Source organism: Ischnura elegans, chromosome 1 (genome assembly GCF_921293095.1).
Source record: "Ischnura elegans chromosome 1, ioIscEleg1.1, whole genome shotgun sequence".
Lineage (NCBI taxonomy): Eukaryota > Metazoa > Arthropoda > Insecta > Odonata > Coenagrionidae > Ischnura > Ischnura elegans.
Window position 1 is genome coordinate 107,520,004 of NC_060246.1, and position 72,089 is coordinate 107,592,092.

The 72,089-nt window shown below is 38.4% G+C and overlaps 3 protein-coding genes, 1 long non-coding RNA gene and 1 pseudogene across 11 annotated transcripts; 1 reads left to right on the forward strand and 4 right to left on the reverse strand.

Annotated features, from left to right (window-relative positions):
- Positions 1-6,705: 6,705 nt before the first annotated feature.
- On the reverse strand, positions 6,706-30,885 carry LOC124167781 (probable low-specificity L-threonine aldolase 2). Of its 5 annotated transcripts, none has more exons than XM_046545808.1 (9): positions 30,552-30,885; positions 30,046-30,163; positions 29,880-29,963; positions 21,042-21,130; positions 16,395-16,574; positions 16,051-16,244; positions 12,098-12,234; positions 9,224-9,348; positions 6,706-7,367 (listed from the first exon to the last, which is right to left on the reverse strand). In XM_046545808.1, exons 1-9 carry the CDS (start codon positions 30,576-30,578, stop codon positions 7,206-7,208), a joined length of 1,116 nt encoding a protein of 371 aa, XP_046401764.1. In that variant the 5' UTR covers positions 30,579-30,885; the 3' UTR covers positions 6,706-7,205. The 5 variants fall into 5 exon arrangements, with proteins under 5 accessions (XP_046401764.1, XP_046401773.1, XP_046401756.1 ...); XM_046545817.1 differs by having other exon boundaries at positions 30,735-30,884; XM_046545800.1 differs by having other exon boundaries at positions 30,240-30,884.
- Positions 30,886-31,224: 339 nt separating this feature from the next.
- On the forward strand, positions 31,225-45,615 carry LOC124167818. 3 transcript variants are annotated; one of them, XR_006866765.1, is made up of 4 exons: positions 31,225-31,486; positions 31,572-31,729; positions 31,810-31,929; positions 45,140-45,615. It is a non-coding gene; the product is annotated as an uncharacterized LOC124167818 (long non-coding RNA). The 3 variants fall into 3 exon arrangements; XR_006866766.1 differs by lacking the exon at positions 45,140-45,615 and adding an exon at positions 42,055-42,242; XR_006866764.1 differs by lacking the exon at positions 45,140-45,615 and adding an exon at positions 32,394-32,755.
- Positions 33,296-38,197, reverse strand: LOC124167808. Its single transcript, XM_046545846.1, has 8 exons — positions 37,590-38,197; positions 34,929-35,145; positions 34,636-34,854; positions 34,375-34,518; positions 34,214-34,294; positions 33,892-34,121; positions 33,624-33,789; positions 33,296-33,455 (listed from the first exon to the last, which is right to left on the reverse strand). Exons 1-8 carry the CDS (start codon positions 37,593-37,595, stop codon positions 33,343-33,345), a joined length of 1,176 nt encoding a protein of 391 aa, XP_046401802.1. The 5' UTR covers positions 37,596-38,197; the 3' UTR covers positions 33,296-33,342.
- LOC124167769 (methyl farnesoate epoxidase-like) lies at positions 39,385-58,214 on the reverse strand. Of its 2 annotated transcripts, XM_046545788.1 has the most exons (10): positions 58,051-58,214; positions 56,768-56,912; positions 52,370-52,609; positions 52,083-52,261; positions 51,207-51,455; positions 49,048-49,162; positions 48,777-48,957; positions 47,623-47,749; positions 45,587-45,728; positions 39,385-41,026 (listed from the first exon to the last, which is right to left on the reverse strand). In XM_046545788.1, the coding sequence occupies exons 2-10, from the start codon at positions 56,856-56,858 to the stop codon at positions 40,845-40,847; spliced, it is 1,506 nt and encodes a 501-aa protein (XP_046401744.1). In that variant the 5' UTR covers positions 56,859-56,912; positions 58,051-58,214; the 3' UTR covers positions 39,385-40,844. The 2 variants fall into 2 exon arrangements, with proteins under 2 accessions (XP_046401744.1, XP_046401746.1); XM_046545790.1 differs by lacking the exons at positions 56,768-56,912; positions 58,051-58,214 and adding an exon at positions 52,827-53,067.
- LOC124173801 lies at positions 53,191-53,288 on the reverse strand (annotated as a pseudogene).
- Positions 58,215-72,089: the final 13,875 nt, after the last annotated feature.

Consider the following 72,089-nt stretch of genomic DNA (forward strand, 5'->3'; position numbering starts at 1 on the left):
ACGCAATTCTTTTCATGTTTTTATAATGTTATCCATTTCTGTTCATTCTATTGATCCAATATCTATTACTTTCTCAACTATGCCCTTCGATGGTGATGATGTGGTATAGCAATTCGATATATTTTAAGGAAACGCAGATTCGATATTTATCGTATGTGAGACTTCATAGACAACATATTTACCGTGTGCATTATGAGGAATACCAATATGTACCCATTTACCAAATTTCATTCACCTACCTCAAACACTTATCAAGTTATGTCAATATTCGTATTTGTTATAATAATCGAATTGAACTTTCGATTATACTGACATCTGTACAGTAAAATGCTCATAGCTATTGATTAGAGTTTCATTCTATGGTCAGCCACTATCTATTACCTTATCAGGTATGCCCATGGATTTTAAATTCTATGTGCTATAGCAATTCGATATATTTTAAGGAAACGCAGATTCGATATATATCGAATGTGAAACAACATATAAACATATTTTCCCTGTGCACTATGAGAAATGACAATATGTACTTATTTACCAAATTTCATTCATCTACCTCAAATACTTATCAAGTTATGTCAACATTCGTATTTGTTATAATAATCGAATCGAACATTCGATTATTCTGACAGCTGTACAGTAAAATGCTTATAACTATTGATTAGAATTTCATTTTATGGTCGTACACTATCTATTACCGTATTAACTATGCCGGTTGTTGCTAAATGCTATGTGGTATTGCAATTCGATATATTTTACGGAAACGCATAAACGATATATATCGAATGTGAGACTTCATAAGAAGCATATTTCCCCCCGTGCGTTATGGGGACTACCAACATATACCCATTAACCAAATTTAATTCATTTACCTCAAATGCTTATCAAGTTATGTCAATATTCGTATTTCTTATAATAATCGAATCGGAATTTCGATTATGCGGACGCTTGTAAGATAAAATTCGCAATTGAAATCATTCAGAATTAATTCTATTGTCAACCACAACAAAATTCAGCCTCAACTTTGCCCGTAGGTATTAAATCCTATGTGTTATAGCAATTCGATATATTTTAAGAAAACGCAGATTCGATATATATCGAATGTGAAACTACATACAGTAACTATTCTCAATGTACGTCGAGAGGATTACCAAGATGTACTCATTTACCGAATTTCGTTGGTGTAACGAAAAAACTTATCAAGTTATGCCAATTTACTTATTTGGTATAATAATCGAACCGAACTTTCGATTAAATTGACACCTGTAAAGTGAAATGCGCAATGCTATTCATTCAAATTTGATTCTCTAGTCATCCACCTCATATTTCCTACTCAACTTTCCCCGTGGATGATAAATCCTATGTGGTATATCAATTCGATATATATTTAGAAAACGCAGATTCGATATATATCGAATGTGAGACTACATACCTTACGTATTCCCACTGTACATCATGAGGAATACCAAGATGTACTCATTTACCAAATTTCGTTGGTGTAACAAAAATACTTATCAAGTTATGCCAATATACTTATTTGGTATAATAATCGAATCGAACTTTCGATTAAACTTACACCTGTAAAGTGAAATGTGCATTGCTAGTGTTAAAAATTCAATTCTTTGCTCATCCACTACATATTTCCTACTCAACTCTCCCCGTGAGTGTTAAATCCTATGTGATTTAGCAATTCGATGTATTTTAAGAAAACGAAGATTCGATATATATCGAATTTTAGACTACATACAGTACCTATTCTCAAAGTTCATCATGAGGATTATACAAAAATGTACTTATTTACCAAATTTGGTTGGTTTACGATAAATACATGTCAAGAATTGCCAATTTACTTATTTGGTATAATAATCGAATCGAAATTTCGATAATACCGACACCTGTACAGTAAAATGCGCAATGCTACTGATTCAAATAACCTTCTGTGGTCTTACACTATAATAATCTCCCTAAACTTTGACCGTGGATGTTAAATCCCTCGTATTATAGCAATTCGATATATTTTAAGAAAACGCAGATTCGATATATATCGAATATGAGACAACATAGTAAACATATTTACACAATGCATTATGTGTAATACCAATATGTATCAATTCACTAAATTTCATTGGTATAACTGTAATACTTATTAAGTTATACCAATATTGGTATTTGCTATAATAATCGAATCGAATTTTCGATTATACTGACACGTGTACAGTAAAATGCGCAATCCTACTGATTTAATTAACCTTCTGTGGTTTTACGCTATAATATTCCTCCTCATCTTTGCCCGTAGATGTTAAATCCTATGTATTATAGCAATTCGATATATTTTAAGAAAACGCAGATTCGATATATATCGAATATAAGACTACATAGTAAACATATTTACACAATGCATTATGTGTATTACCAAGATGTATCAATTCACTAAATTTCATTGGTCTAACAGTATTACTTATTAAGTTATACAAATATTCGTATTTGCTATAATAATCGAATCGAACTCTCGATTATAATGACACCTGTTGAGTAAAATGCGCAAAGGTACTTATTCAAATTACCTTCTGTGGTCTTACACTATAATATTCCTTCTCAACTTTGCCCGTAGATGTTAAATCCTATGTATTATAGCAATTCGATATATTTTAAGAAAACGCAGATTCGATATATATCGATTGTGTGACTACATAGCAAACATATTTACACAACAGGTTGTGAGTAATACCAAGATGCATCAGTTTACCAAATTTCGTTGGCCTTACAAATATACTTACCAAGTTATGCCAATTTACGTATTTGGTAAAATAATCGAATCGAACATTCGATTAAACTGACACCGGTACTCTGAAATACGCATTTCTATTGGGTTATATTCCATTAGTATGTCATTCTTCATGTTATGCTGGCACAACCATCTCAAGCGATGGATATTCCAAAAAGTTATTAGCCCTCGATAATATTCATGAAAACGTAGATTCGATATATATCGGACGTTAACTCACCAACAGTAGTCATTTAAACATTGCTGTATGGAGAATACCAAGATGTACCCGTTTGCCAAATTTCATTGGTCTATCCTAAACACCAACAGAGTTATGTTCATTTGCTTTTTTCAATGGCGGCATAGGGGACCCTAAGAGCCAATGGTCCTACCCATCCTGTATTCATATGCATATCCATATTCATGAGATAGCAGATATTAATTTGGAAACAATAGAAAAACGCATTTCGAAAAATGGACCGCGGTCTTTGGTTAAGAATCTCCGTATACATACCCAATGCAAGTTCCCAATGTCTACTGCCATGCTCCCTCCTATAAGGCGATGCGAGTTTTTCTTACCGAGTCCGACCACTTGCCGTTTGGCGGGGAGGAATGGCGGCGATCGCCGGGAAGCCAAAAAAATAATTTGGGAAAATTTCAAAATGAAATAATTCATTAACTATTACGATACCTAATTAAAAAAGAAAACCCAAAGTCTAACGAATAGTTAGGCTTGTGCCAACATCTTCGCGAGCTACATAGCTTAAGTTTCGTTCGCCAGCTGTCAAATCGAAATCACATAAGAACGCGTGTAAATCGATATCTCGAAATCGGCTCGACTTGGAAGCTTCTAACCCATGCCAAAAAAATCGGCCAAAAAACTAATGTTTCCCATTTGGATGTCGTCCGCGTGCGGCGATTTAAAGTGGGTCATATCGCGAATTTATTTTTTTTCCATAAGAGCCCATGTTAAAGTAGATCGATATATCTCGAAAAGTATCGCACTTTTTGGCATTTTCAGATTTTTTCTCCCGATGAATATTTTTTTAGTTTTTCCACAAAAAATCTCAGCTCGATAGGCCCGGTAGTTTGGGCTGCTAATTATGGTCAATCACCCAATCAGTGAATCAGATTTCAGCTATTATTGTGTAATGGAATAGACAGAAACTCTATATGTCGTGGGATGTTGTGTTATAGCCCTCGGGCGTTTCTTACGCCGAGGAACTCCCCAACGAATTTATAAAAAGTTTACTTAATTTTATAACTACTGAAGTCTGCAGATGGCGCATACGCCATCCGTAGACTTTAGTAGAGAGAACTTGGAGAGCGACAGGGGTAAGAATAATAAAGGGATATCTCTTCCCCCGCTGACGGTAGGGAAAATGGCCCTGTTAAGAAATTTGAAGCTTTCAAGTGGTGCGAGTAAAAAGCTCGTGGCTCGGTGGAGTGGGCCATATCAAGTGATGAAGGTGAGAAGTCCAGTCAATTACAATATTCAGAGCACCCAACATGTTGGAACCCTCATTGCCCACTGCCGTAGCCTTTTACCCCTACCACCCGATTCCTGCACCAGTGCAACCCACCTTCCGACTGCAGTGACCTCTCATCCCCATCCCCTCCTGTGAGCCTCGCCACACTCCCAATCCGAGACCTCTCGAAGAAGAAGGTGCTAAGCTGCATACTCCCACAAAGTTATCCACATAATCTCCGACCCTTACCAGGTTGTGAACTTCCTCCTTAGATTTCACTCCATTCAGCATGCCACACCATCGGAGACGCAATGCACTCAGACTCACCTCCCTCTTCGTGGGCATATTCTGGAGTACGCTCTGCGATTTGGAGGAAGATCCACTGTGTCTACACACACCCCCGAGGATACCAGGACAATTTTTACCCAAACCTCCCCTAGTGCCTTGTGCCAAGAACGTGTGTGTGCGCGTGTGTAAAAGGACAGTAGACTTGGTTATTATGTCAAATATATTGGTTGATTGGTTATAACGTCATGTCCAGGCACTTTTGCTGTTGCGGCTCATTCAGCAAAGGTACTTCTGAGAATGTCGTGTGGTTGTGTTGCCATGGAAAATACTCCCATGACTTTTTCTCCTAAAAAAGGGAAATCGAACAGGAACTTCTGTAAACCACAGTGCCCCTCCAAGGCCTGTAGGGACACAGTGGATCAATTCCATGAATTCTCAAAGCCAGGCAATTTTTACTGTTGCATAAATGATTGGGTTGTGATTGAAAAGATCAATCGGCAGAATTAGTGGATCCACCGATTGAAAGTTGGGAAAAAGGGGACAAACAACATGCTGGTGTGTTTGTTGCACTTGGTGAAGAACGATTATATATTACCTATTTCACTTTCTTCTCTATTTCATTTCTAACTGTATTTCTTAATTTGTTTCAATGTGGTTGACACTACGTTGTGAAGTCGATGCAAATGTAATCCTCCATCAAGTCATCTATGTTTTAATCTGTTCCTTCTCAAAAGATTCGCCTGCAAGACATTGATTTTTTAAGAGGAATGCTATCCCGTCAATGAATTTGCCAATCTCTTCAATAGAAAAATCTCCAGTTGGAGTAAACACAGAATAGATGACGAGAAGAGCTACCTGTGTTAACTAGATCATAAATATCAATAGTTGTAAAAAAATAATTATATTGGTTAAGGTTATTTGTTGTTAGGCTATTTGTTTTTTTATAATTCCACCTGAAGGAAGTGCCCATGGGGATTTGAAATACATATAAGTTATTAGTGTGAATTGTTCTCATGTGTACGTATGGGCTACGTCCACATCTGGTATCATAATATAGTTGACTTAAAAAGAAATCAGTTCCATAGATGAACTAGTAATTTTTCTTTCTATGTTTATTTACCACTCTATTTTACCATGTCTATTTATTTACCATGTCTACATGTAGACCCAAGGCCAAGAAAGTTTTAATTTACTTCTTTCATTGAAGTAAGGTTCTCAAATGCAATAGAATATCATGGAAAACTCACTAATGAAGTCTTGTCACTGACCAGAATCTAGCCTCCACCTAATTCTTTTTAATGGACATCATTTCCTGTCACATGGTGCAACTAAGAAAAACTTTCAGAGGTTTCAAGAGCACTCTTTTAGTCGCCTCTTACGACAAGCAGAGATACTGCAGGAGAATTCTAAAAACCCCTCACTGCAGGGTCACCTTACAAACACTATCCTAAAATGCACAGTTTTGCATTGCATAAAAGGGCACAAGTTTTTGCACATTGCAGGCGTAACTAGTTCCCAATGCTGACCAAATTGAGATAAATATTGAATACAAAAACTTTTAGCCTTAAGTAATGTTATTATATTGTGAATAAAATCTTGATGGGCCACCTGAATTTTTTTATCAAGTTTTCTTCAGTTCAATAGACTGAAGTCACACAAAATATGCCCTACGAACACTATAAAACAATACTATTCACAAACCAATCATTCATAGAACATAAGATAAGCCTATCTTCCACAAATGAGCAAAAAGAACTAACCCTTAAAAACAAATTAGACCAGAGAGCAATTCCTCACAAATTCAATAACATCTAATATTAGTACAATTTGTGGCTGAATTGAATGACATTGCCACTATCCACAACAAAAGGACTATTTGAAGCATCCATTCTCATGCCTTACTGATATCCCTGAGTACAATTCCATTAGACAGGAATACTTGCTACAGCTGCTGTGAGAAGAAAATCATTTTAAAATAACCTGCAGAGAATATTTCTTCAATCTCATCTACCAAATATACACTCTTTAGAATTATGCTCCCTTATAATCTTAAAGTGATTATATAAAATCTAAGGACATAACAAAAGACTATTGCAAGTAACTACCTATCTTAAAATTGATGTTCAAGCTTATCGATGCTAAATTTCTTTTTAGGATGAGGGCCATAACATTAAATTAAATGCTCAATAAGAAATTAACACTCTTTATTCCCTGTGCAACATGAGGAATAGATGACTTATTCTCCAATGCTGAAACGATAATTATTAATAACAAACAATGCAATTTGCATCTTTTAAAATATGTAATCATTGAATGACACACAGTCATCATTGTGGTATAAAAATTAAAAACAGGTCTAAAAATCTGATAACAAATTAACATTTCAATAAACAAACACTTACAGAGACCATTATAATATATCAACTGGAAATTTAAACCTATGACCAATGAGAAGCACAGGTTCGTGTGGCTCTTCAAGGGAGATATTTCCTGCCCCAGAGAGAGATGGTTAGCACACCCAAGTGATTTTCACCCTGAATTTATGCCATCCTGAATTTATAACACCCTGCAATATGTACCTCACTTCTCGCCAGCATCCAAAGTCCTCCCAACTTCAAATGGAAAAATGATCTAATACAATGGTCTCAGTCAATCTGTCTCAGTCTCTGGCAATCTTTACAAAACACTCATTCATACTTTTTCATTACATACAGAAGTTTATCAATAGCATCTTGAACATCTTCATCAGTGATTTCATGATACAGAACGAGTCGCATGTAGTTCTTCCTTAATGGTACCATCTTGACAGCAACTTCCTTGCCAAGCACCTTCTTCTCATCCTCATGAACCTTCAGTTACATTTACAAAAGTAAAAGAAAACATTAAATTTAGCATTTCGTAACAACAGACTTTATCAGAATTAAATGATAGAAAAACATACAATTTTGAAAATGAAAATGAGGGACTTGATATTTATACAGATGAGTCAGATTCGTTCTTCAGCTCTTTCTTACAACCGTTAAAATCATGAACAAAACACATGAAAAAAGAACCGATACTGAGATATATAGAGGACAGTCAAAACCAGGTCTTTTGCAGGAAGTACAGGTTTTGCATAAAAATTGTGAAATAACAGGGTTCAAGATCATTAATTAAGTTATCTTAAGGTTTTCTAAAATATTGCTAACTTGACTTTTTATTTTTGCATGACAAAATAGGAGCCAATAAAAGGCCTACTCTTTGCATGCACTTTCCATTCAATTTTAATTTTAATCTTCTGCTTCACCTAATGAGTTTTTTTCTGATCACGGCTACGGATACGGCTAACATCCCATGACTATTTGCGAAGGGTGAACGTTCCGGCCGGCGTGAATACGTACGCAACGAATAAGCCTTGCAGCAAACGTCTGAAATAGGTCTATTAGTTTGACTCAGTTCTTACAAAAAATTTTTTGGCATGATAAACAGCATTGCGCCAAAATATAACCAGCGAAAAATGTATACCATCATCTATTTATTAAAGATTCAATGTGCTATTCGCACTACTCTTTCCAAACTTGAAGTTGACACGTAAATGAATATTAATATATTACGCAATGATGAAGTCATGAACTCAAAAGAGAAGCAGCCACATATATATTCTGAAGATATTTTATGAAAGAAAAAAATGGATTTCCTCAAATTCAGTGATTTTTTTCATGCAGGAATAGTGGTAGAACCAATGGTTTAGAAGCAGCCTTCTGCTACAGCCTTGTGACATCACGGCCAATATTGAACCGATTGAGAACTAGAGTTTGGGCGGCTTGATGTTCCACCTTTGCTCAGCTCTGCAGAACTACTGAGGAATTTTCCCTTGAAATGAGGGAGGAGTAGTAGGCCGTGAGGCATCGCACGTACAGCTAATGTTAGGGACCTTGAAGCTGGGTTGGACGACGTGGAAATGGTAGTCAAAATTCACTCCACAGTCAACTGCCCAAATGGCTATGCAATATGGTAGTTGAATCTCAACAAATAAATACGCGCGTAAGAATTCAATAGCCATGCAACATCCTATGGACCTATTGATAGCTATTGCAAAGTTTTAAGATCAGAAAAATGTATACAGTGAGTGTGTGTGCAGCATCAAGTCATCCGTCACTGGGACTTGATCCGTGGAACCTCTGATTCGAAGCATGATACTTGACCCACTACACCACTGGAACGATTGGATTCTAAGGAAGTCTCAATGCCCAATATGTTGGCTGTGTCCACTATGTCCCGATGAGAGTAGATTCCATTCTAGGTGAATCGAGGGCGAAGCATACTTCGGAGTATATAATATGGCGAAGAATTCGTAGCTGGATCTTTTGCGCCTTGTCATAATGCGACGGGTATGATTATTTCCCCGGTATAAGGGATATATTGCTTTTAAAACTCACGGTTGTATGAGAGCATTACGAGGGCAAAATTTTGGAAGACGAGTAGTTCCTGAACAGGCTGCTCTCAGATGCCAACGAGCTTTGCATTAATTTTTTCCACCACTGTACCATTGTATCCTCGTAACTTCTCTGACTGGTATGAGCCCAACTACTGTACCCCTTTAATCCCAATTAGAGTTATAAGAAGAGTTTCAAAAACAAGAAAATAGAACAAGAAAGTAGTAACATGTAGCACTTTTCCACAGAATATATAAAAACTTAACAGAATGAATTCAGGAAGCACTCACCTTTTCCAAACGTTCACAAAACTCAACTGAGTTAATTCTCGTAGCATCATACCACACAAAAAGGATGTTTGTGTGTAAATTCTCCAAATCCACTTTTATGTATTTACTGTTTGCATCTTGGATAGCTAAAAATAAGTAAATGCCAATAAGCAAATGAAAATATTGCTCCCATGACAAATTTAAGTCACAAAATATGACTGAGGTTTTCAACAATTTACAATTTGAAACAACCCATTCTCTAACAAGGAGAATAATCAGCACATGCAGAAAAATGATTCCTCCGACTCATTTCATTTTACCAGAAAAAAATGGCACGATACACAAGGACTAAAATATTGAGCAAAGGTATATTTCTAATTACCAAGAAACAAACTACAGCCACCATTACAAATGAACAACCAACCAAATACCAGGTAACCAGAGATATATAAAATAATGCAAAATTAGGCTAATATTTCACCAAAAAAGGGAGGAAATTACGCCAATTAAGCACCATATAGTTGAAGCTCAATAGAGCAACAGCTCAAGGGAACTGAGAAATCACTGTTGATAGTGGATTGTTGTAATTACCAAAGCCAGTTATAAATCTATTTTTTTTAATATTTCATACACATTACATTGTTTTTGCTGAGAGGTAAATTTGTTATTGCGATATCAATTTAAAAGATATAGTTGAACATCTTATATACTAATCATTGTATACACTTTCAATTTAACATGAATATTCCACATATGTAACCTATGTTCTCGGATGTCATATGCTGGTGCATTTGGAGGTCCAATTTTAACAGTCTCAGCTTCAGAGAAACGTTCTGAACTGCACATTTATGTGCTCTTAATACCCTGACTTTTTGGATGCTGCACATATCACGACGGCAAATAATGACAATGCTATTTATCTTTATCTTTATTCATCCACGGCGAGGATTGGCCCTCGCGGATGCTGTATATTAAAAGCTATAACTTCCGAAACTGTCCAAAAATCTCACCTATCTCTTTAAATAGTAGTTAAAATGGTGATTAGAGGCTGCAATGGTTAATAGAATGAACGGGATGAAACTTTATGGGAGAATGGGAAGTAAATTCCATGTTAGGCACATTTACAGCAAAATACATGAAGAAGATTGCCCCTATAAATAGTCTACTACTATCTTTCAAAAGAGCTAACTTCAAAGTAGCTGGAATCATTAAACCTAATAACACCAGCATTGAGGCATGAAAAAGAATACTACATACTAACATCAACAACTCTTGGTGGCAATGCATGAGACAGTTTTGAATTTATAGAAAGAAAACTACTAGATTAAGTCCACCCCCGGTTATCTGCTACCTCAGCATATATGTTTCATCAAGGTTCACTCAATCTGGTGCACCCATTTGGTGTAGTGACAACTGGCAAAAGCAGCATGCACTTCTTGGTATGAATACTGACTAACAATGAAAACTACATGATCAGGATAAACATGATTTATAGTTCATAACTATCATGCAAAAGAGATTATTTAATGTCTCTAGTGGACATCGATATGAATGATCATTGATGTCAACTCTATTATTATACTCAGAAATAATAACAGTATATTCATACAACACTAAACACATTTACAGTAGACACTCGCTATTATGAAGTTCACGGGACCGAAAAACCTGAGGTTCACAATAACGAAGTTTGTATGAATGCTTCTTTTAGGAATCGTTGAAAAAAAACAGTATACAGTAAACATGTTTACATTACGTGGAAATATATGTATAAAAAGGAAAACACGTTTCAGTTTCTTAACAGAAGAATGCAGCATGATGCAATCAAGGGTTGATATCTTCCCGAATACAGTAAGTCCGATATACGAACTAGATACGTCCCAAGACTTTGTGTTCCTAAGTTGATAAACCTACAGTCCGGCCACCGAGAGTTGTCCGGGCAGAATGGTCTAGGTTGGGGTAGAGGGCAAGGTTGCCAGGTAAGAAAGGGAAATGCCTACAAAGGGTTCTGTGAAGAAAAGACCCGGAAGGGATGACGAGCGTGAAGGATGCAGAGGATCACTTGGATTGGTGATTTGAAGAAAGGACTTGTTTTGGTGGAGCAGGCTTATTTTGGTGCCCCTTATGCATTTGACAATGTTCTATGACTAGGAGAGGGTGTGAGGTGCGTTTGGGGGACAGCGATTGGCTGTAAACCGTGCTGGCCCAGGGTGATCCACCCCTCCCATTGTCCCGTCATCAGACAACTCTCGCCAGCTGGACTGTATGCAAGGAATCGAGGAGTATGGTTATCCTGCAGAATGCAAAATTCACGCCAGATTCAATCATACTTAGTTCAGATTGTGCCCACAGTGAGAGTTCCTCTAAGCCACACCGCGTAGCATCGGCCAAATCAAAAAGCGCGAAATTCGAAAATTTTGAATGCTCATATCTGTGAAAATTCGTAAATCGAATGTGCGTAGGAAGAGGACTAACTGTATGTCCAATTTATGAGGGGTTATGAGTGGGTCACCATGACTCCTCAGGAATGAAGCTTAGTATATTATGTAGCGTGTAAAATGAATAAAAAACCATAATTGACACTCTTGGGCACAGTACACAAGAAGAACTTAAACGTGGCGCGATTGTTAAAACTTAGCGTAGTGAATAGACACCTAAATGCCATTGCTTGTGCGTGGAACTTTGTAATTAAGTTCATTTTGTAACCGCCACGACCGAGGTTCGTAATTTTGTAAAAACGAAAATTTCGTAATAACGATTCTTTTACTGTAGCTTGGATAGGCCTTTTTGTCAGGACCAACTATTAGCTTCGTAATAATGAGAACTTCGTAATACTGTTGTTCGTATTAATGAGAGTCTACTGTAGCCCTTAAATCCATAAAATGTTTAACTTACCTTTAGCAATTTGGTAAGTATGCTTGTGATCAACTGATAACCGGTCAATCATTGTGTCTAAGGCCACAATTCCTGCAGCAGCCAAGAAACCAGACTGCCGCATTCCTCCACCTAGAGCTTTTCTAGCTCGCCTTGCTCTGGTAAAGAAAAGAAGTGATTTATTTCAAACCTTGAGTAAAAAATGCAAAAGTCAATGGCTGCATTGATGAAATATCAAGAGGCTTAAATGAATTCGAAATTGTAGAATGACTTGATACTCTACCATAGTTTAATAAGGTTAAAAACAAATACCAATATATAAAATTAATCAGAAATCCATCCACCATCGGCAGTACTTCCATTTAAGAAAATTGGAAAAGGGAATGATCTTTTTCAACAAAGTGAGGGGAGATTGAGAATAACTTAGAAAATATCGAAACAGGGATGATTTTTAACCTCTTACTTGGCTATTGGCAATGACTTAAACCCCACATTTTCAATACTTAAAGCTGGAACTCATTCCCAAAGAAGTAGCAAGAAGGCTAAAATTACAATACCAGGAACTAGACATAGGAAAAATGTATAAACTTAATAAAAAGACAGATGCTAGAGAAGAGCTTGTGCAATAGATGGAACAGACCTGATGATTTGCAGAATGCGTTCGGGATAGCAACGGGAATACAGGAATTCGAATGGGAAAATAACAGCAAAACATTACTATTCAAGTCTTGATGTAGCCTTGCTATAAAATGGCCTAACTTTCTTAGGTACCATGAAAAAAACCTTAAATCCGCAGAGAGTTTCTACCCTGCAAAATTCAATCGGCTGAAACTTCATTTCTTGGTTTCCAGGATACCTGCTCTCTTGTTTCGTACTTAAATAAACCAAACAAATGTGAAATTCTGCTTTCTATGTTGCACTGCAATGTGGACATCGATCTAGAAACTGCGAAACCTGAAATGATCCTGAACTACAACCAAGGGAGGTGTCGATTCCGTGGACCAGAAGTGTGTAAATTACTCCCCTTCAAGATGAACACGAAGGTGGACTCTGTAACAATTTCTCCGGTTTTTTATACGGCTACTCTAAGCGACCACGTGATTTTTGCAGCTAATAATATTTTTTTTAATCCATCGAAGACCAAGAATGGAGTTCATGGAAGGTCTCGTGTTAAGCTTTGTAGATGAACATCTGAAGTCCAGGGTGAAAAAAGTAATCTTCCAGGAGACACAAATTCCTGAAGTATCTGCTTCTACATGTAAAGCTAAATGTAGGGCGGGTGATTGTTTTTAACGTGGAAAATATAAAACTTATTATATGGCAAATACACGAATGTTTTCGATTTATATGCAATATTCATTCCACCTGCGTCAAAAAATGTCACGAATGTCATTACAGAGACAGTGATGGTCAATAAGGTTGAAAAATTTACTTTTATTTATAGTCTGTTATTTTTATAATTTTAATGATTGCATTAACGATTTGGCAATATCCATTTCCTTTTTTGTGTATGTTTTTTGACTTGATAGTGTCTAGATTACCGTCTGCAATTCCTTTAGAAAAATTAGTCTCGAGTACTTATCAAGAAATTTACATATAATTATGCGATATTTTGGTTTATAAATGAATGGAAAAAATATTTAGTGCTTTTATTCACTAAAAGTTACCCAAATACGTTAAAACGCCCTCAAATTTGAATGTATATTTGGGAAAGTCAAAAATGTAAAAGTGCGGCAAAAAAGTCGCAAGCGTGCACTGGCACTATACTTGCAGGTAAGTGCACCTAAGGGTTAAAGAGGCAGTAGAAAAGAAAATAGGGGAGGATACGGATATTTAGGACCATAAGCCTTACTACACATGCGTCGAAGATACTGACAAGGATAATCTATAGAAGAACGGAACGAAAAGCAGAAAAGTACTTGGATGAGGACCAATTTGGATTCCGAAAAACAAAGGCACAAGGGAAGCAATATTGGCCCTTAGACTGCTCATAGAGAAGAGAATGGAAAAGAACAAGCCAACGTTCATTGCATTCGTGGACTTAGAAAAGGCTTTTGACAATGTGGATTGGAGCACAATGCTTGGAATCCTAAAGGAAATTGGGGTGCTTTACAATGACAGAAGAATCATCCACACTTTATACAAAAACCAAGTAGCGGTGATAAAATCAGGGCCCAGCTGTGAAGAAGCAAGAATTAGGAAAGGAGTGCGGCAAGGCTGTAAATTGTCACCCCTAATTTTCAACGTTTACGTTGAGAAAGCCCTTTATGAAATCAAAGAAAAGGCATTGGGAGTGAATATCCATGGAGACAAAATTAGCATGCTAAGATTTGCTGATGACATAGCCGTTATAATAGAAACAGACAGATTTGTAAAATATTATGATTAGTATGGGTAGGGTAATGGGTAAATATCAACTGAAAATGAGCACGAAGAAAACCAAGATCTTAGTATGCAGCAGAAGAGAAGAAGTCAGCACTAACATTAAAATAGGGAAGCAAAAACTGATAGAGGTGGATGAATTCAGTTATTTGCGAAGCAAGATAACTAGTGACGGGAGAAGTAAGAAAGAAATTATCAGCAGAATGGCCCAGGCAAAGAGAGCATTCCAACAAAAGAGAGACCTGCTTACATTTATAAGAACCTATATTTGGAGTATGCTCCTATACGGAAGTGAGGCATGGACAATGACCGCAGCGGAGAAAGCAAGGATAGAGGCCTTTGAAATGTGGTGCTACAGAAGAATGATGAAAATCAAATGGATCGACCGAGTTAGTAACGAGGAAGTCCTAAGAAGGGTAGGAGAGAAGAGAAGCCTCATGAAAACTTTAACAAGAAGACGGAATAACCTTATAGGCCACATCTTGAGACATGATGGCCTGATGAAGACAATCGTTGAGGGACAAGTGGAAGGCAAGAAAGGAAAAGGAAGACCTCGAACAAAATACAGTGCAACCTCGATATAACGACACCCCACGGTACACTAATAAACACTCGCTATAGCGAATTGTCGCTTTACCGGAGGTGGAGCAAATAATAGCCAATATACCTGTTGCGAACAGATATACAGGAGCAGGAGTGGTGCGGCAATAGATAAACATCTATCCGATAAACGTAAGCATAAATCCAGACGAAAGGCGATGTGTTTTTGCATCACTAAATTTCCTTACTCAAATAACGACTAACTGTTCAAACAATTTATAAGCGCCGCATTGAATAAAAATCGTGCAAAGCATTGTTTCGTCAATCGTTATATTTATCGAACGACAGTTTACCACATAAATTTGAGACTGAGCACTCCATTAACTTCATTTCTAACAGATCGCTAGCAATTACAGAGGTTAAGGAGTCTTGATGAAAGTCTTCCGGCGGTGAAACCCTCGCTATGGCGAGAGCCAACACCGAAAGGGTCTCTTAAAAACGAATTTTTTAACACACTTATTATAGGGTCAATTGACGGTGCATCGGCTATCTCTCGTTATATCGGGGGTGTCGCTATAGCCCGTACTCGCTTTAACGAGGTTCCACTGTATATGGAACAAGTAAAGAAGGATGTGAAAGAGAAGAAATACGTAGGTGTGAAAAGATTAGCTGATAGGAGAACTGAGTGGAGAGCTGCGTCAAGCCAATCCTAGGATTGTTGACCATTGATGATGATGAATGAAAGTAAATTTGATTTTGAACAAGAAAGTTAAACAGAGAAAAATTAATCATAGGAATCCAAGAATATCACAGTGTATATCAAGTCCATGGGCTGGAAATCAGCGGGAGGGGACTGACAACTTACTTTATCACAACCTTACTTTGTCATGGGTTTTTGGTGACTTTGAATCAGAAGCTCTCAGTATTTATATCACCAGAAAGGAATAGGGTCATGAAGCATTTGAAGGAATGGCATTCAATAGAAAATCATAACAGTAGGCCTTCCAGTCTTAACCATTACACATGCTAAGGGCAATGAAGAGTAAACTCACTCATAGATAAATGTCTTAGATCCTACCAGAACAGATCCCACAGGTGCTCCAAGGCTCTTACTGAGACAAAATGTTACAGATGAAAAGTTTTTCACGATTGTAGAGGCTGGGACACCCAGATAAACTGCAGCATTGAATAGCCGAGCTCCATCCATGTGGAGTGGAATTTTCAACGAAGCGGCCACCTCTGCCAACTAAAATGAAAACGAGACAAAGCTACAGGATAAACATATAACTTTTGCCAACTCAGCTAAGCATTCAAAAAACCTTTGGACTTCTCTGTCATGATTAATATGCATGGGTTACATTCATGATATTCTCATGGCTTTTTCAAGCAAACGTACCTCATCCAGCCACTTTAGTGGTATGACTTTTCCACCACAAATGTTATGAGTGTTTTCCACTATGATAAGAGATGACGTTGGTTCATGAATATCCCTAGTCCTCACTTTGGACTTCATAACCTCAATGTCAAAGGTACCATCAGGATGATTGGGCAAAGTACACAAGGAAACCCCAGCAATCTGAAATTATAATATGATTTATTACTAATTACCGCCCATAAGTAAACAGACAGAGTTCTTGTTTTAAATGAGATAATTACTGCAGGCATCTTATACCAAGTGCACTAAGTCTTCAACTTGCTAACTATGCGTCAAAAATACAAACATACATGTACCATTGAGAAGTCCAAAAAAGGAATTTCAATGCTCCCAAAGTTCTCAATGGTGACTCCAAATATGATATTGGGCATTTGCATCTCCATATGAAAGAACGTAAAAATAAGGACAACCAACTACTTTTAACCATATACTTCAGGGACACGCATTTTAAAATATTACAAAGGCTGAGTGTGCCATCATCTTCACTTTCTACCCTGGAAGACAATGGCACACTGAGCCTAAGAAACTTTGGGACCAGTAACCCAAAAACCACATGTTCGGAAACCCAAGAATTATTCCTCCAAAGTTATTACAGGTTTAATGCTCCATTCTAGATGCTGCATAGAAACTGTTAAGAAAGTTGTACTTCCAAATGATAGAATTTCTACAGTGAGACATTAAAACACAATGCTCTTGCCAATCCTACCCAAGACCCAAGCCTTGATGAGACATTAGGCTGGAGTCTCACATCCCAGCAACATAAGCAAGAGTCCATACGGAAAAGGCTGAATCAATGTAAATCTAAACGTCTGTTATTTGGAAAAATTTCTTATAGAAAATCAGTGTCCTCACCATAAAATTCTTATCCTTTTAGTCTTTTGAACTCCAATGTCAAATTTCATCTCCATTGGATCCTGTTAACCCATGCAGATTTGGAAACCATAATTGAATGGGCATTTGAATGGAAAATTGGGATTTAATGGTTCATTTTAGTTTAGATAAAGATAAATTATAAAAACCAAGTAGCTGTGATTAAATGTGGACCAAACGGTGCAGAAGCAAGAATAAGAAAAGGGGTGAGACAAGGTTGTGCGCTTTCCCCCTTAATTTTTAATGCTTACATAGAGAAAGCCATCAATGAAATCAAGGAGAAAGCTTCGGGTGTCAATATATACGGAGAAAAAATTAGCATGCTGCGATTTGCTGACAACATAGCAGTCATAGCCGAGACAGAGAAGGATTTAAAGAAGACGTTGACAAAGCTGGAAAGGACAATGGCCAGATATCAGCTGAAAATCAACAAAAAGAAGACTAAGATATTAGTGTGCAGCAAAAGAGAGGAGGCTAAAACAAACATCAACCTAGGAAAGCATAAACTTGAAGAGGTGAACGAGTTTTCTTGCCTGGGAAGCCGAATTACCAGCGATGGACAGAGCAATAAAGAAATACAGTGGAACCCCGATTTATCGTTCCCGCATTCATCGTTTTCCCGCATTCATCGTTCGCCGCTCCTGGTCCCAAATTAAGTTTCATAAAGACAATGTAATTTTTTCCCGCATCTATCGTTCCCCGAAGTATCGTTTTCCCGCATTTATCGTTTGAAGATCGCGGTCCCGTCGAATAATTTTCCCGCATTCATCGTTTGATAAAAATGAGACGAAGTGTTTACTACGTGTTATTTATGGCTAATTACGACAGACACATAGTTTGAATCTTCCCCAGGACATTGAAATGCGATAGGGAGAAGCAGAGTGCCGTGGGATAGTTACATAAGCGCATTTCCCAAGATTCGGTATCCCCCCTCCCCGGTTGAAGCTTTCTTCTTCTCCGAAAAAAAAAGGTCCCAGCTCGAGCAGGGATCGTATTACGACGACCTTAGCTTCGAAAGAAAATATCAAGTTACTCGAGAACAAAAGAAACCTTTTTCACGCCTCCCCCTCTCTCGACCGCTAACTTTTTTTTAGCCGACTCGCTTCAAAGGTGGAGGTCAACTGCTGCATGAATCACCTATTAGCCCAAAAGGTATCTAAAAATGAATTTCGGCAATTGGTATTATACTTTTATTATATTGAGATATTAGTGATGTGCACGTAATTTAGTAAAGATTGATACCAAACACGACGTATTTCTAACGTTATTTAAGCATTTTAAGCAAGGAAATAGTTGGAATAATACGATGGTGATTTCTGGCGAATATGTACCGATATCCTCGCAGCTGATAGTGAGCTTCACGGAAGTTGATGCGATTTTTTTCGAAAACAATTACGAGTCTGGTTACAATTTACGAGTTATGCTACAAGTTTTACTTGTCTGAGTTGCTAACGAAGCGATGTCTTCTCAGGATATTTTGTTTCTCTCGACTAGCAATCTGAATTCATCTGCTCATCTAGAGCTACGCTACTTATTGTTAGAAATGAGTGGGTAAGTTGCCTTCTCTATAGGATAAAAAATTTAATTGCACAGTCATATGGTCATGCTTCACCCTCTGCAGTAAGCTCTGCCTACGCCGTACGCGATAGCATTAGTGCCGAACTTCACCTCGTACGAGTGGTTCCGTACTTTCCGGGGTGGGTTGACTTAAAACTAGCGAGTGTTTTCCGTGTGGGTTCAATGGAGTCCGGTTTCATTTTTATTAGTTTTATTCTTATTCGTTTTCGGACCATGGCCCTTCCGAAGATACAAGTGAGAACTTTAAAAGATGGACTCAAAATAATTGATGATGAAGAAAAAAATCCGGGCTAGAATGCGTGAATATTGCAGAACGCCTCGGTTTGTCCGGTAGCACATCACGGCAGGGGTGGGGGTAGAGCGAGATCCCAGGTGAAAACAAGAAGTGGGATGAAGCCGAGGATCAGGTGGGCGTGCCGCTGACGATTAACGCCACATTGCCTCAATCATATTAAAAATTTCATTGCTAGAAAGGAACATTTCCAATAATAAACTATTTTTGGCCTTCTTGATCCATCTCATAACCAATCACTGCGACGGCGAAATCAGTTGTTTGAGGCATAACACGCACATTTCTCGCGTAAATACGTGTACTTGAAATGGCATTTGATGGATAAGAATGTTTACAGTGAAATAGCAGTGAAAATTCCGAGTTGAGTTCTAAAATTTTTTAGCAAGGCGGCTTGTTCCCTTAGGATATTAGAAAGAGAGATAAGTCGAATCAACAATATGACCTAAGTTTTTCGATAAAGTAATAATATTCCTGAAATCAGCTGAAATCTCGTTTGAATCCATTAATGAATGTCATAATTCGCAAAAATCCAGCGGATCCTGGGACATAGGCAACCCGGACAACCATTCCCGCATTTATCGTTTTCCCGCATTCATCGTTCTTTTCATCCATCCCCCTGAAAAACGACAGATCGAGGTTCCACTGTACAAAGTAGAATAGCGCAGGCGAAGAGGGCTTTATACAAAAAGAAGAATCTTCTTACAGCTGAAAATACCAGCATAGAAGTAAGGAAACAATTCATCAGATGCTACATATGGAGTATGTTTCTCTATGGAAGCGAGGCTTGGACGTTGACAGCAGCAGTGAAGTCAAGAGTGGAAGCATTCGAAATGTGGTGCTACCGAAGAATGATGAAGATAAAATGGATCAACCGTGTGAGTAACGAGGAAGTGCTAATAAGAGTGGGAGAAAAGAGAAACCTCCTAAAAACCTTATGCAGAAGAAGGGACAACTTAGTTGGTTACATTTTGAGGCACGATGGTCTGATGAAGACAATCGTTGAAGGACTAGTGGAAGGGAAGAAGGGCAAGGGACGGCCCCGAATGAGTTATATAGGACAGGTTATATAGGATGTAATAGAGAAGAAATATGTAGCTATGAAAAGATTAGAGGATAGGAGAGAGAAATGGAGAGCTGCGTCAAACCAATCTTAGGATTGTTGACTAATGATGATGATGAATTGTAACTATGTCCAATAAAATAGGATGTCCTGATAATCTACAAGGTAAATAGATAATACCACCTCATTGCCACAATCTCCTTTTATTACAAACCCTTTCAGCACAGTTTTTATTTTAGCTTACGTCAGATTAAGGAGATAAGGAATATGATTTTGAATAAGCACAGGTACAAACACACTGAATTTGAAGCAATTCAGCACAGGGTACAACACACACCTCAATATATTTTTTCTCTCAGTTTTCTGGATTCCTAGGTAAATATTTTGTTTTTCCATAGTCTTATTAACATGAATTCCAAACCTCTTGATTGAAATTCATTCCAAACCAATAACCTACAATAGCTTAAGTACTCCAGATTTTAACCACAATGCGCACCATGCGCATTGAAAAAAACTGAGGAACAAAAATGTGCAGAAAATATGTGAAAACTAGGGCCACTATTTGCCCAAGTCAAGCATAAGGATGACAAAGGCACCATCTGTTCTATAGGTGAACTTTTAAAATTTTCAAGGTTTTTCAGAAAAATAAAAAATCGTATAATTGCCACCAATTAAGATTGCCCCAATACTCCAGATTTCTGCAGGAATCTATGTTACCAAACACCCTTTTAATTATACCCTAAGGGATGAAGGGTATAATTCTGACACTAATCTTTCATCATTCACCCAATTTAAAAATAAAACTAACCTGAGCAGCACCACCTTGTTCATACAAAACCGTATGAGTGAGATCACCTAAGATCACCTCTGAGCCACGCCTTGTACAGTGAACCATGACTGACATAGAAGAGTCAAAAATTTCAGCCATTAGTAACAATCTATTAAAATAAAAAAAACAAAACCATCATTAATAAAGAAAAAAGAGCAAGCATTAGTAACAAGTCCAGCTTCAAATTTCTTATATTCACCATTGGATTAGTAAGCTTTTTTTTATACAATGTATAGCACATTACCATTTCTGTTTCCCAATATGTATAAGGTGAAGGGGAGGCAAAAATAGTTCGCATCGAATCTATACTGGTGTGAAAAAGCAGTGCTCAGGTGGTTATGACAGAGAGAAGGAAGAAAGAGGAATTGTTGACTGCCAATTTCCAGCTTACTCAAGACTTCTGAGAGTGACTGGAGTGATGCAAATGGCTAATTGAATGATAAATTGAAGGGTAAACAACACCTACAGAGGAAGCTTTGAGAAACATGCTTGAATATTTTATTTTCAACTCGCTAATTATGAAATCACCAGGCTGAAGAAACTAATTTAATTTATGTCTTATAAAACGGCACCCCATAAAAAAATTATGGAGACAAAAAATTTCACACACAAAAATTACCTCGTAGCAGGTAAATACATAACAGCCCAAAATCAGATTATTTAAACTATTCTGCAGCAATTAGTGCTAAGACAAAAAAATTTCATCCAAACACAAAACTTCAATACCAAAAATACAGTTATTAAAATTGTTCAAGTTCTGGAAGGCTACTGAATTCAGGGCATTCCTGCTCTATTACAGACGTTGAGTTTTGGAAAATGTATTACCAACAGAAGTTTACTCCCACTTCTTGTCACTTAGTAGTGCAATATACATTTTATGTAGCGACAGAAGTTCAGAGCCAACTTGGTTTAAAGTTTGCCAGAGAAATGCTTCATCAGTTTGTTGAAGATATTCCTATTTTGTATGGGCCTGAGGCCATGGTGTACAATGAACAGTGGAACAGCGTTAAAGCGAGTACGGGCTATTGCGAGACCCCTGCCATTACGAGTGATAGCTGGAGCACCGTCAATTGACCCTATGATTAGCATGTTAAAATAATTGTTTTTACGAGGCTCTTTTAGTGTTGGCACTCGCCATAGTGAAAGTTTCCATTGCCAGAAAACCTACTCCAAGAGTCCCTAACCTCTGTAACTGCTGGTAATCTTTTAGAAATGAAGCTGTTAGAAATGAAGTTAACATGGAGTGCTCAGTCTCAAATTCATGTGGTAAAACGTCGTTTGATAAATAAGTAATTCATTTAGGTAAAAATACTGTGGTATTGACATTCGCAAGTTTTTGATCCTATTTCGTTCCTCAGGCAGTAGAAAGCAGTCGACAGCATACCCACACGTCCGTGATTTGCGTGAATACAGCATTTGAGGGTAGACACCACGGCCAAAAAACGCCGAACATGTCTAAGCGAGAAAATGAAAATAATGGAGCAGTACAAGAGTGGCATCATTATTTTATCTTCCTATTTTCTCTTCACATTTAAAAAAACAACAAAAGCGCCCGAGGAATGAAGAACATGAAGAGTTATAAGGAGCTTTGTTCAGGTGGTTTTGCCCACTTCAATCTGTCGGAACTACTGAGAAAGGGCTATGCTTAAGGCAAAAGTGGAGTATTCCAGCGATAGATTGAGAATCGAGAACTACAAGTGTTCCGAAGGTTGGTTATACTAATTTAAAGCTTGAAAGCACTATCCTCCTTCATAATTGCTGGTGATGCCAACGGTGTAAACAAGAAGCAGTGGAAGAAAGGACTCGGATCCTAGCGAAATATCTTAGAAAGTATTCCTCCCGTGGTATAATGCAAATGAAATATGGAACTCTTTTACAACCTACTCCCTAGCAGCACGGGTGTTTCTCGCAATGATACTTCTAGTTGCAGGTACAGCGCTGTTAGCGATGACATATGTGAAATGTTGATGCTGTGCTTTTATTTTATTTAAAAAATTCTACATTCCCTTTTCATGTTTTGCAGTCATTATTCAGAATGTCAAATCACTAAATTCATACTTGTGAAGTTTTGTTGGCCTTCGAGTCCTTAAGATGCATATACTTTTTCATTTCTATATTGCATATCTTATCCATGCATATTATGTATATTAGTCGCAATTTCTTGCAGCTTGCTTTCGTTTTACTTAAGTGACATCAGCATAATATCTGCATCATATTTATTGCAAAATAATTTCAAGTTAATATCTTTCCTTATGTTACCAATTTTAATTCAAATCGTTTTTATTGGAGTGCCATGGATACACCCAATGTATTCTTTCAATAATGTGACGTGTATGTTATAGAAAACCCTCAATAACTCCACTCACAAGTTGTCATGGAAAAATGACCAACAATGGGTGGTTGCTGATGTTTTGGGAGGAAAGCGAGAACACGGAAGTTCATAGAATCTTTTGTACTTAAGAAGAATAAAGAAGTGAAAAAAAAACAGTAAGTAGTGATAAAATACTTAATTCTATCGCTACAATACGATAAATGTCACAGGCATAACACTCAAAATGGAACTTTGCCAATATTAATTCAAATGGTTTTTGTTGGAGTTCCATGGATACACTCAATATTGTGACCAATCCGGTGTTCGCTCCGGCACTGCTAGCGCCAGCGGTCGGAATAGGAACAAGGAGCAGTTCACGAAACCTGGGGAAGACGAACGGCGGACAGAGAGGCAGACGGAGAAGGTGCACGCGGACGGACGGAGGAGAGGTTATTCACGGAAGAGTTGGGCACCTGAACGCCTCCCGGGATTTTGTTCTTTCCTTCTGTTGTTCAGGCTTATAAGAGTCTGGTTGCTTGTATTTAGTGTGGAATTTAATATAACCAAATTGAAAAGTGGAGTCTCTTTCATTCCACAATTTTTCTCACCAACGACCGCAGGCAACCCACGAACCCAACCCGAGAGAGAGAGAGAGGAGTCTGGTTACATTTGGCGCCCAACTCGCGGCCGAAACCGGTACGTTTCTAAATCTTTATTTTGTGAAATCTTCTTTAATTTACTGTGAAAACGGCACGAAATTTTGGCTCATCGGTGGTGTAGGCACCAATTAGCATAGGATTTGAATGTCCCATCCAAATGCTACCTTTTTCCACGGCCCAAACCCATAACCTGTAGTGAAGTCTCCCTGACGGGCCTCTGGGAGTGAAGTAATTGTTTTACCTATCCTTTTTTATTTTGGTGGGGTAAATTAGATTAGGCTGAGATTCGTGCGTAGTCGTGCCGTTCCGTTAGTGTTATTCAGTGCTGGCAATGGCCACGTATCGGGGAAGAAGGGAGGAATCATCGGACGATGATACTTTTAGTTCACCGCACCAAATCAGTACGGCGTTAAAAAAGATGTCACTTGAAGACCACGTGTCTACCCCCGTGGTCACGGGCACGCGCGTCGAGGACGGGCAACAGGCCATCCACGCACAAGGCGTAGACCGCGAACTAAAAGATTTACTCGTAAGTGTATTGAATAATCAGACCACATTAATCCGGGGTATCAGGGATGAAGTGATAAGAAGTTCTGATAGAGTCACGTCCGAAATGGTCTCACAAAGTGAGAGGTTGCACGGTATTAGCATGCGATTGAATGAGACGGACCGTGGGAATGTAGTAGAGGGAGAGAATAGGAACGAGATAGGATGGAATTTGAATCAGCCCTTATTTGTGCCTCCACCGAACTGTCTCTCTAGACCCACGTTTCGAGCCCGGCATTTTGAGCATCCCGTAAGTTTTATTCGCTAAGTTGAGGAATATATATGTTTTTATTCCATTCCTACGCGGCAAAGTGTGATTCTGGCAACAAATATGCTTGAGGGAGCCGCGAAAGACTGGGTAGATACGCTATATCCTCCGCTAGAAGATTTTCATGATTTCAAAACGAGGTTTTTGGAACGATTTTGGAATCGGGAAGCTCAATTTCAGCATAAATTAAAGCTGTTAACTGGATCATTCGACATACATCGACATGGCCGAATGTCTGATTATTTTATGGAACAGGTTAGAGCTGCTAAACTTTGTGAACCGCCGATGGAGGACGACGAAATCATTTATTCTGTCGCAAGGCATTTCCACCCCACAATTCAAAATTTGATATACACGGCAGGAGAGTTGACCATTAATAAAATGAGGGATCTCTTAAGCTATTATGATACCACAAGTGCAATGCATCCCGAGGGGCCACGTGGGTCGGACGGCCATCAGCCATATCGTGGATCACTTCAAACGAGCGAATCTCATTCAAATCCATCCCGCAATTGGTATAATACGCGAATGGGCGAGGGTGCGAGGGGAAACAACCGTTTCACCGCTCGCAAGGACGACCCAAACCGCCCGCGCAGTGAAACTGGGTGTATTCCTCGGCAGAATGACATTTCAACACGGGGTAGGGGCGTGAGGGACCCTGTAGATTTAAACTAAACCCGTTTGGATTGCCCAGATCCCCAATGCCAAACGATGACTTAAAGGCGGATCTACCAACCATGCTATCTTTTCAGCTGGAGGGAGACCCCTACGATGATTTAATATGGGAGAGAGAACGCGAACCTGAAGTGCTTAAATGTCCTACGATGGAAGTTGAATGCTATGGAACGAACGTAGAAGCTTTGTTAGACACGGGTAGTTCGATCTCCGCAATATCAGAGGAGTTATGGGTGGAACTCTCGTCAAAAAGAAACGACATTCCTCTCTTTCCCATGTGTAAGTCGCACATAATTTGCGCGAACGGTAAAAAATCGATGCCGATTCGAAAACAGGTGTTACTCCCATTGCGGATTGAAAACCGAGAAATCGAAGTTGTTTGTTTAGTAATCAATCACTTGATACGACCTTTAATTTTGGGAGTAGATTTTTTGTCCAAGTTTCGCGTTGGAATTGATTTCCAGGATAATGGGGTAGACATTAAAATCCCCTCTGACGAGTTCGCAGAAGCATGCGCCGTAAAAACTGTCGAATCATTTAAGGAAAAGCTCAACGTCATCCAAGACGAAGGGATGCCGTTGAATATAAAAAATCCGAAGCCTAGCGGGGACGGCCGTGTTGAAGGAACGCTCAATGAACTCCTCGAGGAGTTCGAAAATCTATTTTCAGAAAAACCGGGGTTGGTTCCCAATTTCTTCCACAGGATCCGAGTGCGGGACCAAACTCCCTTTCGTTGCAAGGGGTATCCGATCCCTTATCGCTATCGCGAAGCTGTGGATGAACAGATCAGAAATATGCTTAAGGGAGGGATAATAGAAAGAGCTCAGAGCCCGTATTCAAATCCCCTAATGATCGTGAAAAAGAAGGACGGTGGCGTGCGGCTCTGCCTCGACGCTCGATTACTAAACAGCAAGACAATTCCAGATCGGGACGAACCTCCTAACATTGAAGAGTTATTGTTAAAATTTAATGGCATTAAATATTTTTCATGTATTGATTTTACCTCAGCATATTGGCAGCTCCAGCTTCACCCCGATGATCGTAAATACACCGCGTTTCTATACAACTCGTGCACTTACGTGTTTTGTCGCGTGCCGTTTGGACTAAAAAATAGTGGCGCGGCATTGATAAGGTGCATAAATGAAATTTTGCATCCAGACTTGTCGGGGTTTGTAACACCTTATATAGACGATTTGTTGATTGCCTCGCCGGATTTAGAATCTCATGTCGATCACGTACGGCGAGTTTTTGAGCGTCTTCAGAGCTTTAATATGACATTGAATCAAAATAAATCTAGATTTTTTTGTGACGAGATTCCTTTCTTGGGGTTTATATTATCCTCAAAAGGGGTTAGACCCGACCCGTGTAAGATTCAAGCCATTCAGATGTACGAGGCACCGAGAAACGTTAAGCAGTTGAAAGGATTTCTAGGATTATGCAATTGGTACAACAGGTTTTGCGACCATTATGCCTTTCTGGTACAACCCTTGTTGGAACTATTAAAAAGGGACAGTAAGTGGCGATGGGACGCGAAAATGCAAGCTAATTTTGATCAAGTGAAGAAGAGATTTCTTGAATATGTGATTTTAAAATATCCTGATTTAAATAAGCCAATGTTTTTAAGAACAGACAGTAGTGGGTACGGAGTTGGAGCAGTTCTTTCGCAAATAGACGAAGTCGGAGAGGAAAAAGTAATCTCGTTTATCAGTCGCACATTGAAGGGGGCAGAGTTAGTCTACTCAACTACTGAAAAGGAGGCTTTGGCAGTCGTTTGGTCTCTCAGAAAGTTGCGATTTATTGTCGCGGGGGCCCAACTGACAATCATTACTGACCACCGAGCTTTAATTTTCCTCCTGAAATGCCATTTGGGCAACAATAGACTAGCTCGGTGGGCTTTGGCGATCCAAGAGTTTGACCTACAGATAGAATATCAGGCGGGTAAGCAGAACTTTGTTGCCGACTGGTTAAGTAGGCAGCCCATATGTAAGAATTCGGTGGTGGAACACGAGACGAATCGGTATTTTGTGGCGGTATTAGAAATGAAAATTTCTGAATCACCCGAGAGGGATTTGAAAAATGTTGCAGAAAATCAGAGGGTCGACGTCGAAACTCAGGCAGTTTACTTATACCTGAGCCATGGAATTATCAACCCAGATGTAAATGCGCAAGGGATTGTGAGGGAAGCCAAATTGTGTAAATTAGTTAACGGCGTATTATTGCGTGTAGTCGGAAAAAGACGAGATTTGTGGAAGATATGGCTACCCCGCTGTATACAGAATAAGTTTGTATGGTTTTTGCATACCACGTACGGGCATTTTGGCGCATCTAAAGTACTATCCCTAGCGCAGGAGCGGTGCTTTTGGAAAGACATCGGCGACAGAGCGCCAGCGGTCGGAATAGGAACAAGGAGCAGTTCACGAAACCTGGGGAAGACGAACAGCGGACAGAGAGGCAGACGGAGAAGGTGCACGCGGACGGACGGAGGAGAGGTTATTCACGGAAGAGTCGGGCACCTGAAAGCCTCCCGGGATTTTGTTCTTTCCTTCTGTTGTTCAGGCTTATAAGAGTCTGGTTGCTTGTATTTAGTGTGGAATTTAATATAACCAAATTGAAAAGTGGAGTCTCTTTCATTCCACAATTTTTCTCACCAACGACCGCAGGCAACCCACGAACCCAACCCGAGAGAGAGAGAGAGGAGTCTGGTTACAATATATTCTTTCAATGATGTCGCGGGCGTAACACTCAAAATGGAACTTTTTTGAAACATTGGAAATTTTAATCACATCATTAAGAATGTTTAGCAGACTTTTTAGTGTAGATAATGAAGATATTACATTAGATAATAGAAAAAGGCTTCCAAGTCAGGATCGTTCTACCACCTGCAGAAACAAATGCGATGCATTATTTCACTTAACTACCGCAAAATGTACAGGAACAATAAAAATACACTAATGTGAGCATTTGAGGCATTAACCCGTGATACTGCGTTTTATCAGCAAAAGTTTGTATAATTTGTACAAACTAAGTATGATTGACCGCAAACCAATGCCGCTGGTAGGGTTATAAACCCCGAAAGGAGGGAGCCCAACTACCCTTGGAGTCCGATATAATGTAGAGTCCCTGCTAGGAAGGGTCGAAAAAGGTTGGTGCTAAGAGTATGTGATTATGTGACACCCTTCTTAACGAATGTCCTGCAAAAATGCTCCATACAGACAGGACATAAGAATCTCTTGGGTGTTAAGATTTCTATGAAATGTATAATTTCGTATATTCACAGACAATGCCGTTTTTTTAATCAACAGAAAAAAGTATCTATGTACTTTTTTGTAGTCAAGGGCTTGTTGTTTTACTTTGTTGTGAGTCTTTTTACAAATGGTTGAGAATAAAACTTGGAGTAGATAGTGGATCCTGATTTTTCCGGACTAACTGCCGAAGCTTGTATAGTTGCACGAAGACTTTGTCCACTGGTTACCGAAATAATATTTTTTATCATTGGGGATCAGTATTAGTATCATGCTAAGGCGAGAACTCCACCGTCTCGAAAGGGTTAAGTGTATCCGATATAAATCCTGTTCCAATATATGAGTATACAATTGGTTTATTGGCTCTTACATGCTCCACCTCTCGTAAAACAACAATTCACTATAGCAAGAGTTTATTTGAGCACCGTGGGGGGCTCATTTTATTGAGGTTTCGCTGTACCATATAGTCAAATGAGGGTATTTTATTAGCAGTTTTGTATTTCTCCTTTAAACTAAAGGCTTGTAATCTGTGGAGTCTCAATAAAAAGGTTCTATATAATACGAAGTAGTTCAATTTTTTAATTTCAATTCCACAGGAAAATGTATAACCTATGGAATTATATATAATAGGAAATCCAAATCACAACAGGCAACATGTTGTAAAGGCCGCTATACATCTGCAAATGATTTCATTCGCATGATCATTCACAGTGTATGATGGGGTAATTCGCAAATGAATCTTCATGCACATGATTATTCAGTGAAAATTAGAACATGTTCTATTTTGCTCGCATGATCCTGTGAATGATCATGTGATCATTCACCGTGTATAGCGGAATTAAGAATGTTGGCTGAATGTTATTCGTTGGTAGTCCCAGAGTTGGGCCAATTAAATCATTGTTGAGTTCATGTTGTGGTTTTCCGTTAGACCATCGTTGGAAAATTGTTGGTTGGGAAAACGTTGGGCAGAGTGCCAATCCGTAAATTAGGCCAACCATGGACAAAAACCCTCAGCCAACGTTGGGCCAACAGTTAAAGAGTTACTAGGGTAGGATAACTCCACACTAAGGAAAAATTAAAGGCCTCAACAATGATTTGTCGTGCCACTTTACTTACTTGAAATGAGGTTTCCCATAGTTCCGCTAGGCAAAAAGAGTCCAGCTTCTTTTCCCAACAGACTAGCCGCTTTTCTCTCCAACTCTAGGCCATAAAAATATTTCGATCATAAGTACATTCAAAATTAATACTTAATGAACTGAGAAAAAAGGAATGAAAATTTCACCGTTAACAGTAGGATCCTCCCCGTAAACATCATCACCCACGGAAGCTTCGAACATAGCTTGCCTCATTAGCTGGGTGGGCCTGCTGATGGTGTCGCTTCTGAGATCAACTATCTTGGCCTAAAAAACAATGATGCGTTACAGATACAAAAACACCAATCACCTCGATAACATCACTGAAAAATAAGCCACATACCATACTATTGTTAGCAGAGGAATCGGTTTCAACTTTATAATACCAGCTACCAGTTGAGGATGTGATGCACTTAAATGAACTTCTGGAAGCGGATCGCGGGACAAGCCTCAAGATGTGACCCAAAGTAATAAGCATAACAGCGAAGTCTTAAATAGGATATTAGTAATTAAAGTAGGTACTCCAAAGACAGGCCTTAAAGACTTATACGACGCATCCACATCGCGTACACACAAGCTACATCAACTGGATTCAACGATGAGATAGATTATCACGGGAGGTGAATACCACACAAAACCTCCAGACGATACGCACACCAAGATTCAATTGGTTGTTAACCATCCTTCAAGGCCGAGGCCAGATCTCCTCCGTCTCCTCAGATGATTGGCATCGTTCGGCGCGGAGATAATCATAGCATGAATGCACGATGGGGCGATCGCAACACTCAAGAGGCACTCATATAGGATTTCTATTATCACAGAAAATTCGCAAACGTACCTCCATATTTAATTTATAAAACCCTTGCCGGTAAAAAATTCGTCGATATTAATTTAAACGCCACATTCTGCGTATCATCGCAAGCGTTCCACTAGTCGCGCGCACCAACGCACGTGTTCACAAGCCAAGGCCGAGGTAGATGTTTTGTCGGTCGCATCGTCGCATTTTTTTGTTGACGCATTTCGACGTTTCGACATTCTTTTTAAAATATGCGCGGGTGGTGGAGTTGCCGGGGTGTGTTGCGGCCTCTGTGAATTGGTAGGGGCTGAGTAAATATCGATGGATTCACATTTTTCACTGAGATAATAGCCATTTACAACTACTCTTGTTTAATTTTCAGAATTATTTTGTCGCCTCGGTGACTAATGTTGCCGATGTCAGATTGCCTGGGTTATAATATCCTTGTTTCTACAGACTGATGGTTCATATTTTTTTGTGGACGTTCCCCTATTTTTTCCAAAATTTTATACAATTTTTTCATAGGCAATTGCAATTCATAGGCCATGGCAATTGTATAAATTGTATAAAATTTTGAAACAGGTTTATACAATTTTTTCATAGGGGTTTGTTTGGTATCATTTACAATATTAGGACTAGTTTCTCAAGCATGTAAATATTGTTGTAGAAGTCATGAGTTTGATAGATCTACTCCCCAATGATCTTACTTCGCGGTCTTCCGATACAAAAGCATTTAAATCTGTAGAATTGGAGTGCACCGAGAAAATCATGAAACTTAATGATAGTGAATGTAGGTAAGTCAAATTTTTTCATTTTGATAATTAAAACAATAATTGATTGCCAATATAAATTAATTTTCCTCGTGTATTATTTTTGCAGTGAGAAGGAATTGGCACTATTGTTCAACAATAGAGGTCATGCAAAGTATATGCAAGTTGAGTTTGAGTCTGCAATTGGAGATTACAACAGAGCATTGAAGCTGAATCCAAACCTAGCCGTAGCGTACTACAATAGAGGCACCATATATTATCGAATGGGTAATTTCAATGGTGTTTGCTGTTATTTCCTTAATCGAATACGTGGAAAAGCGAGATCTAATAATTTTTATTAAAATCAGGGAATTTCCGAGAAGCACATCGTGATATGCAAAAAGCTGTTGACTTAAAACCAATGAATGTGGAATTTATCGAAGGACTCAACGCTTGTACTCAAATGGGAAGTGCTAGTTAATGGAAAGGTTTGTTAAGTTCTTTGTATTTCCCATAGATATTTTGATATGTTGGTACGCCTCAAGTCCATTAATTCGTCATCGAATTAGAAATCTTTGCACAATTCAAGTAGTTATACACACATAAAGATACAGTGGTGAAACTGCTTTAAATACTACATTGGCTAAACTGTTCATGCCTTTCTGCCTTGAAATGGGCTCATATATAGTTGTGACCTTTTGCTCCTCTGCTTTTCTTTTGACTTTTTACAACTGTCAAGGATTCTCCTGTAATGTACAGTATTGTACTTAATTCTTGTTTTTAAAAATGCTGTAACTGCCGCATTATCTGTTAAAGCCTACTTGTTCACAGAAGTATACTTAAATATATATGCATCAGTTTAACCCTGTATAGAATGCGGGAATGTTTTTATATGTTTTGCTTGCTGACTGCGGAATTTACCCAAAATTTTTATTTCCTCCTGGATATCTAGGACTTGGGCACTTTCCCTCACCATAAGGATGGCTAAAGGGCTTAACTGTACTAGACCAGCCCTCATGGCATGGGGTGCCTCCTGCACCGGGGGTCTCTTTTGCACTGGCTGGCAACTAAAATCGTGAACTACCGCAGCCCAATGGTTAAGCGTGCTGGAGGTTCTTGAGAGTGGTAGTAGATACTTTGTCGAAGTCATGTTTTATTTTTTCTAATGAGACAGTTTCAACACAGCATTATTGTTCTCCTCTCATAGTTTTCTTAGTTATTTCAATGCCTACAAATTTAGCATGCTTAGGCCTTTGGTTTGAATGGGATTGAATAATGTTAAGTTGCATGGGAAGATAGAATTTTTGTTTCACACTCATGCCCAAGCAGAGCCAAAGCACATTTAATGTGCCTTTAATGTGCATTCATAACAACATTAAATGCACATTGGAAATGTGCATTGAAAGCACATTTTTGTCCTACTTTTTATGTGCATTTAATGCGCATTAGGAATGCACATTAATCCAGCATTTAAAGCACATTTTTAGACTGGTCCACTAAATGATTATATTAGATGAAATTACATAATAGCAAATTTTTCTCTTTGAGAGTAAAGGTAAAATTATGCAAATAATTATTCCAATTCTTTATCATTGCCAACACTTATTTATGGTACAACAAGGGCTCCAATAGAATTAAGTTTATTGTTGTTGTTGTTGACAAAGATCTAACATCGCCCTGACCATGCACCATTGAAATAAAACATGTTGGTAATGAGAAACAAATGACATAATTACTCATTCAATTTTTCCTAATCTCCCGAAGGAAAAAGAAAATAGTACATGCTTTTGACCACCATGGAATAAGAGTAATCTTCGCCCAAAAAAGTTATGACCAATAAAAGAACAAGTTCCATTGCCTTGCAGATCAATTAAACTTTAATCGTCACTCACTGATGTACATTAGATTTCCATTTTTTTGGAATTATTATTAGTACAGTTATTTCTTAGCCAACAGCTCACAATCTTGGCTACCATTTTGGAGTCCATAGCTGGATATTTAAACATTACTGCATCTGTAAAATAAATTACAGTCAATAGAGGCATTGCAAATTAATATAACTATTCTGGGGAGGGGGGGGTGTTTGCATCGCTCAAAATATATCTCAACCATGTAACTAAGGGGTCATGTGGTACATCATATAAGGCTAGGAAATGTTGGGATTAGGATATCTGATACATACCACTGATAACTGAGGCTGTTTTCGTTCCATGTAGGCCCTTTTTATTCTCAGTGCCCCTCCAGTTTAGCTTCAATTTCAATTCCTTTGATATAATGAAGCGGCAAATATTTCTCAGCATTTCCTCAAAACCTTTGGAGCTGTAGCTCTTCAATGATATGTACTTCGCCTGTGAGGAGACAAACATTTAGGTGTCAAGTAAAATAATAAATACATAAACTTGGTTTATAAAATAAGAATCTAACCTGTAATTAAATCAGGTGTTACTTACAGCAAAATTATAATTATCTCTCTTCTCCAGAAATAACTCAAAGTTATTGAAAGCCTCATAGTGAGATAGAGGCATCTCAGAGGGCCACCCTTGGGGCTTACTAAATGCATCTGGAGACGACTCGGTTCCAATATGTGCACATATATTCTCTAATATTAAACTATGTGCTTTCAATGTCATTTTTATCTCCTCTTGGTTCTTTAAAATTTGCTTTAAGCATCTTTTCACTCCTGCAGGCATCAAAAAGCAAAAATATACAGTTAAGTAAATTAGGGGCAGTTTTGTATGCGGTAGAACATTTCATTAAGTTGCCATTGCTAACCTTCAGATGTTCTTGAACATTCCATCATACTCCTTTCTATAGATTTATGAATACCTTCGTGGTTTCTCTTATGAACAGCATCTAGTGAGGATAAAAATAAAAACATCAATACACAATAATATTGAAAAAAAGGGGACTTGCTTAATAATGATGAATATTACCTTGATTATTGCTCACTATGAGCCGAGAAATTTCAGATGACTCTCTTCTTTTAAGTAATTCACATTCAAGATGCTTATCCCCGGAAGAGGAACCACTAGCCTCTAAAACGGGGACAGTCTGCTTCCTGAAGCTCATTTCATTATCTGTAAAGAAGGGGAAATGGATGCATGACAGATTATATCGTAGAAAAACATTATGCAAGAGAGTATTTCCAGCAGTTAATAAGTCAAATAATTGATAACAACTGAATTGCCCTTTACCTTGACTGTTGAAATTGATCACGCTAGAGTCTAGACTCCTGCTGATTATTTTTGGGGGAGAAGGCATTTCTTCCATGCTGTCTTGGTCCGATGATTCACTGCTATACCGTTTTGGCTTCCTTCTTTTTCTCTTAGTTTTTCCTCCTTTCTCGAAGCCAGATTCAAAGTTATCGGTTTCACAAGCTTTCGCTAGCTTCAGTCTTGCCTTAGGGTAGGAATCTGCAAGAGAAAAGGGATGTAACATGGGGAGTAACTAGAGAAAGATAAAGAAATGGAGAATTACTCTGCCTTACCATATGTGCCCCTCACTTCTACTGAATATATAGGCCATGTTGTATCCACAGGTAATTTCAACATCCTCTCCTTAAAATCAGTAGGCCAGAAACACTTCTTCTTATTCGGCAGTAGCCACCGCTCCGGTACCACTGCTGTCTCCCTCATTGGCTCCACATTTTTCTCTTCATCATACTCATCGAACCACATTAGGAAATCCACAACACAGAACTTGCTCTATTAAGAAGAAAAAATATTAAGCAGCAGCAGCTTAAAATTAATTGTGTAGCTCTAAATAAAATAAATCATCATAACATATGCTTAGAAATAAAATAGAATGCAAAAAAGATTATGACTACAGTTCATTTGCATAGCATATATAAATTGCTTTCACAAATTACTATTCTCACCTATAATGAATGAAGAAAGGGGAACACAATATGTTTTTCCCCTTGAACTAAAAGTATAGCCTTGTACTGAATGTCTTTTAAATCATAAATCTTCAGTTCACTTGAAAGATTCCATAACATATGAATTCCCAGTTTACCAGATGAAATTGGATAAGAATATAAGTCAGTGAATGAAGTAAATTCTCGAGTCACAAATTTAACTGCACTTGAGTTACCATCATGACTACTCAAAATATTCAATATCAATCCATAGCACCCATTCCTCATTAGTACACAATTGTCAGGATACCTATCACGTAAAATGTACTTATTCCCTTCGTAGGAATGAAACTGCCCAGTAACATTAATCCCATCAGGCAAAGGGCCTTCACTATGTTCACCAAATGCTCCTCGCATTTCAGACTCCTCCTTGCTCCTCTGAAAGTTTCGCTTCTCACAAAGCCTTTTAAAAATCTGCTGCAGAGGCAAGTTAGACGACTTCACGAGTGATTTCATCCATCCAAGCTCACTCTCAAATGGGTAAGCACTAAAAATCTGTAGAGGTCCATGATGACTGACGTCACTGACCAAATGCATTAGGCTGTGGACATTATAGGATAAGAATTTTTCCCCAAAAATCTGAGCACTATACGACACAAATATTTTCAAAAACTGGTCTGCATCATCCAAAAATGTACTAATCATTTTCTCACTGCTCAAGATGAAAATTGCAGCATGGAACAACAGGAAGCATTTAAATACATTAGTTTTTAGGACATCACTCAAAACAACTGGACCAACGTACAACAAGAACTGTCTGCACTCAGAGGCTTTCCATCTTGAAAATAAGTTCAAAGACCTAACTTTTCTAGTGAATTCAGTGGGCAAGGACGGTGATACTTCCTCAATATTGGCATTTAGAGTACGCCTACTGGCAGCCGATAGGCGAGCAATAACATTCCCTTCGAATAGGATATATTTTAAGAATCTCCGCATTACCCCAAGGTCCACTAAATGCATTGGCTCAAGAGGTATGTCAGATATAAAATTAGTCTCTATTTCTTCCAATGGAGATTCTCCTTTGTGGTGATACTCATCTCCTCTACTTCTAAATGATTCATCAGTTCTTAATGGACCACATAAATTCTGGTATATGGTGTAATGACCCACACTTTCTCCCTCCTGCTCACATCTCTCACATCCATGCACTGAGGTATGTCCCATCACACACTTGATATAAGCACGGGCAGGTGCATCGCAGATGAACCTAAATCTGAAATTACACTTTCTTCCAAATAAACTGGAGCCGTCCTTCTTTAAAACCTTTACTTCTTGTAAAAACTCTGAGAGGTACTCATCAAGTGGTTTCGGTTTTCCTTCCCCATAAAATATCCCAACAGGGAATGGTCTACAGATGCCAATCTGAATACATCTCGCCATTATTGGCCAGCATTCAGTAGAAGTGCTTTTATAGATAGGGAAGCCATCGACGTTGATATCAATGAGAATTTCTCCATCTAATAATTCAGAGGTCTTCTTGAACTGCTTTATGCCACTAAGAAGCCCTAAATGAGCGTAGGTGCCATTATCAAGCTTCTTAACAGCAACTTTCCGCTTCTTCGTCATTCGAAGGGCTTCAGCTGTTTTCGGCAAGTTGGGGTGATGAGGCCTCAGAATCCTTAGCAGAGCTGAAGTTGCCTCCAAAGTTATTCCGTAGTTAACACTCCACTGTGCAATTTGATTTCTGAGGGATATTCCTCCATCACTCACTGATTCACAACGAACCTCTCCCTGTTCTTCAGTATCACTGCCAGGATCTGAGGTGAAAGTAAAGGTTTCATCTAACTCGCAATTCATGTCTTCATCCAGTCTAGAAGAGCTTGATGGTGTAGCATTGCTGAGCAAAGAGATATTTTCCCCTTCCTCCGTAGATGTCTGTAGGGTTTCCTCCTCCGAGAATCGATCGTGATCAATTTGATCAACATTTTCACTATTACCACTAGTTGATGCACTACCCTGGCTTTGTAGGACACTGGCTCCATGGAGGTCATTAAAAAAAATATTTATATGCCTTGTAGCCACTCTGTAAGCACGCTTATTCATTGACTGCTTAACGCACATGTTTTTGGAAGACATGGCTACTAAATATTTGCACCAACACACGATCGTCTCCCTTTGAGATAGCTCTATTCACCAAAGATTACATAGCTATTCACTCTAAAACAATGACCCTTGTCCAAAATGCTGAGTACATTGTAATCCAACATTAAACTTATATGTAAATCTACTTACAGTCATGATTCCTGTGTTCACGTGCTTGGTCTCGCTTGGTCTCGTTCGGTCTCGTTGCTTCCTTGCTTCTTTTCCGGCGTCCTCTACACGGCCACCACGGTAACTAACCCGTCATAGAAATAACGGAGTATTCCACGTAATACATATATCTCCATACTCCAGGGAAGTAAATGCATATTTTGCATTGCAAAATCATGAAACCTCACAATCTCGTTGGTTTTTTACTTAGAAGCATAATTATCGACGACGACTCAAAATTATTTTCGTGCTTAAATTGTGTACGACCAATATACCACTGTGCGGACAATTCGTGGATTCGCGACCAATGCACATGAATGCGCGTATAATGTGCATTTCATGCTATCAGGCGCTGCTTGGGTGGGAGCTAATGTTTTAAATACATAATTTAATCTTCATACAATGGACCCTCAATTCATTTTATTATACTTCGTTTCGGGGGTCCAATAGGGTGGTTTCCTATTTTTTTATTGCTTAAAGCGAAAGAGTATTCCTCCTTGAGTGCGTATTTCAGGTTTTTAGATTTTTAAATGACGATATCTATTTTTCACGATTGAATGGGTAGTGAAAATTTTCAAGCTCGCAAAAATGCGACGGCTAAGTATGAATGCTGGGAAAAGTCCGTGTGATGTCATTCTAGTTCTGGCTGCCGCTGTGTGATGCCACCATTGCTGCGAGGCTTTGAGCGCCGCTGCAATGCAGGCTGCTAGAAGGTAGCAGAGTACCCTGCTAGCAGCTAGTGCTTGGCTTAAATAAGGATTTTTAATACCCTATCAAACAAAGGAAACTATCCGACTGTAGGCAATTTTAATAGGTGATTATTAAGAGATGTTTCCCTGAGCTCTGTGCCTCATCCATGCATTGGTAATCTCAGATGATGCAAAACTCCTGACTACTCATAAAGCATCTGGGTCCCTGTGATGCCATGTGGAGTGGCATCGCATGGCCGTCTATCTGGTCTTTTTCAAATGAGGTTAAAATTGACTATTAACATTCATTTAAACTGGGATTTTTAAAATCCAAATAATTTGTATATTATGAATACACTTATGTTGGGTAACGAATCGCAATCAATGCCTTTTGTTTTCTTTGATGAAGGAAAGTACCCTATTGCAGAATGTATTTCATCATAGGTTAAATTGGCTTTACATCCAAACTATGTTCAGTTAAAGAGTATCAGCTCATATTTATGCGCTAACAAATGGTATTCATTTACAAATAAGGTGTAGAATTTCATATGTACATAATTAATGTCGTATTGCAGGAGTGGAAACAAAATCAGAGAAATTCACAATTTTAAAAAGCATGTGCTAAGTCAGCTAAGATCTTGAGCCGAATCCATTGTGAGTCAAATCCGTCATAAAGTAGGGGTCTACTTTGTTTAAATTATTAAATAAATTTTTATTACATTTTCTGAGTCTCTCCCTAAGGCTATTCTGTCACATAAAAATTGGTTGTTTGGCAATGAGTCTTCATTATGCTTACCTTAACATTTAAATGCATCCACATTTTTCATGGTCAGTTCAATAAAATTTTTTTATGTAGTTTTCTTCAAATTCTGCATCATCATTTTTTATGAGTCTGTAGTTATTATTATTACTTAGAATGTGGTGCCTATCACTCAACCACTGTCTACAGGCAACTACAGATGATGGTATTCTCTTGCTATAAGACCACAGTGCAGCTTTTTATGCTCGCTACTGTGCTGTATGAGTTTACTTCACTGCTTTTAGATTTCATTGCCATCATTTTTGGGGCAGACTTTTTTTTTAGCCAATTAGTTGGTTTTCAATATCAAGCTTTTTAAATCCTCTTAGGTGAATCCTCTGAACTAGGCTTTAAAATGTTTTGTTTCTTCTTAGCTTGGATCTTCTATTGCTCTTGTTTTTAGGTCAGCCATTGAATGAACTCCTCAGCTATGTGATTACTTTTGGCTTGACTCATATTTTTGCTGAGTTCCACCCTTTGTAAAGCGCACCTCTCAAAATGAGGCTCCAAATATGATGGCCTGGAATCAGTCACCTGTGACTTACTCCAGGATAAATGTTGGTTTAAAGTCAAAAAGAAGCTTAATGTTATGTTATCAATTGACTATGTACATCATGTCTTACTGCTGGAGTACCATTGCTTCGATTTTACTTGTGATAATATCTTTATGATGTAAGGAAAATGAAGTTAAAAGAGATAAATGACTAAAGTATATGTACTATGGATGTGTTATTGAAGGCGATATTTGTGCCTGTAATTAACTAGAGTGAATCAGTTGTGTACCACCTCTCCATCTTCTTAAGGCCTGTGTGAGTGTTGTTCCTCTATCTCTGGCTGCACTATATCATTTATTATTTGAATGCAGAAAATCCATTTTTACGTACCAACATTCTCTGGGTTCAATGTATATGAAATGAGCTGAAATATTTGGATGAGTTTTTTTACATTTTTCAAATGTACATGGTTTTACATACGTAGAGGCTTCACAGTTAAAACTTTGAGCATTTTTCAATTGGTAATGCAAGAATGGGAGATCAAGGGTCTTCCCACATTAATATTTAAGAAATATTTTTAAAATTATGGCTTCCAAAGGACTTCAGAGCATGGGTCTGCCACAAAATCATCTCTAACATTATATTTTTATAATCAAGCATTCAATGCTAATCGCCTATCTGAAATTTTTGGAGGAGCAAATTATTGAATTAGAGAAGTTTTGGGTGGCAACTGCTAGCCCTTAATTATGCCAATGGATTTTTCATAGTCATTCTTTAAAAACTCCAGTTGGTTTTTGAATTATAACTATGAACTGTGTCCGTCATTTTCTCATGGCATTCTTGGAATTATCTCAAAAAGCTCAGAAACCCTTGGAAAATAATGCATAGACTCGGAATATATTGAAAAAAATCTGGGATTAATTAACTATGACTTAATTGTACCTCTCCGTGATGGCTATTGCTGAGATCTGCTCCATAAAATTTGGGTCTATCAGCACGAAGGTAGTTCTTGTATTAGTCTTCCTTGTGTCATATTATTTACATTCAATTAGTTGTTTAATGAAGATTGCAGAGGAGTTGAAAGTTTCGTTTTAGAAACATGCTGATGACATTCGAGGAATAATTTGAACAAGCAGGATGCTCATAGTTGACTCCCTTAGAATTAAAATTTTCATCATTGAATGCAAAAATGAATACCCTTTAGGATGCTCTGTTGACAGACGGACTGCCAGTGGAGATTTATTGGTACTTGTATTTAGGATCTTAACTGCACTTTAGTTTCAAATCTTTTTGCACAGAGTACAAAACTTGGAGTTGGATCAGTCGTTGGCTTTGGCCTTCCCTCTGGAGTGCTTAACGTGTACTTCTGAAGAATCGCTGTTACAATTAGAAAGATATTGTTTCGTGCCAGTGTCTCACCTGGGCATACTCTTTTACCTGTTGGGAAAAAATAATTTTAATGCTCAGAAAATGTTTGTCAATTTTTTCTTGCATGAGTGTTTAAATTATCACATATATGTATTTCTATTTTACAAATTTAACGACAAGGGATAATAAATCAGTATGGAGTTTTTTATATATCCAAATCCATGTTAAATGGAGATATCCTAGTAGTTACTGATGCACTATATTTGCATGAAAGACAAGGTTTTTTTTCCCTCTCAACTACTGCAGGAAATATGGTTTGTCTTGCAATTGTATGTAAATTTCTTTACTGCAACTATGGGTTGCTTAATCATTATGGATACCTGAGTTTGTCACGTGATAGCTTTACAATAAAAACCGGCATTAAATATAGGTGCACCATAATTTAGCTTATTTTATTTTATTTTTGCATGTAAAAAAATAGCATGTTATCCATTCTTTGATGATAATTTCCAGATGTGATGAGGAATTTTAATAAACTCTGCGAAAGTTTTGATTTCTCTATGTCTCTATCTATATTTCAAAGTCACTTTTGGCAAAGATGAACTCAATTTAAAAATTCTACTGCGAGAGCTTGTTTATACCTTAAATTTTATATTATTGTATCTACCAACATATTTTATTCATTGATGTGCAATTCTGTATAGATTTTTTCAATTTATTTATTAATGGGTTTTTGTTTGTGTGTTCATTATTTTCTATTCTCTATCATCTGTGAAATTATATGTAATAATATGGTTAATGGGTTTTCCCATAAATAAATGAAATGATTTCAGCTGCTAAACAGATAACGTCATGTGAAAAACCTGATATTGCAGATTTAATTAAAGTGAAACAGCGGCTGATCTATTAAAGCCTGAATCATTAATTTTTCTGTCCCTCAGAGTGATTGCTCCGGCGATAGCTTTTCATAGGCCAAAAAAATGGACCCACCATTTTATGAATAACATGGTCACTTTTTTGAAGTCTGAAGTCCACTGTCCCTTTTTCCATCACTTTTTCTATTGTCCGTAATGTTTACAACTGTCATTCTATTCAAGGGCAAACATGGCTTTGCCTTTGCTGTCAGCAGCCTTGCATTCTGATTGACTGAAAATCGGTGCCAACGATGCCAGTGGTTTCAGCGACGAAAAGTGAACTTGCTGAGTGATAAAGCATTAACCCCTGATGACGATGACGGACTTAGTCAAGGAAACGTTGGGAACTACAACCCGATACGACACCCGGTGGGAAACCCGAGAAATATTCCTGCAGAGCATACGCCGGGAAAAACTCAGATTCCACATGATTCCCATTTGTATTTTTTTCCGTAGTAAGATTCCAAGAAGGGAGGGTCATCTTAAAATCGATTTTGTCTTAGATTTGTGCATTTTGGGTTATTTAATTTCATTTATCGAAATAGAAAATCAAGTAAATGGGATAATATGCCCATTTGCTTGTAAAGATTTGTGATGAACGTATGAACTTCATTGAACTCAATTGTTCCAAACCCCATGTGATTTTAATTATTGAAATTGACTTGAACGCTCTTGGTTGTGTTTATTTGGCGATTTTTTTTTCAAATTAGGGTAGCCATCATGCCATTTCTTGCTGTTTTATTCCACTTGATGAGGATGTGATATGTTTTGCTGTACATACATGTACCGTATTTCTCCGAATATAGTCCCCCCCCCCCCTAATTTTGAGGCTTCAGTTTCAGGAAAAGTTAAAAAAATGTATTTCAATGTAGTCCCCCCCTTTACTTTTACCACAGGCATTTTTGGAAAAAAATGGGGGACTATATTCAGACATATACAGTATGTTATTTAATCTGCTTGTCCATTTTCAATGGAATTATCCCAGGTATTAGTTATGTATTGTGCTTTGAGTTGTCAAAATAGCAAATCAAGAAAATGGGAGCATTGCTGCATCTGAGTCGCAAAGGGCGTTTCGTTGTCATCCTGTAGTAGTAGTATTTTGTTTTTTTGGGTGCCTCGACAACTAAGGTCATTGGCACCATCGTCATCCTGGCTGGGTGGCATAGGCTAGCACTGACATGGCGCTACTTGACTGTCATTGCTACAACTACTAATGCTTACCTTATTTCCAATGTACCTTGCTTCATTTTCCCATGAATATTAAATATTGAAAGGTATTAGACTTATCAGTTCACCGTGATATCTTTACCAATGGTGGCCAACAAATAGAGCGAGCTAAGATGTCAATTTTCTCTGTCATGTGGACAATAACATTTATTGCATGTGGTATGATAATGAAGAGATGATAATTAGATAGGTCAGCCTTATTGGCTTTCATTGGCAAGTTTTAGTGGTGTTTATTAGTATCCCCATGACAAGCAAGTAAGGGCTACCAATATTACATTGCATAAGAAAAAATGTCATCATATTAAATATTTGCCAAGGATGGTAGTGCCCTTGTTTCAAGGCTCTTGGGGCTGTAGAAATTACTTAAGGAATGTAGGGACAGTCCCATAAATGTGTGCTAAGTATTTTTTAATATTTTACTTAAGGCTCTTAAATTTTTGCTGTTTTGATAAAATTTGGTTCACACATGGGAATAGGTAGCCAATGTTTGGTTTTGCTACTAAGTGAAAAGCATATTGCAGTGACCTTTAACAACCATGTGACACCTGGTGGTCAAATGGTTGTCAAGGGTGGTCCTAGGACATCTTAATTGACTTTTTTATCCCTCCAAAATTTGAGTATGGCACATTGATATGTAGTTCTATTGCTCAGCCTCATACCTTTGACCTCCGTTGGAGGTCAATTGATTGATAACATGGATCTGAGGACCTCATCAATGACTTTAAAAAACTATTGGTTAGGCATGCTGGTTGTCCAAACAGTGCAGAACAAACCTCAGTGACATTAGACCTATGCATAATCCGTGGAGGTCAACAAGTTGACAGTACGGGTATTTGGACTATACCATTGACTTGGCAACCAAGGTTCAACACCTTGGTTGCCAAGCTTATCTTTTGCCAATCCTTTCACTTTGATGGTGACCTCCCTTTGACTCTGCAAGGGTCAAGGCTGGATTTTTCGCCAATAAAACCAGTTTCATTGTTTTTTACCTACTTTGAAAAACAGAAAGTAACATTTTCAACAAGAAATGAAGACTTTTTCTATCCTGAAATATTTTAAAATTGAAACCACACGTGGCAAAATATCATTTCGTGTCTGCACCCACACATTGTGGGGTCAAAAGATCAAATTAGTAATATTTGGTATAAGGGATGTGCGAGTAGCACTTTTTGATCTCGAGTTGAGTTGAAAACTACTCACGAGTATCGAGTGGAGTAGAGTCGAATATGGTAATTTCTGGACCAGGCATTATAACAATCCATGCACCAACATATTCTCATTTTTCCAGTTCCCTTGTGAATTTTCTATCTGAATTCTTGGCCTGATGTAAAAAGGAAATGATAATGAGGAATGCTGATGGTAATTGTGTCAAAATCAGGAAATAAACCAGCAATGTTTGCAAAAACCTTTGCATATTTTTCTTTCTTCGAGAAATATTTACAAATTTTACCTATTTTCTCCGTGCTCAAATGAGGAAAGTAGGGATGGCTACAGAAGTATCGCTTAAGAAAGTATGAGCGATACAGCGGTTCTCGGATTACTCCGAATCCGCCGGGTCAGAAGACGGAAGGCCACTGCGGCTCACGAAAAGGTAATCGGCGCCCACCTCGACGACTATTGTGGTCGACTGATGCGTTTACATCAAGCTGAAGTACCCAGGCCAAGGCATTTGAACGACGTATCGCCTTTAAAAATTATATCATTACCTGAATTTCATGATTGCATTGCCTGTAGGCAAATTTTGGAACTTAGTGGCCTAGACAGCTCTGTAACCGAAACTACTCCACTCGGCTCTACATCTGTATATAATGCAATGCGAAACACTCGAGCCGAGTACCAACTTCTCGACTCGACTTGAATTTTCAAGTACTCAAACATCCCTATTTGGTATATATAAAGCAACACACACAACATTTGCTGATTTGTGTGCCAGATTACATCAAAATGGCACAGCCCTCACCACCCTCCTCTAGTCCCTAGCAAAGATATCCTGTATCCACCAACTGAATTATAATTCACTCTTCTTTACTCTTCATTCCAGAAACTTTGTCCTTAATCTTTGCTGCTGCTAATCTCGTGGAGCATCCATGGACAAAACAAGGCCTTTTCCCCTTTGTTACTTAGATATTATGAAATTCCTCTGCCAACTACAGATAACCGCCTTTAGCCACCTTGAATCCCATAATCACAGCATTATCAGATGTGCCACTGCTGCCATATGACGTCAAGCTTCAACGAGTTGAATAAAGAATGTGCATGTTTTTGGTGGGGCTACATTTTTCCATGAAATCCCTGCATGCCAATGGTTACCCATTGATATAAATTCTATGATGTTAAAACAATTTAGAGTTGAAATCAGAGAAATCAAAAATGGGAATTTGATATGAACCTGTTCACCTATTATCCCTAATTTATAGTATCAATCATATGCTGAAATTAGGAATTTTATTGTTGAAATTTGATTTAGTAATTTTGGAATAAACATTACCTGCACTGAATGGTAGGAGTGGGTCATGACGTATAAGATTTTCATTTCCATCCAAAAATCTCTCAGGCTTAAAGCTAAGTGGGTCATCCCAATAATTTGGATCATGGTGCAAGTCGTAGAAGTTAAAAAGGACCCTGGTGCCCTGAAAATGAAACATAAAAAGCCAAAAGAAATTATTTTTAATCAAATTTACTTATTTAATTAAATAAAAATTTTTTAATCGTTATCTTTTTAATTTCTTTCTTTCATTGTATTTTTTTGTTCTCTCTATGTGCATACATACTTACAATGTGCAAGGAAAATATTTGCATGACACCAATAGTATGTTCATAACTTGGTAACTGAGCTTCACTCTTATAATTTTGATTTGGAATAAAAAGGGTAATATTTTGATGTAAAATAAATTTTCATTAAGTTATCTAAAAAATAATAATTTTTTACACTCTTTCTGTAGCCTACATTTTCAGCAATGCCTCCCTATAGAGTGCATTGCTGGTGTGTCAGAGTTTTTTCTTGTAAACAAAACTTTCATTGATATTTCCATACGGCCTCAAGAGAAACACATCCGGGATACTTTACATTAGCACATTCCAATTTCAATCCCTATTACCTCCAAAGCCTAACCTTGAGTTTTTTGTGGCCCTGGAATTGAGGAATGATTATCCCATGATGAATGTTGCCCTTAGCACTTACACTACGAAGTTCAACAGTGTGCCATCACTAAGTCAGTTATTACTGGCTTGGTCAACTGTATGTCAACAGAACCTTGTAAGGAAACATTCAAACGAGTAAGGATGAAAGATTAAAAAATATAGACCAGAAGCGCAAGTGCGAAAGAGAACAAGTGCCTTTGCACAGTATGTCCCTGCTTACACCATTGTGATTAGTGTTTGCTATGGCTATATTTTTCTGATTGCTCTTATGTGGTTGCTTCACTGTATACCGATGGTTATGTAAACAATGTCCAATGCATGATCCCTTTAGTTTTTTCTTATCATGTTGTTTTCAGTTGCTTGCTGCTTCTATGTATGAAACTCGAACCTCATTTTGGCATCGGTAGGGGATTCATCTATCTAAAAATCTTGATTTAAAGTGAACAAATTAGCTTTATTTTATCCATTAATTACCTATATTGGATGCAGAACCTGACGTCATTCACAGTATACTTCACTCGTTAGGCATTCCCTTTTAACTGCAGACTTGTGTCTTTTTTGTTCGTTTTTCTTGGCTCATAAAAGAAAGCAAGAGGTTACTCGGTATCTGCCTGATCTTTAAGTATTTGATATAATTTGCCTATAGGCTACTTTACTGGCAATTGGATGTCTAAGATTGATATATTCTTCTCAATTTCCTTGCTTTTTCTTCAACAGAATACTTCTGGTGGTGTGATACATTGGCCATCGACTTGAGTATAGTCATTGTTATTCTTAAAGTGTCTGCAGTCCTGCACAATTTTAACAGGTTTACTATAAAGCCCTCATCAAATGTAATTATAGAGGATTTTTTATAGAGTTCAGCAACTCCAAATAAGATGCTTACATCATGGTTTGAAAGGTGAAATATGGAGTGATAGAGTTGAAGTTGGTGGTTTGAGGCGTCACTTTGTGGAATTTACTCATGATGAATGAAAATGAACTTTGTTTTTCCACATAAATATTTATATTATATTATAAATATTTATGTGGAAAAACAAAGTTCATTTTCACTTATCGTGATAGTGGTGAATAAAACTGAAATCGGGCGAAAGAAATTAGTTTCACGCTAATCATGCAAAAATATTGCATTTAATGCTCCCAAAATCAAGTGAAGCCTGTACACTTCATCATTGTTTTTTCCATGCTGTACTTCATTTGAACTATTTCATAATGATTCAGAGTCTATTAAATGCTAGGCAGTTTTTCACTCTCATATTGCATTCACTTAATATCCACTTAAGTTATCTCCTCTGTGCAAAGTGATTTCTTGCTTCAGAAGTAATGCATTTGCAATTAATAGAATTCCGCATAAAATTATACAATTAATCTAGCATGTGTTACCTTTGGGATCCTGTATCCTCGAAATGATATGGCATCCTTAGAAGTCAATGGAGCATGAGGCACACACAAAGCCACCACAGAACTGATTCGAAGAATCTCTTGAACCATTGCCTCTGCATATGGAAGCCTGATAATAAATCCAAAAAGTTATCATTATTATTTCATGTTTTCTAGGCAGATTGTTTTGTCTTGTGGGGTCATAGGCCCTGTGACTTGCTACTAACTTGAATCTATACCTGGTAGCAATCTGGACAATGAGGGGCGAAGTGCTTGAAAGTTGTCAATTCTAATTTAATTGGTGGTGTTCAAATGTACCGATTTTGTTCAAATTTGATGGCGCAATTTGTGATCTTCAGAGGAAGCACTTGTTATTGTAATTATCTTTTCGTAGTGAAAGATGCTGACCAAGTTTTTGGCAGGCCTTGTTGATGATGGTTCTTCATTGAAATGTTGGTCTTTATTTTTATGATACCGTGTTGATAAATTCTATAGCAACTTTATCCTTTTTCATGCAGGATTACTGAAGACTTTGAGGCCTTTTGGCATTTCTATTACATATCACCTTACTTGCCAGATAGTATTTGCTTGCCAAATTTCAAATGTGAAATTTTTTGTTTCATCCCAGTGAGAAATGGGTGGTGGAATCCACGTGGAACCCACGTGGAATCCACGTTGAGTGGTGGATATTTGGTGGTGGTGGATATTGAGTGGTTGGACCCACGTGGAATCCACAATGATTTCAAGTGGATTTGTGGTGATTATCATTAAATGTTAAACAGAATTTCTAATTTGTGGAACTTAATTCTCTGGTGACATTGCGTCATTTATCATCCTGAAACCACGCTAGTTATGTGAAAATGTATCGCACATTCTATTTTTATATAATTCGTGGAAAGGCAGCCATGAGAGCACATGAAAAATCGTAGACACATATATAGAAGGTTTAGATATAGTGTGGTTGAGGTTTTAATGGTTTTAGGACAGCACCAACTGCTGTTTTAATTTTTCCACCAAATTTCCACGTGGGTTCCACGTTGATTCCACGACCAAAAACACGTGGTATCCGCGTTAATTCTCCACGTGGATTCCACCACCCATTTCTCACTGGGATTTTATTTTGACATTTAAAAAAATATGTATCTAGCTGCCCATACCTTGGCTTGTCTTCTAGTGATGGCAGTCTTTCTCTTCCAACAACCCTATCAAGTTCATCTTGTGCTTTCTTTTGGGCATCTGGAAACAGCACTAGGAATAGGATTGCAAATGTTAGATTTGCAAAAGTTGTGTCTGTTCCTCCAATGAATGCTTCAGCACAAACTTCTCTTAGCTGCTTTTCTGGAAAAATATTATCCAACCGCATTTTTAAAAACTGTGATGTATTTCCTGGATAACTTGGTTGTTACTCATGATTACTGATTGACGTACCATGGAATGATGAATTTGGATTTCCTTTTTGTTTCTCTATCTCAACCAAATATACATCTGTGAAATCTCTTGGATTGTCATAATCTATTGTTTTCTTGTGTTCAGCTATCATGTCCTGCAATAGATAGATTAATGAGCAAAAATTAAGCACAACCTCACATATAGATTTCATGATTGGGAAGTGTAAAGTGGAAGACTTTTTAAATTTCCTTTTTACCCATTTACCTCCCCTATTGTGGTAACATCCTAATACAAGCTCAACTTTTCAGCTGCAAAAACTACCTGTTGAGGATGCCTAGGTTGTTATTTCATGGTTTTCTTTAATTACTTGAGAGCTTTTCTTTCTCAGTGCTGGCTTCAGGAAATGCAAGGCAGGTAGTAGGTAATTAGTAGAAAAGGTCAGAACATTTTTAGGAAGTCTTTCAAATAGTATTTAGTATGCTGAACAATATTGAAATAATTGGAACAGATATGAGAAGGCTATTTCAAGAACCATGGATATCTAAAACCAATGATCAAGTTCAGTGGCGTAACTAGGACTATGCTTTGGAGGGGAGGGATCGGATAGCCTGGGGTGGTGACCTCCCATTCCCATTGGGGTTAATTTAAAAAAAAAAATAACATGCCTGGAAATAAATTTCACATCATTTTCACGCTAAAAAATTAACTTTAAGCTTATGCAGTAAAATAAATGTCAAAACTTGACAATAGTTTTAAATATTTTTTATTTATCTGAGGATTTGGGGGGGATCTATTCCCTCGTCCCCCCCATAGTTACACCACTGATCAAGTTCAACTTCATTTATATCATTAAGGAGAATTTTTTGGACAGTTGCATATTTTTTTCATTTCGTGTTATCTTGGCAAATTTGATTTATTTTGCCAGTGTATTCCATGAAGTTCCCTATTCAATTGCTGTATCTCATTCTACTCATTAAATTAACATTAATTATCTTTTCCCATGCATTTATTGGGAGAGTGTGGCAGCCTTGGGGTAGTGCACTTGGCTGCTGATTGAAGGGTCTCAGGTTCAAACCCTGCTTGATGCCTTCGGACACCCACAAACAAAATCCTCCCAGTTATAGGTGGCCCAGGGAAAGGATCTTGCCCCCTATCCGGAATGGGTGAAGTTAACACACCTTACCTACTCTAACCTATCCAAACTGACTTTCAGGTCGAATCACTGATTGTAAGTGGTACATGAAATTAATTTTCAATTTGATTCAAATGAATGTAAATATGAATAACAGTCCAGTATCCCTAATATGCAGAACTTTTTCCTCGGAGGAAAAACCAATGTCACCAAGCCTTTCAGGCATAACAATGTCAACTGGGGACAACAAACTTTTAGCGGGGACTTTTAGGCATAACAAAAAGAGATGGGTTCCGTTCGATGAGTTTGCAAGGCTAAATTGATTGTACTCCATGTTTTCAGGGAGAGATTGTTGTAAGGGTTTCCCACTTCCATTCCAACTTTTTTTTACGTGACACCATCGCGTGGACTTTTTTGTCTGGCTCCTACCCTTGGGCCTATCTGGCATGGGTGGCCCTACCAGCAATAATAAGCAATTAATCCTGCCTGTGCAATGCTAGGGGTCATAGGAACGTGCAAGCCTTTCCACGGCGATAAGGTTGTAGCCCAAGGGAAAGGAATTTTATTTTGTAGTTATAAAAAATATTTTTCATTTTCTTTGTTTTCATTGGAAAATGTAGGTGACAGGAATGTTGAAATTGTCTGAACATTTACAAGTAAAAGCATCCTTAAACAATTTATTAAGTGGTAAACTGGATAAAGAAAACAAGTTACTTAATGAAGAGGAGTTTTTTATTAGCAGGCATGGCTTTTTTCATTGGGAGTAACATTTACTTTTTTTTATATAAATGAAAGTTATAACTTTATAGTTTTTGTACATTAAGTTAATATGAGACCAGTTTCAACTTTTAAGATTATTCTCAGGCAGGTGTAACGCAACCTGTGTCTGAGAATGACCTTAAAATTCTTAACCAGTCACAAACAAATTTTATTGAGAAAAACCAAGTTTTCCTTTCATTTATTTGAAATTTCAAATCCCATAAGTTTGGCTTAAATCAAGCTTTTACTTTTCTAGAAATGGGAACTCCTTATAAGTTAAGTGAACATACATAACTGTGTAACTCACCTCAAGAAACTTGAACAAAGGCTCACATGTGGCTCGCAACTCCTTTGTTCTTGCGAGAGAGGGAAATATTTTTACTAGTCCAGGAAAAGCGATGAGTATTCCTCCACTAGGTTCACTTACTTGGAAAAACTTGTTAACGCTTGTGGTAAGGTATTTGAATTCTGGGTCATCATGGTCATACCTCTTCCCGGATATGATATGCCATAGTATGTTTATGCTCGTTCCTCCCAGAATATCATGAAAACAAACCTAAATAATAGATTTTATATCAGAGTTACAAGTGTAGGTATATGTCTTGCTATTGATATTTTAACATGCATAGAGATAAAGTAATGTTTGTTTATTGTACTGTAGGAGAACTCCCGCAAATAATTGCCATGAGGTTGATACAACTAGGTAATCAGAAATATTTTTGTATTTGATGCTTTATTTCTCATCTCAGTAAAATCTAATAAATAAACCGGATTTATCACTGTTTCACTCTATAAATTAATTCTCAGCCAGCTGAAATATTCTGTAGGACATCACACAACGAAGATAGCCCCATGGTTAGTCGATCCATGTTAAATTCAGTCATCATTAATTTCCTACCAGCTGTACCCTCTCATTGCATCTAATTGCATAGACTCAGATGTTAAATTGAACCTTGACGCACGTAAGTGGTGGAAAGGCTCCACATAAATAATGAAAGACACTTTGTTTCATTATGACAAGGTATTTGATAATGGTGTAATAGCCGAAACCGGTAATAAAATAGAAACTTTTATAAACTTGTGGAAAAAACAGTGTCTTTCATTATTAATAAGACTCAGATGTCTCCTCAAAAGTCATTTTTTAAAGTGCATACATAGTTAATGGTGATACATATAGACTTACAGGATTTGAGTAACCTTTTTCTGCCCCTCCTGATGCACGATCAATGTCATTGAACACAGCTCGTATTTCCTCATGAGCAATGCTCTCCAGTGTATTCTTACCGAATCCAAAATCTCGTAGTCGGTGGAGGGTGAATCGCCTCTGTGCCTTCCAGACTTCTCCATCGGTATTAACAATTCCTGAATTTAAATTGTGGTTGTGTGGGCAAAGCTTTTATTATTTCTGTTGAAGCATTTTCATTACATGCTATCTAATTAGTACCACAGTTTTATAGTTGGTTTACTTACCCAGTCTTTCTCCATCATTCATTATTTTTAAAATGCTATTTCCTTGTCGACCAGAGAAATCATCTCTTGTTAATGCCTCACGAATTGCATCAAGACCTGATATCAGCACTACTGGCGAACTTCCAGTGAACAAGCCGACTACTTCTCCATATTTTTTGTGCCATTTTGACATAGCTCGATGAGTGTATCCATCAACTTTCATCTGAAACATATTTCCTACAATTGGCCATTTTATTGGGCCTGAAAAAAAGTATTAAATCATTTATTTATTTGATAATTTTAAAAAGTAATTTAATATTTTTAAGGACCTGTTTGTGTATATATTCACCATTTTTCTGTATTGAAAAGACCGAAACGAGAAAGTAAAATATTCAAATTTTGGTGTGGGAAAATTCAGGAAATTTGATTGCACGATTATTGTAACAATCCCTGTAAAAACTGCTGCAGGTACACTTACGAGTGAAGCTGTGTAGTTGCGGTAGAAACACAGAATGAGACAGGTGGTGCTAACCACGTGGCTTGCTCGGCTTATCCATTCACAGCGAGAATAAATACGGTCCTGTTTGCCCTCACTGTTTTTCTGCCGGTGCCAGTGAGATAAGCAGGAATTTTGATCGGGGGTATCCAAAATCAATGGGGAAAATTTTTGATAAACAGGGTACTTAGTAGTGGGTTTCAAACTAACCCTACTGAAAATCCCTGTTGTAGTTTTTTTCCTACAGTAATTTGACAATGGGAACTCAACCATTTTCCTATGGGAAAAATATTTTCCTATAGAAAATAAATTCCTAAACGAAATCAATTTTCCTATAGGTATACGCAAAAATGTAGAACGCTTCAGGATTATGTGTGTCGTCCTTGAGCAGGGGCCTTGCAAAGTTTATCGGTTTTGTTCTAATTTCAGTGTTCCAAAGTATGGCGAGGCAAGCACCGATATTTATTAACGCAAAACCGGGATTTAAGTGTCATCGGGAGCAGTGGCGCAGCGAGGGGGGGGTTTTGGGGGATAAACCCTCCCCCCCCCCAGAGCTCACAGAAACTTTATAGTTAAATCTATTTTACTTAATTTGATTAATATAACTTATAGAATAGTGTGAGTATTAATAAAATATCCCTCAAATGACCGTAAAAATCACCATTTGAACCATTTATCTTAATTTTTTTTCCGGCGGAATGACTATCCGCACCTCCCGCTTATCCTGGCAGGTATGCAATACCCCCAAGCTACCCAGTATTAGTTTCGCCTGAAATCCCCCCTAGCCTTAATTCCTAGCTGCGCCCCTGATCGGGAGGTACCTTCGGTCAATTTACGTGAGAGAAAATAAGTATGTTATGTAGTATATATATTATGTAACCATCTCAAGGATGAATTTAATAATCACTTATTGCATTTATTATATACACTTTTTTCTCTTATTTCGGTGATTAACTGAGGTTTTGCATTATTAGATGTATTCAAGGCGCGACGCTAGTTAGTCGGAAGCCATCCGACTAGAAAGCTACCAGCAAATGCGAGTAGTTTCTACCGGAATACTGCCTCGCATATAGGTACATATAATGAATTCCCACTTCTCTAGATCTCATGTATATGATCGTATCTGATCCCATTTCCTATAAACTGCGGGCGGAGTCACTTTTTCGTATCACTTGGTCGTGTGTCATATACTGCTTGAGTGCAAATGCCAGATGATTTCGCTCCCCATGAGATACATGCGGTGCGCCCATTCGACCTCGAGCGAATCATTTCTTCCGCTCTGATACTCGCCGTCTGCATTTCGTATTTGTCCACCATCAATGCCAGCGCGCGGGAACGCTCCCTCCGAGGTCCCTAGGAGAATAGGGAAAATTTCTCATTCCTATTGGAAACGTTTTTGTAGCGATAGAAAATTTATTATTCCAATAGGACCAATATAGGAACCATTGTGATTCCTATAGGAAATTCTTTTTCCTATAGGAATTTAATTTATGGAGTCACCCGCAATGCAAAAATTGTGCGAAAAATCCACGGAGAAAACAATCATTCGCCTTGACCATGATCTTGGTCAGGGCGAATGATTTTTTTCTGTGGGTTTTTCATGATCGAAAAACTTCATTTTTCAAAGAAATCTTTTGTAAATTCACAATTTTTTCAATATTTTATTTTCTTTTATGAATAAAAAAGTAATTGTGTTTTTATATTTCGGGGATAGAGGGTCCGGACCCCTCTACTTGCCACGCAACTGGCCGGCGCTAATGATAATACCTTTCCCTTCGTTTCCCGCGTTCGAGTTGCGTGCGTTGCTGAATCTTAGGTGGCGTCACAACGTTAGAGGCGACTTTCGCGAATTTGTATTTCTAATTGACGAAGTGATTGGCTGATTGTTCTCAGATTAGGTTTTCACTATAATTTTATTTCCGTCATGCTATCGGGTGAGATAGAAGTGGATTAGGGGGTAGCAGCCACCCACTCCGTTATCTGGACCTGGAAAAATAGAATAGATGGCAATCTAAACGGTGGCTCTCCAATGAAACTTTTTATTTCACCAGCTTAAAAATAAACTGTTTCAAAATACAAGATGATTATCTAAAAACTACTTCTCTGCGTATGCCACACACTTACGCATTATCGCTGAGAGGAATTGCATACCACTTAGGCGCCACGGAAACCGCCCAAAACCAGTGATGAAGGGTGATGAATCTCCCAAAGAATTGACCTTACTCCGTCCCTATGTTGAGAGTTCTTTCTTCCCGTTGTGCCTAATTAAGGACTGCCCAGAGGATGTGCTATGTTTCCTTGTGTTTCATGCCCCATTCTTTGTCAACAGGATACTTAGATATTTGGTACCGGAAGGTCGTTTCCGTGATAGGGAGGTGTTGATTTCATTACGTTTCGTAAGGCCTTCGGTAAGGTGCTGCGCAAAAATTTTGATACTTTCATTATAACTATCTCAAAAAATACATACTGTTGTCTAAATTTTATCTTAAAAGACATATGAAGACGTAAGTTTCTCCACTGCATCAATATAAGGATGACTCCAACCTTTCTTGAGCGATGCTTATTCACTTACTTAGTGGGATCTGGATGGGAAAGGCTTTATGTATTCATTATTACTGGTCAACAATTCGAAGATTGGTTTGACGCAGCTCTCCATTCAATTCTTCTATCTGACAATCTTTTCACGCCTTACGTATTTCTTCCCTTTCACATACTTATTTACCTATTCTACGTATTTTATTCGCATCTACCTTTCGATCTTCCCAACTTCTTGTCTCTCGAGGATAGTCTTCATCAAGCCATCATATCTCAAGATTTGGCCGTTTAGGTTATTTGACCTTCCTATCAAGGTTTTTTTGTACATTATTACTAGAAATTTTTTATTTATATAGTCCTCTGTTCTAGCTTCAACCATCTGGGTGGAAACTGTCATAGTAATTAACTCATAGAACCTTGAGGCAGTGGCGCAGCGAGGGGGTGGGGGTTATGGGGGTTAAACCCCCCCCAAGAGCTCAGAGAAATTTTTTAGTTTAATCCATTTCACTGAATTGGATTGATATTACTAATAGCATAGTGTAAGGATTAATAAAATATCCCTCAGATAGCCGTAAAACTCATCATTTTGAACCGTTTATCTTAAAATTCCGCAATTTATTAATATCGCACCTACCGCTTATCCTGGTGAGTATTCCATACCCCCCACACACCCCGGTATTAGTTGCACCTAAACCCCCCAGCCTAAATTCCTAGCTGAGCCTCTCCCTTGAGGGAGCTTCAGTATGACAACGGTCCTAGGTGTCGTGTTTGGGGTGAAGGGGCCGTGTTCGTTGGAAGGTCTAGTCGGTTGTTTCGCCGGCCAGACGTCATAATTTTGGCCTACGTCCACCGAAGCCGTATTGGCATTTAAATGTGCTGTCAAGTGTTTTTTTTTGTTCACAATTTTCTGTTCAAGCGTTCGCACAAGCGGGTGGTTACACGGTGCATTTTCATGTTCACTCACTTGTTTCATACATTTAAACATTACCACGTACGTGCTGGTGAATCGAGTAACCAGACCAAGGTAAATTTGAGTCAACAAGGTAAATTAACAAAAATATTTTTGTACGGGACCACTTTTTTGTACGCTTTTCATGTTCACTCACTTGTTCATACATTTAAACATTACCACGTACGTGAAAAAAGATCTGAGGTTTTCCCGGCGTATGATGTTACCACGTACGTGCTGATGAATCGAGTTACCAGACCAAGGTAAATTTGAGTCCAAGGTAAATTAACAAAAAATTTTTGTACGCGACCCAGTAAGCGTCATTAATTTTACTATTGCAATGAATTTGGCTCGTTTCTCTTACGCTACGAAGTCTCGATTCCGCCTGAATCTATCAACGATTTGCTTAATCGGTTCATCGTGAAGATGTAGGACTTACCTGGAGGATAATCTTTTGGCTTGGAGAAAAGATACCACAGAAGCAAAGTGAGGGCCACTGCGATGAGGGTCAAATCAATGTAAGTCACCATTGTGCAATTAGATTTTCTGAAGCTGTTTGTCACAGTGAAAGATCCTCACTGTCTCTGTTGAAGCAGTTAATTTTTATATTAGAGATAGAATGGTATAGGGTGGTCTTTATTTTTAAAGTTTTCGAATTTCTTTTGGGACGCCCCCCATTTTTGTTCCATTTGGTGAGAAAATAATTCATGAAAATCATTTGTGCAATCGGATACCGGGAAAACGTGCCATCTAAAGTTTTGAAATTTTGGTATTTTTGGGTGTTTTTCGGACATAAGTGAAGGTGATGTCACTCTCGGATTATTCTATCACTTTATTGTCTTCTACAACGACTCGTTAGACATTTGCAGAATTGTTTTTGTTGATCATTCGCACTCGTCGTAAAATCATAAAATTCTTTAGATAAACTTTAAACTTCGTCAATATAACCTTGAATGCAATATTAATCACTGTTTACTACCAAAACGTGCTTAGTAGCAGTGTTTAATTCTCCATAAATCCATTCATCGATCTAAGTCTTATATCTAAGTGCTTCTATCTAAATTCAACCTGAATGTACGCCAAATCTTTAACTTTGAGGCCCGAGCGGCGGTGATTAACAGTGTCCGATGTTAGAAATTTCTGATCTGAGCCCCTGACGTACCTATGTTGGCATCTATCCCGCACAGGGCATATTTGCTTTCATTTTTGGCTATTGGCTCCCGGGATATGTGGCATCCAAAATGTCTGACTGGGGTGACGCGCGCTAACTCTCAGTGCGATATCTCGGGCTCCAAAGGGCAGAGATGTAAAAAATTTGAGGCGATACTCTGCACATATCTAACGAGTCGTTGTTGAAGACAAAAAAGTGATAGAATAATCAGAGAGTGACGTCATCTTCGCTTATGTCCGGAAAATACCTAAATTTCAAAACTTTAAGTGGCACGTTTTCCCGCTATCCGATTGCAAAAATAATTTTTACGATTTATTTTCTCACCAAATGGAACAAAACTGGGGGGCTTCCCAAAATAAATTCGAAAAATTTAAAAATAAGGACCACCCTAGCAGTTACCGACTACAATTACCATGTGAAGGTATTACTAATACGCAAGATAATACGGAATATTTACTACGGGCTCAAAAATACTAAGAATAATGGTACGGAGTCAAACCCGAATTGCGAAAACTGTCGTATTGATAAATTTCGTATTTACTCTAAAATACCTCTTTCATGCCGGGACGATCCGTGGCTTTGTTGATGATTCTCAAGAGCTTGGTTTGAGTAACTGTGCTGCTCTCTCGCCTGCGTTGCTAGATAGGTTACGCAGTGCGGGATGCAGGCGCTATCTTCACTGTCTCGGAGGAAGTATTCGTTCTTAATCGCGCGTGAGATGCTCACAATTGTTTTGTCCGTCTGATTTACTATCAGTGGCCGTCTGTCCAAAGAAAGATCTTATTCTGTACTCCCTTATCGGGCGCTGCTCTTTTGCCGCTGGCGTGGAATAGGGTAGTTTCCTTCATCAAAGAAAACGAAAGGCATTGATTGCGATTCGTTACCCACCATTTGTGTATTCATAATATACAAATTATTTGGTTTTAGAAATACCGGTTTAGACGAATGGCAAGGGTCAATTTTATCCTCATTTGAAAAAGGCCAGATTGGCGCCCATGCGATGCCACTCCACATGGCGTCACAGGGACCTAGTTTCTACACGAGAGGATAGGAGTTTTACATCGTCTGCGGTTACCAATGCATGCATGAGGCACACAGCTCAGGGAAACATGTCTTATTAATCACCTATTAAAACTGGCTAAGGTAGGAAAGTTTTCTTCGTTTGATAAGGTATTAATAATCCTTTTTTAAGCTAAGCGCTGCCAGCTAGCATGGTACTCAGCTACCTGATATCATTCTGCGTCGTATCAGCGCTCAGAGCCTCGCCCCAAGGTCACCTCACTTGCGGCAGCGGGAAGCAGAACGACGTCACGCGGAGTTTTTTCCGGCATTCATACTTACCCGTTGCGTTTTCGCGCGCTTGAAAATTTTCACTTTTCATTCAATCGCGAATAATAGATGTCAAATAAAAATCTAAAAGCGTGAAATACGTATTCCAGGAGTGATAATCTTTCGATTTAGGCAATATAAAAATAATAGTAAACCACCCTATTGATTAGCTTGGACGCTAATGGCCTACGTTCGCATACTGTTGATTCTCTTGCAGTGTTTAAGTAATCATATATTAGTTACCTAGGTTTGAGGTACTGGAGGTTTACTTACTCTGAGAGTTGGCAGCATAATATTTTTGATTTGATCTAGCATTATGTGGCAGCGTGAAAGTCGAATGGTAGTGGGCTTGTCCACTAACCTGAGGGTCCCAGTGGACACCCTCAATCACAATAATGTTTTGAATTTAGGGTAGGGGCCCGAGTAAAATAACTGTGCTCCCTACCTTAAAATGTACTCATCCCACGTGTGCGGCAGTATCTCAGCTGAGTAGTACACTCACCTATCCCAACCAACCTTCAGTTTATGACTACGAGTGTGTGCTTATAATTATCTCGTAAACATGGGACATTGTAGGTCAAACACGCGTTTTTACAATCCATCTTAAAACTGCGAATAGTTTCGAATCCACATAAGTCGCCATTGCGTCATATGAGTTTTTGGTGGTGATTTTCGCTTGCGAATGATCAGTATTGCCCCTTATTGTCGAACCAGTTAATTTTTAAAATTGGAAATACTATGTGACGGTGAAATAAGCCCTAAAATCATAGAGCTCGAAATTATTCGTCAAGAACTCGATCAACTGGTGACTTTGTACCTATCTTGTCTCTCGTACGGTTCAAATGCATGAACGCCGAATGGAGAAATTCTCTGCGAAAATATAGTTTGACCTTACCGGCATTCTAACGTTATCTCCCGATTTCCAGTCAAGTTTGACCGGTGTCGCACCTAACCGGAAATCGGAAGGTAACTTGCGGATCCCGGCTAAGTCGTGTTGTTTTTTGTTGCGAATTTTCTCCTTTTTGCTGTATAATAAACTTTTCTATGCATTTTGTTCCTTGTTCGTGTGTCCAAGCCAAGTGTGTCTCCCTCTCAGTCAGCTCGATACCCTTAATTCCATCATGGGATACAACTGGGACACATAAATCAGTACGAATGTGCGTATTTAGGAGTGAGCTATTACGCATAGTTAGCATCGCCTTCTTTTAAAAGACTATCAATTGAATTATGTTGCCTCGAGAAGGTAGTCAATCGCCTTGCATCATTGATCGATATGGATTTAAATTAAATATTTTTATCGGAATCTACTGTAGGCTCTTTACTGCAAGTTTTTCACCTAGTCTCAAATGTTGTAATAATTTAATCCAAGTCAATTTATATCCCAAAGACCTTTTTTTAAATTTATTTCACACAAATTCTTGCTTGTTCGCTGCGTTTGTTTCGTAAAAAACCACCATCCGAGTAATATAAAACATTTCGGGCCATTTATTTCCAGGGAGTATCATCGTGGATATTTTAATGCAATCCATATTCAACGGTAAAGTGACTTTCTCACGACAATTGTTTTCGTTTTCAACATTTTTTTTGTTTCTTTCGGTATGTTTCCGTCAAAAAATCTTTTACGCAAATCGATCCAGTAATCCAAATTTATCTTGATAACTATGTATTCTTGTTATCATGACTTCTGCGTCTAAGGATAGTAGTGACTTCTCTCCGAGGAGAAGCCGAAAGCGACTTAAATTTCTTCCTCGACTAACCTTTGCCGTATGTTGATTTGAGTTTTGGTGCGATTTATGGTCTATAAAGATTTTCTAAAGGCCTAATTTTTTGATTTAGAAAAGTTAAAAGTTCTATAAAGATTTTCTAAAAGAAAACGCTCAGAGGCGGTCTGGCCAGGTCGGCTGGTCGGCAATCGCCGAGGGCCCCAAGATTAGGGCCCCCCCCCCCACAACACTCGCGTCTATCGTGAAGCATATATGAAAGGCGTAATAAAAAAAACTCATTACTTGAAAAATTTGCCCCGGGAACGAGACATCTTGGTGCATCTATTTTGTTGCAGCCGTCTGAGCCTGCGCCAAGTTGGTGCTTCTAGGCTATCTTGGCACCAACCACATTGGCATGGGACTTATTGGGAGGAGTCACATTGGCACAAGACATCTTAGTGCAAAAATTAGAGCATAGTCATTACTTTTTCTTTTTGATGAAGTGTAACGGTATACACATGAATTGCCATGAGAAAAAATTTCCCTGGGCTGGAAAACAAACCAAGGGCCACATCGGACACCACTACACTATCTAGGTTCCTTAATTACCCAAGCCATTATACTGTGGCTCATTATGCTAGATGGTAGACCCTCAAGGTTCAAGAATGACAATGCTTCGGAGAAAGAACATCAATGAAGCTGCAACTGATTGAGAGCTTCAAACCTGTGCCAAAGCCACGCATAGAAGTAATGTGTAAAATCACGATCATGGCCGTTATTTGTGAAATCGCAATCGGATTTTTATTCTCATTGTAATTCATGTATATTACTCTGCCGTTCTTGTGGCAGGCTTGAAATATTGCTAGTATAGTGGTTATTTTCACGTTTTTCGCTGCATACATTACAAAATGTCTCCAGCTAATTTTTATCGTGTAAAATGCAAGATTTAATTTGTACATGTTTATTGTTTAAGTTTAGAAACCAAAAATAGAGACGATTCAGAAACTTAAATGTGAGTAACTATATCAAATGCACAAAAAAGGAGAAGAAAGTACAAAAATGCTTAAGGGCAGGGAAATTATTAAAGTACATGATCAAATGTACAACATCTAATCATTCTCGACGAGAAATCGTACTCCTTGCATACTTTGCTTCAAAGTATTATTTTGGAGTTATTTCAATAGAACCATGTGTACAGTGTTAACATTTCATTCTCTTAGGTTGTATCCGCGATATTCGGTCGTTATGAATTAGTAACATAATTATTTCGGTGAAATGATGTTTAAAAAGAATGCATGAACTGTCTGTATAATAGGGAAATTGCATACTTTTTATAAACAGTATGCTGATATACTACAGTAAACACTTAGTACCGCAATATACTTTTTTCCGCTTAAAATTCAGTTTTTACCCTAGAAAATGACTCCCAAAAGTCTCCCGAGTTTCGCGGGCTAAAAAATACCGCCCCCACTAATCTTTGGCCGTGACGTCATAGTTCAGTACGAGTCCAAGATCCAAGCCCAGTAACTGCAGGTTTGGAAGAGCCACGTTGCGTTTAAAGGAGAACATGGCTGAAATAAGGAAAAATTACAAGTGGTGCATTGTTCCTCTGTGCAATAACACCCCAGAAAAAATTTTCGTCTGCATTCCCACGGAGGAAATTAGAAGAAAAGCCTCGATGCATATGCATATGCCGTCTGTCGGGATGAGCGTTACGGAAAAATAAGAGTATAATAAACGGAATGATAAACCCGTGTGCTATGTGAGCGAAGATAACTTTAATATTAATAATATATCCATATTTCATTGACTGAATAACTTGAAACAGATTTTTCGATAATTCGGCCGCCGTAGAATAAAAACTCAACTTCACAACAAAAATCGAGATAGGTGTTTCTCGATGGTTATGATGGACTCAAATTATTTATGGCACTTGTTCAATTTCAGTTACGGAAGGACATAGAAAATTCCATGATGTTTAAAATCAAGAGAGGAAATATGAAAATACAGAGCAACGTTGATCCTCATGCATTCGAGTGCCAGCCAAGAAGACAGCGTTTTCTTCTACTGTCGGCGTCAAAATGATGTGCCGCAGTACTTTGCAAATTTATACCCTGGCTTCACTGCATGCTATAATAATGAACTATATGTCATTTTAAAGGAAATTTTATCCTAAATTCTGATTTATTTTATTACAAAAAAATTGAAAAATGTATAGACACGGCCAGTGCAATATAAATGACTCCGCGCAACGAAAAATTAGCCGTTTTGTCAACTTCATGAACTTTGCAACTCAACCTAAGGAAAACTACTACGTCTACAGCATTCATCTTCCACATTAATTTACACTCATCAGTGCGGATTAATGAAATGGCTTTTGGGTATTTTTAGAACTTATATTTTGTTATAAATTAATGAAAATATTTAAACATCGTCTTGTCCCAAAGATAAAGGAAGTTGTAGATGGAAAAAGAATGGAATCCAGAGGTGGCCACAAAAAATGAATCGCAGCATTCTTTGATTTTATTCTACGCCGGCTTGCTTTTCAGAAAAAGTTGAGTCACAATGGGGAATGTTCCGCGGCCCTTGATTTGGAAACTGTGGAGATAGAGGAAGACGTGTGGATCAGCAATTTCCATTTAGTTGGTTGTCAGGATAAACCAAGGATCCATTTAAAGGTTGTTAGGCTATCGTATAAAGATAGGACTGATGTGCACCACAGGGGAAATGGGATGTTTGAGGGAAAGTCAAACCCAAAGTTGCCCAAAGAATGTGCAGTTCTATGTTGCTCTTTCCCAGTTAAAACCAAATAGAAATTGGATTGGGATGATATTTTCACCACGGGTTCCAGTGATAGTGAGAGTGCAGGTGATCATGGTCATCGTCGAAGGTCATCCCTCTAGGATTTCCGATACGGAATTTTTAAGTGACAACCGATCGCAATGACGATGAGCTCGCCTTTAGAGTAGGTTTCAGATATATCGTGAGAAAAGCTCCCAAAATGTATTAAAAACTCTGTTTGGAAAATATTAAAATTTTAATGTTACTTTAGGAAGGCCTTCTAATTACAAAAGTAACTTATTAACACCTGAAGACGTTGTATTTATTATATTAATCGAAATGCGATTGACCGATTCTTTCTGCAGAATAGGAAGTGGTTTCGGGGTTTTGAGTTACAAGATGGTATATTGTGTTGGAAGTTCGTCTATATTATCGCTACTAAATTGAAACATTAATAGTCTGGCTTTCTCAGAGCTTCCTGTCGCCCTCCAGGCAAGGTATTTTTAAGTTGAAAGTATCATCGACAGCTTCGAGGTGGAAATAAGTTCACCGTAAGACTCTCTACCGGACTGCCAAAAGAATACACATTTCACATGAGTATACGCTTTCGCCAATGTTATACGCAAGCCTCACTTTGTTATGAACTATAAAACATTTCAGATGCACATCGGTTGGATCCTTTAATTGCGACGATGTTGCCCGGGCGACCACCATATCGAATTCCCATCGTAAAAAATGCCCCAGATATGATACGCTAAATTTTTTTCGCGTATAGAAGCCGATATTCGCTTTTAACATTGTTTCTTATGGGATATATGTTTCGATTAACGTCATTTCGTTTATCGTCACATTTTTCAGGAACGTTAAACGAGGACTCACTGTACTGGAACAAAGAAATGCCTCACAACCAAGCCGTCGCTTGTGTCCAAATGCCTATGCTGCTTCCTTCGCTTCCTCGTACTGAACTATGACGTCAATTTGCCGCTAGCCAATCATCGGGCGTTTTCGAGTCCCACTCGTATTTGAAAATTCTCTTGAACTTTAATGAATAAAATATCGCTAACGACATCAAAAAGTAATAAAACCTTTTCACTGTGAAACGCAAACATGTATTTCTACATGATTTTGGAGCTCACAACTGTTTCTGAAATGTATGCAAGTTCCCTATTCATGAACTAAAAGGTAATATTAATCACATACATACATATTTAAAGGGAATGATGCTAACATCACGCCATGAGACCTGAATAAAGCTAATGATTTGATATAAAATTCTACCATGATTCGTAAATGTGAAAGTTTACAGGTAAAACGATAGGAAGAAAAAAGTCTGGTACCCCGCCAAAGTGGCTTATGCCTAGGTGGCTTGTACTGAGGTGGCCTCACACCAATAAGGTGGCTTGAATTGAAACGGCCATGCTGAAATTGCCGTGCCAAGATGTCTGAGACCATTTCCTTCTTATAGGTGAGTCTTTAAACTTGGAGGAATTAATGTGACGTGCCATTTGGTCAGGAAATTGTCCCAAGGTTGCATCTGAAAATGTTGCATTTCACTCAAGATTTCTCTCTCTTATTCCACAGATCTGAGATACGTATTGATTTATGGAAAAAACATCATTATAAATTTTGATCGATCTTGGAAACATTTTATTTTTATTTGGATATTTTTCTTCCTAAGCAGAGCTTTTCTTGTATTGCTAGCTGTTTGAATCAAAAAAAGTTTCAAATTTTTCGAGGTTGACTAAAAATTACTTATGAGGAATATTATACGAAAATATCGACTCAATATTCAAACAGGATTCATGACAGTCTTGTTATTTCTGAGAAGAGAAGAGAATGGGTATCATTGACGCAAAAACTTCTTCTAAGTGGACCTAATTCGAATTACCCATGGAGGAATGGGATTTCCAGTTACGGCAGTCTCGAAGAAAGGATTGACCCAGATTGTCTCTCAGTAAATTGTTTTCTTTACTCATCAGAATTATCCTAATCTTCATCTGATGCCCAGATCCTTCTATTCACCAATATCAAGCCCATCACTGCTGAGTGCATCCCAGATGATGTTCTGCATTCAAGTTTTAAATTCATTTCTGAATTTGATGCGTAGTTTTCCGCGGCGTTGTCTAGATGATGTCTCCATGTTTCTGGGTTTCACCGTGTGGATTTTCTTTGTGACGACAGTTTCTCCGATCGACCTGAAAACGCCGGTTGGAATACCGGAGAAACTGTCGTCACAAAGAAAATCCACGCGGTGAAACCCAGAAACATGGAGACATCATTTCTGAATGTCCAGCTGATGGACTGCAATAGGGTAGTTTCCTTCATCAAAGGAAAATAAAAGGCATTGATTGCGATTCGTTACCCAACATTAGTGTATTCATAATATAAATATAATTTGGTTTTAGAAATCCCAGTTTAGACGAATGGCAATGGTCAATTTTAAGCGCATTTGAAAAAGGCCAGATTGGCGCCCATGCGATGCCACTCCACGTGACGTCACAGGGACCTAGTTTCTATACGAGTAGATAGGAGTTTTACATCGTCTGAGATTACCAATGCATGCGTGAGGCACAGAGCTCAGGGAAACTTCTCTTAATAATCACCTATTAAAACTGCCTATGGTCGGAGAGTTTCCTTCGTTTGATAAGGTATTGATAATCCTTTTTTAAGCCAAACGCTACCTGCTAGCAGGGTACTCAGCTACCTGATAGCATCCTGCGTCGTATCAGCGCTCTAAGCCTCGCCCTAAGGTTGCAGCGATGCCGAAATAAATGACCAATTTCCGCAATGGTTGCAACGTACACACGTCGCGAGAATGAATTGACGAGAATATAGGTGGTTAGGAGTAAAAAATTAACAAACAATATGGTTGATTTCCAACAGTAATAATACATTTAATGACCGAAGTAAGCTTTAGGAGCACAATACATAAAATACTAAATTGCCTGAGGATAATGTACTCTTGCCGTTGGGAAGAAGCCGGGCACGAAAGCGAGTTCCTTCCTTGTCTGAGGTCAGTAGCAGAGCGAGAGAGACAGGCGGCTTGCAAGATCGCGGCGGCGCTCGAAGCAGGCGTGAGAGGGGAGGTGTAGGCAGAGGAGGGGAAACAGGTTTCAGGCTGACGATTCACCTTACAATTGGGTAAACGGTGGCGGAGGGTAATTGAAGTTCACACATGCCGTAAAGAGGTCGACACCGTTGGTGAATTCACTATAAATTGTGAGCAGTTCACAGAACGCGAGTATCAGCGGCCCGCGTGGATCAGCCAGGCACGACGTACTCTGGAGCTTCGCGAGACTGGTACTCAGGAGCTCGCGAATCGTCTCCTCGTGGTGAAGTCTCAGAGGGGTCAAGTCTCAGAGGGGTCAAGTCTCAGAGGGGTCGAGTCTCAGAGGGGTTGAGTCTCGGAGGGATTGAGAAAGTGCCCATTATGGCACATCCACCCACTGATGTGTTTTGAACAAAATGAACTAAAGATGGGGGTGAGACTTTTTCACCCAGAACAGATATCCCTTCCAATAAAGAGCTTCCCCTGAACAATAAGCAAATAAGTGAATTAATAATATTGAAAAAAACATTTATTTCTGACCAATCCAAACCCCTCGATATAGCATATTACATTATTGTAGAGTTCCCATAAGTTAATCAGCAAATATTAATTGTTCAACAGACATTATTATTAGCATTACTATCAATGCACTCATGATACAATATTGGCAAAGTAATCATTTATTATCAGAGAAACGATAGTTTAGAAATTACCAAGAAAACCATAAAATACATATTATTTAGATGCCTCCATCTCTGCCTAATTTACACAATATACTGCTTTGGCAACAACAAAGATACGTGACAAGAAAATAATCAACTTCTGACTCTTAGAGAAGTCCTTAATATTGTCACAGACTTCCATAATCACGACAGATCAAACAAATCTAACAATAACATTAGTGATAAATCATTGCATAATAGATAGAAAATAGGATAGACGAGTGTGGACCTTGTTATATTATTATTTTTTTTTTTTATAATTCAATCTTTGTAATGATATTTTCTTATATTTTTTTGTTGTATTTTTTTTTTCATTCATTCATATTTTATTTCTTTCATTTTTTTTAAACCAATTTTGTTGAATATACATATTTTTTTTATTATATTTTTTTTTTCATTAATTGTTATAACATTTTTTTCTTTTCTTTTGTTGCTCCATTAAGGAGATCTTTTCTGATCCACACTTACCGTCTTACAAACATTTTGGATAAGAATTCAAAGAAAATATTCACTGGAACAAGAGAATTAACACAATTATCAACTTTTCTTCCGTCTCAGTGAGACAAACTAATTAGGATGAACCATAACCCTTTTTTACTTGATTAGGCCAAAGCATGAAAAACTAAGGTTCACTATACCAGACATCAAAAAGCATAGACATCATAAACTCCCCATGATAACATGGATGCAAGGGTGAAAATATAAAGAATTCAAAAGTAGTGATGCAGTATAAATAAATCACTGAAAATTTACACAAGGTAACCATCGAGAAACTAGATGAGATGGTACCCATCAGTCGTGAACCAAGTAGGAGGCAGAGAGAGATGAAGAGTGCATCTTACCATTTACAAATGACATTAACTATCTTGTCCACTGCTTAACCACATGTGGATCAGAGAAAACACAATTGCCCACTATATGTCGTAGACACCAGATAAATAATTGCATTACAAGCAAAATAAACAATTTGAATAAAATCATCCAGCAAAATGCTCTAACTATTACTTAGCCAGTGCCATACTGGGTTTGAAAAAACGTGAAAGAAGTAATTTTGCATGTTCAAGAATCGAAAGACAGAGAGCATCCAGCTAAATGTGGGACAAGAATTAAATGAGCTTTACTGAGAAGCTCACAAACAGGGGAATAAAAACAAGTCAATGGCTGAGGTTAAATGGTCAATTATACAAACAGCCTTATTCAACATTCAAGTATTCAGTATGTCAATAATTCATATTTAGAATTCTTCTGTCGACAGACAGGATAACCCCATAAATCCCCCCAAAATACCAGCCAGAATACTGCTGGGTGCTGAATAATTCATATTTAGAATTCTTCTGTCGACAGACAGGATAACCCCATAAATCCCCCCAAAATACCAGCCAGAATACTGCTGGGTGCTGACTGCGGAAGGCAAGCCAACCGGACGATGGGAACGCAACCCCCCTACGCCAATGTGGCTTGACATAAGCCATCTGTGCCAGGAATCTCAATTCCATCAGTGGCAACAGGTCCCATTCTGGGCATTGCAGGTGTTCAGGCCATCAGCCATGAACAAATATCATCTTCCCGAGCAAACAGCTGACTCGGGTTAGTAACCAACTTGGGTTAACACCATCCCTGGGTTGCTCCCATCACTTCAAAATCAGGCCCCCAATAACTTGGGTTGGCGAGTTGGCTGCAGTATTGACCATGAATAAACTTGGGTTAATGGCATGACCCATAAACAGCAAATAATGAATTCACCATTTGGCAAAACAGTGAATTTTCCCACTCACAGAATGAATGCTCTCATAAATTTGTGAAAAAATGGAATCAGTCAAGAGTGACTGGCAAGTGACATCTGGTGTAAGTGACGACATATAGATGGGTAACACAATACCAATTGCACACCACTTCGGAGTAGAGAATACTAAATTCATTATATTATTCACTTATTATCATAAAGTATTTGAGATATTATACATATTTTCAGTAAATTATTAATAGACCACTCAAATATGTGTTTTTTATATAATAATACAAGTTGCCAGTAACACAAATTGAAATCGGTAAACATGACATCCGATAGTTTTAGCCAAGTAGACTGGATTAATTACAGTAGGCCTTCAAATGAGAAACATGTGCAATTTTCTCCCTTTTTTGTGACACCTTCAAAGCTACTGTGACAGGAGTAAGCATTTTAACAATTGTGAATGGGCCTTCCCATTTTGGATATAGCTTGGCAGTTTTACCTTTTGATTTGGAACTCAAGTGGTGAGTTTTGAGAAGTACCTGGTCTCCCACCTTGAATTGAACATCACTGTGCATCTTATTGAACCTTACTGATTGTCTCTGATGTGCATTTTTCAAATTACTTAGTACCTCAGACCAAAATGAAGACATATCTTTTGTATCAGTACCATCATTAAACATTTCAGGGGGAATTTCCCAGACATTATTCAATGGGTGTGGCAACTCACGACCCAAGAACACCTTAGCCGGAGAGTGGCCAATACTAGAATGACGAGCTGAGTTAAACGAGAAAGACAGATCAGGAAGAAATTCCTCCCATTTATTGTGAGAATTATTACAGAGAGACGAGAGGGCACATTTCAAATTTCTGTGAACCCTCTCTGCTTGGTTTGCCTTAGGATAATATGGTGAAGTGCAAACATGAGAAACACCAAGCTTAACCCTTTCACTGCTGTTCAATCTCCGAAAACCTTCTCCTCACATGCGGCGAAAATGTTAAAATGCGTCTCCTGGGCCCATGGAGCAGGTACTTCCAGGTTGGGTGTGGTACACCCTCCGAAGGGTCACTAATCCCCGACCCTATCCTCGACGAACTCACCCACGCAGGACCGTCTCATCGGCCCTACCAGCGGGGGCCCTACCTCCGGAAAAGTGACCGCTCTGACTGCAATTTGAAAATCAATCAATCAATCCGATCATCGAAATATGATAGTTTTCATCGCACTCCTGCCAATCAAGCAATCTAGTACGTCTTTGAACCGTGTTTCTGCGATGAAAAATAACGATTTTGTTAACTTTGCAACAAAACGTGGCTGCGGACCACCGGAAAATGGCCATTATATCAAAGTTAACAAAATCATTATTTTTCATCGCAGAGACACGGTTCAAAGACGTAATTGATTGCTTGATTGGCAGGAGTGCGATGAAAACAATCATATTTCGATGATCGGATTGATTGATTGATTTTCAAATTGCAGTCAGAGCGGTCACTTTTCCGGAGGTAGGGCCCCCGCTGGTAGGGCCGATGAGACGGTCTTGCGTGGGTGAGTTCGTCGAGGAAAGGGTCCTGGATTAGTGGGTCCCTTCGAAGTGCTTCGTGGAAGTGCTGACCGTATGGCAGGGAGGAAGAAAAAGTACGTCCACCGCAGTCTGTCGTGCGGACGTACTAGGTACGTCCACAGCAGTGAAAGGGTTAAACATTGTATCATGAAATAACCTTGATTTAAAAGCAGAACCATTGTCTGACACAAGAAATTTTGGATATCCAAATTTGGGAAATATTTTCCTTGTCAAAAGGTTAACAACCAAGGAGGCACTTGCACTCCTGATGGGTTCAATGAAAGTGAATTTTGAGAAACCATCAATTATTGTGAATGCATACTCATTGCCATTCTTGCTACGGGGCAAAGGACCCACAAAGTCTACATAAATTCTCTCCCAAGGGTAAGTTGAAAGAACAGAAGACATTTGCCCCTGTGGGAGACGATTTAAAGGCTTAGATAATTGACAAGAGTGACATCTTTTGACCATATCAGTGACTTCCTTCCTCCAATTTTGCCACCAAAACTGACGTCCAATTTTCTCACAAGTTTTGGCAATACCCATGTGGCCACTGGTAGGAAGGTCATGAAAATATTTAAACAACATAGGCCTTATAGCAGGCGGTACAACAATTTTGGGCTTTTCAGCTCTGTTTGTGACATGGCACAGAAGGTGGTTTTTTAACTTCCAGCCCGGGTGTGACTCTGGGTCTCTAGATAAATCCTCAATAATGGTCTTTAGACCAGCATCCGAAATTTGGTGCTCACGAATATTTACAAAAGAGAGAGGGACATGATGCAGAAAGAGAGAGCTCTGGCAAGCCGTATCAGACTCATTGGGGCGAGATAAGCAATCAGCAACACTATTTTGCTTGCCTTTTACATGGTGAATGACAAAACGAAAGGCAGATAACTTTAAGACCATACGCCCCACTTTTCCTAGCTGCTTAGGATGTTTGAATAGCCAAGTCAAGGCATTATTATCAGTATACAAGTGAAAAGGTTTAAATTGGACGTATGACCGGAATTTTTCAACAGCCCAACAACAACTCATAGATTCTAGTTCATAAGAGGGCAGACGTTTTTCATGATCATTGAGCATCCTACTAGCATAAGCAACTGGCTTTAAATGACCATCATAATATTGATTTAACACAGCCCCTAGGGCAACTTGGCTGGCATCAGCATACAAGTGAAATTCTTTGTCAAAGTCAGGGAGAGATAGTACTGGTGGATTAGTTAAACACTCTTTTAACTTTTGGAATGCTTCCTGCAGCTCACCGTCCCAACGAAAAACAGCACCCTTCCGTTTCAAGCGAGTCAACGGTGATGACAATTCGGCGAAGTTAGGGATGAATTTAGAATAGAAAGAAGACATACCAAGAAAACGTGACACCTCCTTCACCGATCTCGGAGTGCGGAACTCTCTGATTGCTGCAGTGCGATCTGGGTCCACCATAAGTGCCCCTTCAGAAATTCTGTGGCCAAGGAATGCAATGGATGTTTGGGCCATTTTTAACTTGTCAGGATGTACCGTGAGTCCTGCCACCCTCAGTTTGGATAGCACTGCTTCCACGTCCAACAGATGTTGCTCAAAGTCCCTCGAGTAGATACACAGATCATCAATATAAGGAAAAACACAAGCATATTTAAGGTCACCCAATACCAAATCCATCAACCTACAAAAGATTTGGGGTGAAGTCGTTAGACCGAATGGCAGCCTAGTATATTGAT

What these genes read in the sequence shown, in the direction of transcription:
- LOC124167781 (XM_046545800.1), bottom strand. Translation starts at nt 30,374, where the DNA reads ATGCTTATTACTTTGGGTCACATCTTGAGGCTTGTCCCGCGATCCGCT. An exon ending in GGAGGATCCTACTGTTAACG is followed by an intron (nt 29,964 to 30,045) that starts GTGAAATTTTCA and finishes TTTATGGCCTAG; the next exon opens with AGTTGGAGAGAAAAGCGGCT. An exon ending in TATGGGAAACCTCATTTCAA is followed by an intron (nt 21,131 to 29,879) that starts GTAAGTAAAGTG and finishes CTTCTATGTCAG; the next exon opens with TCATGGTTCACTGTACAAGG.
- LOC124167808 (XM_046545846.1), bottom strand. An exon ending in CATAGTGAGCAATAATCAAG is followed by an intron (nt 34,295 to 34,374) that starts GTAATATTCATC and finishes TATCCTCACTAG; the next exon opens with ATGCTGTTCATAAGAGAAAC. An exon ending in ATGTTCAAGAACATCTGAAG is followed by an intron (nt 34,122 to 34,213) that starts GTTAGCAATGGC and finishes TGATGCCTGCAG; the next exon opens with GAGTGAAAAGATGCTTAAAG.
- LOC124167769 (XM_046545788.1), bottom strand. Translation starts at nt 56,858, where the DNA reads ATGGTGACTTACATTGATTTGACCCTCATCGCAGTGGCCCTCACTTTG. An exon ending in AAAAAGGTTACTCAAATCCT is followed by an intron (nt 51,456 to 52,082) that starts GTAAGTCTATAT and finishes TCTATTATTTAG; the next exon opens with GTTTGTTTTCATGATATTCT. An exon ending in ACTCCTACCATTCAGTGCAG is followed by an intron (nt 41,027 to 45,586) that starts GTAATGTTTATT and finishes TTTTCCCAACAG; the next exon opens with GTAAAAGAGTATGCCCAGGT.